We start from the raw sequence: 71,397 nt of genomic DNA, 5'->3' as shown, positions 1-71,397 counted from the left end.
ACATGAAGGCTCACAACCATCTTCAGCTACAGTGTACTTACATACATAAAATAAATAAATAAATCTTAAAAAAAAAAGGAAAGAAAAGTTTCTCTTGGTAGTTCCAAGTTGTTTGTGCAAAATGTGTTGCAGCACTGCTTGTGATAGTAAAAAATTGGCAATAACCAAAGTACTAATCAATAAAGAACCTGGTCACTACAGCTTACAGCTCAGCCGTGTTACGTAGGCAGCCTCTACAAAGAACAAAGTTGACCTGGATGTACTGATGTAGAAAACTACTGTAGAGACACATTGTTAAGGAAAACAGTTCTATCTCTCTCTCTCTCTCTCTCTCTCTCAAACACACTCACACATGATTGTTATCCAGTTGTTGATAGTGGCTTTTTCTCTAGGTCAGAACAGATTTTCAGGGATCTTTTCCATTATTAAACACTCATCTCTGGGTAATGCGAGTAATTGCAGGAGGAGGAGGAGGATGATGAGAAGGCGGAGGGAAAGGACGAGGAAGAATAAGCAACATGTCTTCTTTAGCGCTGTGGGGCACTTTTAGAGTCCCAGGTACCGAAAAGGCTGAGACAGGAGGGTCACAAGTTGGAGGCTAAGCTGAACAACGCTGAGATTCTGTCTCAAACAAACACCCCAAAAACATCAATAGAAGAAAGGTTTTCTAACCCTGGGATTACCTGAACCCCTTCTCCTACCCTAAGTCCCCTCCATGTTAATTTTGTGTCAGGTCTTCAATATCTCTTGAGCTAAGGACCTCTTTCTCTGGGTCTTTAAATAATGTTTATTTTATTGTTGTTATTTGCTGTCGTGTGCTGGGAAAAGAACCGAGGTCCTCTGAAAGAGTGCCAAGCACTCTTAACTACTGAGTCATCTTGGCAATACACACACACACACACACACACACACACACACACACACACAGTGTCAGAGGCATCAGACCCCCCTGGAGCTCAAGGCAGGCTGACGTGGGTACTGGGAACTGTAATTGGGCATCTGGAGACAGAAGTGCCTCACAGTGCCATCTCTGCTCCTAACCACAGTGCCATCTCTGCAGCCCAATCCACCCGGGCCCTTACAAGGTGGCCTGTACTTAATGACTTCTGAGTGTCTTTCTGATATGAATTCAGGAGAGTTGATAGTTCTGGTTTCTTCATTACCAAAGTCTGTGGTTAGCAGTGGGGAAGATTTGGTAATTTCATTCTCATCTCATGAAAGTGGTTGAGGAGAGCCAGTTTTTGTCTCTTGTGATATTTGCACTAGAAGGAAAGATAGCTTGCCAGTTTGGGCTTTAAACCAAGAAGGAATCCGACAGTCGTGCAGTTTTCATGTGTGTACACTTAGAACTGGGTAAGGGATACCTTGGGAGCAGAGGGAGGGATGAGCTGACAGTTTTATGGTTGCATCTTTAGAAATGCAACAAGAGTTAAGTAGGGTGGTTGCTGTGGCTCACCATGGGTGCTGGAGAGGAAACGTAGGCCCCGTGAGGGATGCAATCTACTCAGGTTCTCAGTCTGACCTTGATTGCCTTGCTTAACCCGGTGCTTTGAGGTCTCAGGGTGTAAGAACAAGAACATGATCCGGACGGGGAGCACATATTAAAGATTTACAGGAGCACTGATAATCTCCAAGCGCTCGGGAAGAGGTTGCTCTAGGGAAGCAAGTTTACTCGTTTAAAGCTGAGGTCCAGAGCAAAGATAGATTGCAACTTCACAGTGGCCGAGGTGTAGGGCTGTGGAAAAACACGCACGGACTGGGCTGACTTTTCTTGGAAAAATACTCCTATCTCTATCATGTATTAGTTGACTAAAAGGTAAGAACGGGGGTGTAGACCCCAAGACTGCTCAGTAGTAATGTCACTTAAGCCTGGTGACTTGAGTTTGATGGGGGTGGGGGTTCCCACATGTTGGAAGGAGCTGGTCATCCTCTGGTTTGCACCATGTATTCTGTGGCACTGAACCCATTTCTCCCAGCAAAATAAGCAAACGTTAACTTTTGAAAGGTGAGACTAAGACATAGCTCAGTGGTTAAGAGAACTTAGTGTTTTTCCAGAGGACCTGAGCTCAATTCTAAACATCCACAACCAAGAGGTTCACAACTGCCTGTAACTTCAACTCCAGGGGCTTTGTAGGGCCGCTGCACACTCAAAACACACACGCACACACACACACACAAATCTTTTTTTTTTTTTTTTTTGGTTTTTCGAGACAGGGTTTCTCTGTATAGCCCTGGCTCTCCTGGAACTCACTTTGTAGACTAGGCTGGCCTAACTCAGAAATCCGCCTGCCTCTGCCTCCTGAGTGCTGGGATTAAAGGCGTGCGCCACCACGCCCGGCCACACACACAAATAATGATGTGAAATGATGGTAATACTTCCCATCCTATGGGTAGTATTAAACTTAATATCTCTACAATGCCTGGAGTATTGGCGGCACATGCCATGAATTAATCCCTGAACTTGGGAGACAGAAGCAGGTGGTTCTTTGTGAATTATGGTCCAGTCAAGGCTACAGCATGGAAACTGTTTCAAACTAGCATGGAATCATGGTGCACACATTCAGTCCCAGCACTCAAGAGGCAGAGGCAGGCAGATCACTGAAGGTTTAAGTCCATTCTGGTCTACATAGCGAGTTTCAGGACAGCCAGAACTACATAGTGAAACTGTCTCAAACAACAACTACAACAACCAAACATCCCAAATTAATCCATATATAAAATGTTTAGAGTAACAGGACCTTGACATTCAGTAAGTTTTTAATAAGAGTTAGTTGCGAACTACTACTTCCGAGTCCTTTGTGGGTGTAGAGAGACTAGCTGATCCCAACAGTTCTAGCTTCAGTTATTAATAAATCTTTGACATTTTCCTGTTGCCAAATAGGGAAGCATCAGAGAATGCCATGAGTTGAATCCAAGAGGACAGATATCAGCGCGGGGTCTATTGCTGGTTCTCAGGACCTTCGTGGACAGATCAGCCTCAGTTGCCCTATCTTTAAGACAAAACGGAGTCTGAGCCTCATGTCTTAAGTTTTCCCCCTCTTCCCCAGTTCTTTTTTTTTTTTTTTTAGGTTTTTCGAGACAGGGTTTCTCTGTATAGCCCTGGCTGTCCTGGAACTCACTTTGTAGACCAGGCTGGCCTCGAACTCAGAAATCCGCCTGCCTCTGCCTCCCGAGCTCTTCCCCAGTTCTTAAAACCATTTTTCTTCTCTAGCGGAGATCCAGTTACACCTGGCCGCAGAAATGGGCACCTTGATTGCAGACTGCCCAGGGAACGGAGGACGCACGTGTACTGTCCGCCCCATCCGGTGCGATGCCGGTTCCAGCCGAAGATTTCCAGCTCCAACTGGCACCAGGACCACGAATTTTGTCGCCTAGAATCTACAGCTCCTCTCCCTCCCCGCCACGGGGTGTGCGTCTGACTCCCGGGCCCCAAGGCTTCCTGTACCCGCTGATCGGCAGGGCGGGGGTGGGGGAGAGCCGGTTCTGCAGAGGACTGAAACCAGCGCCCTGCCCCCTCTTCTTCACCCCAGTGAAAGAGGGCTGTAAAATTCCGGAAGAGAGATTAGAGGCAGGGGATGGGTGGGGCGGTGAATCAGTACATTCCTTCCAACCCCTGCCTCCTCCTCTTGGGTTATCACTCTTTGGAGGGTAGGGCCATTTTCTCATAGCTTTTTCTGTTAACTGCTTCACTGGCTGCATCCGGACATACTGAGCAAACCTACGCGGGAATTTCCCATGTTCGTCTGAACTTTGTGGAGCCTCCTTAGCTTAATTTGCAGCTCGTGACCTATTTAGTTTGGGGCCGAAGAGTTTCAGCTGTGGCTTCCAACTTGGCCCTTCCTGTAAGTCTGTGGGTGCATTTACAGTAGCAGCCCATAGCGCGATGTCAAATTGCTCTTGGGTTCCTATAAACACATATTTAGTGTTAGAGGCAGGGACATCTGGGCTCAGAGAGAATAGGTAACTTCCACCTGGTCGCACGGTGGATGACCTGGGATAACCTCGGCTTGGTTGGTTGCATGAATTTCCCACCACACCCTGTTACTTCCTTTACTTAAGGTCACTGAAAGACAAAGTGTGCTTGTAAAAGGGGTAGAGAAGTAACAAAAGACAGACCACTGCCGCAGAGCCAGATTCGCTAAATATGGTGTCTTTATTTCTAGCGTTTCCACAACTAGAGTGGAATAGATGTGACCACCGTGCTCTGTATAGACGAGAAGCTTTAGCAGTCGGGAATTTTACGATTCAAGGGCTAAAATCTTTCTATGTACAGTTACAGTATGACGTCTCTGTAGCTGGTCCTTTGCTACTTTGGGGGACGGGGTTCTTCCTTCCACCTTTCTCCACTCTTTTAACCCCCAACAGTAGATCAGAGAGAAAAAAAAAAGGATAGAGAGGAAAAGAAAGAGATCCCTGGATAAAATGAGGGGTCCGAAAAGGGGTGACATTATCGTTAGACTACTTCCTGCTGATTAGGGCCATTGTCTTGGGGGCAAATTTGATCATCACTGTCAGATATCTAATTTCTTCTTATTTCTTCTTTGCATGACCAACAGCAAACAACAACCCCACCAACTTCTTGGGGCCCTAGCATTTATATACCCTCTGAGAAGTACCCAAAATTCCAAACATCATGCAATCATAGAAATTTTCTACAGCTGGCAAAACTCCATGCCCCGCCAGAGCACGAGGCAGATCACAGTCAGCTGTTGTGGGCGATCTCCAAAATTCTCACCGTATGTCTGTCCTCTTTTTGAAACCATAGGAGTAAGACAAAATCTCACACTGTAGCCCAGGCTGTGCTAGAGCTCACTATGTAGCTTAGGCTGGCTTCAAACTTTGGCTATATATATATATATATATATATATATATATATATAGCCAAAGTTTATATATGTATATGTATACATATTTTTAATTTTTAACTTTTTTCCTATGTTGCTGGAAACTGAACCCAGGGACTTGTGCATGCTAGGCAAGTGCTTTAATGTTGAGCTGTATCCCCAACCCTGTTTAATTGGTTTAGTGATGGAGTGTCACTATGTTAACCAGGTTGAGTTGTATCCCCAACCCTGTTTAATTGGTTTAGTGATGGAGTGTCACTATGTTAACCAGGTTGGTCTGAAACTTCTGGTCTCAAGGATCTTCCAGAGTCAGCCACCCAAGCAGATGAAACTAGCAGTCCTTGAATTTTACGATTCAAGGACTAAAATCTTTTTATGTACAGTTACAAATATTTCTGCCCAATAGATCCTATTGGGTATCTTCCTTAGTTACCCTCCATCTTATTTTTTGAGAGAGGATCTCTCACCAATCTGGAGCCCACTGATTTGGCTAAACTAGCTGGCCAGAAAGTCCAAGCAGTTCTGTCTCTGCCCTTGAAGTGCTGGGGTTACTTACCTTGCTGCTGCATCCATGAGAGTGCTTCTGATTCTAACCCAGGTTCTTTTTTTTTTTTAAGATTTATTTATTTATTATATGTAAGTACAGTGTAGCTGTCCTCAGACACTCCAGAAGAGGGCGCCAGATCTCGTTACGGATGGTTGTGAGCCACCATGTGGTTGCTGGGATTTGAACTCTGGACCTTCGGAAGAGCAGTCGGGTGCTCTAACCCACTGAGCCATCTCACCAGCCCCTAACCCAGGTTCTTAATCTCGGTGGCAAGCACTTTACCAACTGAGTTGATGCTTCAGCCATGTTTGACACAGACTCTCCATAGCCCTGGATATGTGAAAGCAGATTGGTACCCCGCCCCCTCTCTGAGACAGGGTCTATTTGTGTAGCCTTGGCTGTAGACCAGGCTGGCCTTGAACTCAGAAATCTGCCTGCCTCTGACTTCCAAGTGCTAAGATTAAAGGTGTGCACTACCACTGCCCGGTATGAAAGCTTTTAATTTCTCAAATGTGATTTTGTCTCTGAGACTTAACTACTGAATAAGCTCACCATTTCTAGCTCTTTTGGAACTCTGGCTGGCTGATTCAACTCAGCCATTTAGGCTCAAACTCCTCTCCGTGATGACTGATTCAAACTGGATTCTCTTGACTTCTGACTGAATTGCCCTGCTTGTCCTCACACTAACTCTGGCAATCTGCTCTACTCTCCTGGCTCCTCATTCTCTGCTTCATTCTGTCTTCACCCATCTTTGTAAAACTGTCCAAGTAAAAAATAAAAAAAAAAAAACTGCCTTCTCTCTCTCTCTCTCTCTCTCTTGCTTTCCTGCTTTCTTCCTGTCTGTTCTATTCTCATGAGAATTGGGCATATCCTATTTCTGACTCAATATGTCAAATCTTTCTCTGATTTGTCACTTTGCCCCTCAATTAGACATCACTTTCCAACATGGCTGCTTCCTTCTACAAACTAACCTTACCTGCATTGTTTGGTATTACAGGTGCATGCTAAGGACATGTCTGTATTGCAGCCACACAATACCGTCACCCAGAGCATGAGCACTCATATCTTTGGCTGTGATCCTTTGCCAGAACAGCCATGTTGCCAGATTAATTTTTTTTCTACTGGGTGACCTGGAATTTGGTATATTGACCAGGCCAATCTCAAACTTGTAGCAATTCCTGTTGTAAATTTGGCACTCTGTTAGTCTGCCTTTCAGTGACTGCATGGCAGCAGTTTGTGTCATCACCCGATGATGTCAGGTGTGGTATATTTCCATTGTTAATTGAAGTTGTGTGTCAACACTCACCCCTTTAAAACACCCCAGATTGTTCTGTCTTGTTCATTCTGTTTCCTGGTCTGTCTTGTCTGTCTGTCTGATGTCCCCACTCCCAGATGGTCTTTCACTCCTCCCCTTCCCCCAATAAACCTATTGTGCTAGATCTGTTGTGTGGCATGATCTCTTTAGCAGTGCACCTTGCCCCAACCCCTGCCACTTTATCTTAACAACCCTCCCAAATGTTCTTAGTGTTGAGGTTGCAAGTGAATGAAAATAAGACATAAAAAAGGAAAGGACATGACTGCTTGTAGGTATGGTGGAGGAGAAGGTCTATTGTAGATATGTGGGAGAGTATAACCAGAGGCAGACACATTTGGGAGAGTCCAGAGTGAACACGACCGTGAGCCAGGCTATGTGAGGAAAAGTGGGAGGGAAAGGGAGGAAAGGACCAACTGACCAAAAATGGGTCGCCTGGGTCAAGAGACTGGCCAAGGGTAGAAAATCTTACCCACAAAAAGGGTAGACCAGACCAAAAAGTCAAAAGGGACCAGTATAGCAAAATGGCTGGATTATATGGGAAAGGGCAGCCTAGCCCTTGGGCTGGAAACGTTTAGGGTAGGGGATGAGGTATGCTGGCCTAGCGGGCCCTGTAACAATCCCTGTAGTAGGGACTGGGTTATGCTCGGAGAACCTAGTGGCAAGTGTCCACTCTGACACACTAGTAGACACTTCAGTTACACCCTAACAGGCAAATGTCACCATACCTAGCTTAAGAGCCTGTATTTATTTTTGTCTGTCTGTTTTTGAGACAGGGTTTCTCTGTGTAGCCCTGGCTGTCCTGGAGCTCACTCTGTAGACCAGGCTGACTTCATATTCCCAGAGATCTGCCTGTTTCTGCCCAGTGGGCTGGGATTAAAGATGTGTGCCACCACTACCAGGTCCTGAGAGCTTATAATTTTAAATTAAACTCTATAATGCCAGTAGTATCAAAGTTTATTCCGTGTTACTCTATAGTGCTAAGTACCATTCTAACAATTATATTAATTACCACTTATTAAACACTTACCAGGAGTCCAGTAGAGTGTTACATGAGATATATACAGTAATGTCTTCCATGCTCAAAAAAGCTTCTTTTTAAAGCATCATGGCCCCTTTCTAATTTTCACCTATTTTTCCCCCTCCTATGGGGGGGGGGATATAAACCAAGGATTTATGCATGCTAGGAAGAGCTTTACTATTGAGCTATAACCCCAATCCTATTTAATTATTAATAATGGCATGTCACTAAATGAAAAGTTATTTCCCTTTTTCCTTTTTTTTTTTTTTTTTTTTTTGGAGACAGGGTTTCTCTGTGTAGCCCTGGCTGTCCTGGAACTCACTCTATAGATCGGGCTGGCCTTGAATTCAGAGATCCCCCCTGCCTCTGCCTCCGGAGTGCTGGGATTAAAGGCGTGCGCCACCACACCCATCTGGAGAAAAGTTACCTTTTCCTTTTGTGTGTGTGCTAGTGAGCATAGAGACCAGAGGGCAACCTCGGATGTCCTTCTTAAGAGCCACCCACCGTGTCTTGGTGGTGTGTGTTGAAGACAGGGTTTCACTAGCTTTGCCTGGCCTGGAACTCACTCTGTAGACCAGGCTGGCCTCCAACTCACAGAGATCTGCCTGTCTCTACCTCCCAAGTGCTGGGATTTAAAGGTGTAGCCACCATACCTGGGTACCTTATCTTTTTTGAGTCAGGGTCTCTCACTGGCCTGGAGCTCTTAGTGGCTCCTCAGGGAGCCCCAGGGACACAGGTGTCTCCACTTCCCCAGTGCTCAGATTTCAGGTGCTCATCAGCACACCTGGTTTTTGTGTTTGTTTTTTGTTTTTCACATGAGTTTTGGGACTTGAACTCAGGCCCTCAACTTGAGGCAAGTGCTTTATACTTTACCGACTAGCTGCTTAGCACCACCCTTTCACTTGATAGAAGGGGTACCTGAGACTCTGAAACTTGAAATAAGGTTCTAAGGGGTCTTAGTTTGCCTGCTATTGTTGTGATAGATACTGTGTCCAAACGGAACCTCGCAAGGAAGAGGGTTCATTTTACCTTTCAATTTATAACCCATCTCAAAGGAAAGGCTGGGCAGGAATGCCAGGCAGGAACCTGGAGGCTGGAACTGAAGAGGAGGGTATAGAAGTTACTTACTGGCTTGCTTGAAGGGACTCTAGCCAGCCCAAGCATGGCAAACACCGCTCTGGCAGGCCTTGCCTTTCTTTCTCATTAAAAACCATTAGATTATATTCCTAAAGCTAGACACCAAGGTCTATTCTCTTATTTCTTATTTATCCACTTCTCCTTCCAAGGCTGACTGCATAGGTCCAGCCATCAAAGTATTGAAGTCCAGCAATCAAAAGCCCCTTTTGGCTCCTCTAACTAACATGTCAATTAAACACCTTATCCTATCCTGGAGTTTCCCCTGGACCTTTATGAACTGCAATTGGCCAATGGCTATGTCTGTTTCTTCTCTATTCAGAGGCAGTTCTTGGTCATGTTGTTTCATATCCCGTGTTCCCTGACACCACACACACACACACACACACACACACACACAAATACACGTTCATCCTCTATCTCCTGTCTTTGTCTCTATTCCCCGACCCTTGTTTCCCTGGGGCAAGTGAATCTTCTTGGTGCTGAGAACTTGGTCTTGAGGTGTCCTGAGCCCATATTGATCCCTTTTGTTGCTGCTCGTGGCTTGCTCAACATGTTATCTTACATATCTTAGGACCATCTGTCCAGGGGTTGGCGCCACTCATAGTGGTCCAGGCCCTCCCACATCAATCATTAATGAAGAAACTGCCCTACAGACTTGCTAATGGTAGCATCTTCTCAACTAAAGCTCTCTCTTCCCAAATGACTCTGGCCTGTTCCAAGTTGAAAAGGAAAAAAAAAAAAAAAAAAAAAAAAAAAAAAAAAAAAAAAAAAAACAACTCTAATTAGGACACAAGGTTACATAGCAACTTTATGGCCACACAATGAGGCCAAGTAAGAGAGCATAAACTCACAGAATGGGAACCAGGGACCTGGGCTGTGTCCCAACCCTAGCACCGCAGTTTCTTTGCCATACCCCCTCCCCCCATTTCTTCTTTAGTACTGCTGTGTATGGCAGGCCCACACAGCTTCTGCTTCCAAGGAGATCATGCACTGGAAAATGAGCCAGGAATACCGCCAGCTTAGCCTCACAGGGGGGCTGGGAGGATTAATAAGCTAATGGCACTTGGAGTGCTTCAGCAATGGCCCTGGATAAACTCAGGGTACTTATGTGTGAAGCTCACTGCCAAGGTGGTTTGCCTTTAATAAGGCACCCGCAGCCCGGTTCCCGATCTGTTTATGGTGGGAGGAAGTAAAACTGCCTTGTAACCCTCTTGGGAAAAACTAGGTCTGGGAGGCTTGTATGCCTCTTCACTGGCCTCCGGGTAAGGCACAGTGATGGTGACCCTGTGGTCTCCTATAGGTGGGCGCCCGAGGTCTCGGTAGGCTTTCCAGCGCACTCTGAGGGACACCAATTAGTGACGGAAGTCAGAGACTAACACGATTATCTGGGCCCCAGAGGCAGACAAACCCGGGCCAAGTTCTGCTTCTGACGTTTCATTTCTCTAAGCCTCCATTCTCTTTTAAAATGAGTTAATAATACCTTCTTCACAGGGTTATTTAGAAACATAAGTCTGGTAATTTATTTAAAAGCACCTTGCCCAGAGCTTGGAATAGAGTAGGTGCTTTTAAAAATGGCCATTAGTGTAGGTGTTGCTGTTAGCCTCATGTTATGTTATTTACTGATATTTTAGGGCCCGGCTGAGAGCCAGGCGGTGGGAAATTCATTCCTTCAGCTATCTACTCGTTTGCCCTAGTAGACCGGTCCAGCAGAGGAGAATCATGAAAACAGGCACTTATAGCATGTTGTACATACTATGGTAGGATGTGCATAATAAGGTGTTTTGAAGCCATACAGGAAGCATCCGTAACCAGGAAATGCAGCCAAAGTTCTGCCGGGTGGTTAGTTCTTCCTCTCCAGTCTGTCCTTGGAGAGACGCTGCCTGACTGGGAGAATAATGCAGGCAACCCTTGCGCGAGCGTTCACACCCTCTGCCAGGGGCCTTGATTCTAATCTGTAGACTCTCTTGCTCCTCAAGGCCTTTTAACTCCCACACAGCAAGGCCACACAGACTTGCCCTAAAATACCCGATCCTCCTGAGTTCTGCGCTGTGGCTGTGGGAGGCTGAGTCATTAGATCTTTCTTTTTAAAACTAAGTTCTAAAGGGCAGCTTCTGGTGAGGAGCGATGCTCCAGGACTGCCTTGTGGGAAAGGGCTAATGACCACTGACCACTGCATTTCCTCACAGCGCAAGGGCAGGATGAACGCACTGGGGAGCGATAGCTCCAGGAGCATTCTCATTTCCTTGTAAGTGTCGATCCTGGGTGGGAGAGAGTTCCATGCGGGATAGTGAGTATACACTTTTCTGCCCACTCCCATCTTGGGGAAATCTAACCCACTTCTCCGGCCAGCCTCCAGAGCCTTTTCCTGTTCCATTTGGCAACAGCCCAAACCAGCCTCCCAACTCACCGGGTAACCACATTTTCCAAACAAGAAATCAAGATGCGTGAACTGGCTTATAACTTCTGGCCAGGTTCCAAATGCAAAAGACAAACAAAATAAAACAACACAAAAACACACACACACACAAACCCCTCCTTCCATTAGAGAATCTCTAAGATAATCTTCAAAACTGTTAAAATGGGCACCGATCAGACAATCTTGTAATCCAACTCAAACTTTTTTTTTTTTGAGGCTCCAAGAATTGAATTTAGGGTCTCACATGCAAGGCAAGCTTTTCCCCAGAGTTATATTCCCAGTTCCAATTCTAGAGGTGCTTTCTTTCTGTAGACCAGGCTGGCCTTGAACTTCTAGGGCTGGGATTAAAGGCGTAGGCCACCACCAACAGACTTTAAAAAAATTTTTTTTAATCACGCCCATTCTTCATACCTTATATAGGTACTGAAGAGTATCTGTGCTGTGAAGACAGTATTCCGCTTAATAGTTGAGAATACCTAGGAAAAAACTTTTTCCTTAATTCTGCATTTCCGTATGTAAAGGGTCTGTGTGTTGCTAGCCCGGTAGAGGTCTGGGGAGCAGGGCAGAGAGACTCTTCGCAGAGATGTACACGCCGTTCGAGGCCTCCAGGAAGGCCAGCCAAGTATAAGGTACTCGGTTCCCCACTTCTGAGCTGGAAATCCCCGAGCTCAGGCCCCGGTGGCCGCCCCAGTCCCAGTCCCAGACCCAGCGGGATCTGGCTCAAGGCGCCTCCCGGGATCCGGAATCCGCCCGCGACCTTGCGGGTCACTGGGTGGCCAGAGGCGCTAACTTAGACCCAGGTGCGGATGGGCGAGTCGCGGCGTGGGCGGGCGCTTCCCTCAGCCACGTTCGTCACCCCGCTATCCCCACCCCGCGCCGGTCACATGTATACTCCTTCCGTCGCCCCCAGTGAGGAGCGCAGCGAGCCACGCGGAGGCGGAGCGCGGGAGGCGCCCAGGGCAGTGGGTCAAAGCTCTGTAGGCAGGGTGGGCGGGGCCAACCGCCGCGAGCCGCCGGTAGCCAATCATCGGTTCCGAGGGGCGTGGCCGCGCCGCGCGCGCCGCGCCCCGCAGCGCCCCCTGAGGGGCGGCGGCGGGAGCTGGTCGGGCTGCGCGCGCAGCGGTGGTGGCGGCGGCGCGATCGGCCGGGCTGTAACCGTCGTCCGTCCGGGAGCGGCTGGAGTGGCAGCAGCGGCCGGGCACGGCGTGAGGCGACGCCAGCGGGCAGCGGCGGTAGCGGGGGGCAGCGGCGGCAGCGGGGGGGGGAACACAGCGGCGGTCGCAGCAGCAACAGCAGCAGCAGCAAGACGGACTCGTGGACACGCGCCGCCGCCGCCGCCGCCGCCGGGCCGGGCCGGGTGTCGCGCGCCGAGGCTGGGGGGGAGTCGTCGCCGCCGCCGCCGCCGCTCCCGCCGCCGCCGCCGCCGCCGAGGTGACTGAGGAGAGAGGCGCCTCCTCGCTCCCGCCTCCGCCGGCCTTCAATGCCCAGTCCCCAGCTCGCCAGCGTGAGTGCGCCCCTCCCGGGCGGCCCCGCGCGGCGCCCGGGCCTCGGGCAGGGGAGGGCGGGAGGCGCCGCTGCCATTAGAGCAGGCCCGAGACACGTCCCCGGAAGGAGGGCCGGGCCGGGCTGGGCCAGGGGCGGGGAGCGCGGCTCGAGGTGGGGTGAGCGAGCGAGCGAGCGAGGGAGCGTAGAAGAATGCGGGAGAAGGTGCGTGTGCGGGCCGCATGTGTCCTTGTGGGGGCGAAGGTGTGGCGAGAGCGAGTGGGGACGAGGAGGAGCGTGGTGGACGAGGAGGTGTGCAGGGGTGCGCCTGCGTTTGTCCGGCGCGTGAGCACAGGCATCCTGGAGGCCCCTTGGTCTTTGTGTTGATAGGGAACCCTTCGCGTCCAGGGGCTTAACTCACTCAAGCGTGGGATCCCTGAGTTGCAGTCAAGTAAGAGAAAAGGGTCTGAGTCTCCCGTGACGCTGATCTCTGGCGTTCTTTCCCCTTTTCGTAAAAATGTATTGTAAATTTATGAATTTCCAGAGATGTCTTTGCCATCCTCCCCACCCCCATTTCCCAAGCTTGACTCTTATCCCCGAGCCTGAGTTTTTGCCGGTAAAGTATTCGGAAGCGTAAACTTTTTTTTTTTTTTTTGACCAATGCTCAGTGTTGAGGTCAAGGATATTTAATGAGGTAAGCCGCGGTATCTTTTATCTGTGACTCTCTCGAATCCTTCTGCAGAAAGGCGCCTAAGAAACGGTCATAAATATCGATAAAGTGCCATAGTTTAGTTTCTGTCCTTGGATTTGTCACGAAGTATAAAGTGACTAATCTAGCGTCATTGTAGGTATTCAGCAAATGTTTCAGTTTGGAGTCGCTATTGCTGGATTAGTATATGGTATTTACTTGCTTCCCTGCTCTGTGTTACTGAGCTGTTTCAGACAGGAAGTGAGAGAAGTTGAGCCTTGTTAGTGCGCAGGAGGAAACTAAGACTATAGAAGAACTCACATTATCAGAGCTTCGTTTTCTGATCCTGACACTCTTAGTTTTGGATCGGATGATCGGAAAGAATTGTTAATGGACTTTTTCTATGGGGGATGCAGAAGAAATTCTTTTGTTTCATTTGTTTTATTGGACTTTTAGACGTTCCAAATAGGTTCTTGATTTGGTATCGTCTCAAACTCTTCGTAACAGGTTGGCTTTGAACTCTGATCTTCCTGCCTCAAGTCTCTTCCAAGTGTTAAAGGAATAGGTATATAAGTAGGCTGAGTTGGGGATTTGAGATGAAGAACTGTTGATAAAGATTTTCTGTTTAATGATGTAATCATAGAAGGTAATTGGAAATAAGTGAGCAAAGCTGAGCCTGGTGGCAGAGGTCTGTGGTCTCAGCTCTCGGACGTCAGAGGCCAGAGGATGGAAGGTCTCAGGGGCAGTTTGTGAAACTTTGTGAGGCCTAAATCTCAAAATAGTTAAAAAAAAAAAAAAAAAGGGAGGGAGTGTTCAAAATAGTAAAAGGGGTCTGAGGATAGCTCAGAGTAGAGCACTGCCTCATACAAAGAAGAACTCAGTTTAATGCCTAGTGACACTACTACAAAAAATGTTGGGAATAAGGAAAGTTAAAAAAAAAAAAAGGTGGTCCTTTGTGATAGTGGGTATAGAATTACAACAAAATTCAATATGAAGTTATCTATCTTAGTTCTTTTGAGGCCAGGTCTCATCCTGTAGCCTGGCCTGAAACTTAACTGCTGGCCTGACATTTGTGGTATTCTTGCTGCAGCTTTCCAGCTGCTAGCATGGCAGGCATGACCCCACTAAGCTTGGGTAGAAATGAATGGTGTGTTCTTAGTGTGTCCTTCTCAGAAACTGGCATCCCCTGCTTGAGAGGCAGACCTGTCTTTTCCTGGGAGGTGGAGTGATTAGTAGTAAGTGCCGCTGTCAGCCACGAAGGGGAGGATATCCTTGTTGGCATTTGTTTGGCAGGCTTTTTGAAATGCTTCTGTTTGTTTGCTAGGCACTGGGGGGTTGGTGATGTGCCCCCTGGACTTCTTAGTGAGATAAGAGACTCATGGGCAGCAGGCACTTTGTTCACTAGCTTGTCCTAGGTCACACAGATGATAAGAATTGGATTAAAAATGTTTAAGGTCATTTTTCCAGAATACCAAACCATTCTCTCAGTAGCATATCTGATTGTGAAATTTCTCATCCTTAGAATGACCTAGCAGTTTGCACACAGGAGAGCTGGGGAAGCCAATGGAGAGGGCAAGTGCCTTTGAGGCAAGAGGATGATTGGAGGAGATGCTGACTTGAGGTGTTTGGGGTCCTAAGCTAGGCTTTTATGTGGGAGGAGGAGAGTCTGCCTTGAAACTGTCTTGGGGCCCCAGGGTGTGTGCTTTGAGACAGTTTTTATGAGGCACCTGGGATGTGCTGGGAGGAAAGTCTGATTAAAGAAATGTAGCAGACCTTTATGCTTGGGAATTTTGTTTGTTATTGGGGGGGAATTTATTGGAGCAGAGGAGTCAACTGAAGTTACCACTTTTTAAAAAGTTTTTCTCTTGGGATGTGCAGATAATTAAGTCAAGAGATTGCAAATCACATGTAAGAAAATTCACTTGAAAGTACTTCGTTAATTCTAAGTTGAACTTCAGAAGCAAAAGTATTACTAAGACAACATGTTACATTTCGTATCTAGATTAAGCTGTCATTTCAGAACACCTTTACCAGTGGAAAATAGTTCCGAACGGCTGAACTGGGTATTTTCTGACTCAGAACAGAAGTCAGACCACTCCCTCCATGAGTCAGTCAAGTAATATTTAATTTGAACCAAGTTTATAGCAGAAACCATTTACAACATCACTGAACTTTGGTGGCATAAAGGAAGGAAGAGTAAACGAATGCTTCTGCAAGTGTTGCTTAAAGTCAAAGGGCCACGTATAGTAGTTGGAAATTGTGAGCAGTTACGGTGTATTTCCCTCCCTCTTCTTTCTCTTCTCTTTCTTTACTTCTTTACCTTTCAGTTAGGTCCACCTCCCACTCTACCTCTTTTGAACCCAGGGCCGCCTCCTGTCACCCTCCTATAGAGCTGCACCCTAAGTCCTTTGAGGACAGTTTTGACAGTGTTGAAATTCAATAGGGTCTTACATTACAGTTCTACCTTTTATTGGAATCAGGGGTTGGAGTTCAGGAAAAGCTCTGGAGAAAGCATTCTCAAAGAAAACTTCAGGGAAATGACACACAACTTTTTCCAAGTTCAATCTGGAGACTGAAACTTCATTTATGCCTAAATAGAAGTTGGGGATTGTTAAGTAAGATTTTGAGTGAGTAGCAATCTGGACCGAGTTTAATGTGGTAGAGTAATAGAGCAAATTAGCACGAGGGTAATGGTAGAGTGGTTTTAGGTGCTTGTAAAAATACGTTAAAGTTTGGTGTTCTTGGTTACAGCACTAAAAATAGTGTTTCCTTTTTAGAGGACTGTATGTGTCTGATCACAAAGTATAACCTTTATATCCATCGAGGTGATGGTTCCACGGGGAAAGGTGCTTGTGTCATCCTTGGTTGGGGCTCTCATGGTAGGAGGAGGGAACCAACTGCAGGTTGTGCTATGACTTCCACACAAATGCACATATACAAACATGGGCAAAATAAATGCAAACAATAATTCATCATATTTATTAATCTTAATCTCATAGCGGTACTTTTTCATCTTTACAAGTAAGGAAATCGGATTATAGAATAAATGTTGAGTTCCGTGTATTGAGGTCTAAGCTGAGACGATAGTAAGTACACAGTGGTGAGTGGGAAATTGTTTTTCTTTTAGAATTATAAAGCACTTACATCCCTGCTGAAGCAGTGGATGTTACTAATCAGAATTGCGTTGGGAAATTGCGATTTGAGTTTAATCTATTGAATACATGGAAGAGTTGTCCCCCGTTTTCAATTTCAAAACTGTTATACATAGATGTCTGGTATCACCATGACCTACATGGTTGTCCATGAACTGTGTTTTCTAGTTAACTGGACTCACTGGACTGCCTCTTGGGCCTTCATGCCTTATAGGAAGGAGTGCCCACTATAGAGCTGAAGTGGGTGATGTACATAAATCTCCTGCCCTTTGGAATTGTAGAGGCCATTGTTACAAATTGCCATTTTCCCTGCACCTCCATGAAGAAAAGCTGCTTAGAAACTGTAGGCTCTGTTTTTTTTTTTTTTTTGGTTTTTCGAGACAGGGTTTCTCTGTGTAGCCCTGGCTGTCCTGGCACTCACTTTGTAGACCAGGCTGGCCTCGAACTCAGAAATCCGCCTGCCTCTGCCTCCCGAGTGCTGGGATTAAAGGCGTGCGCCACCACGCCCGGCGAAACTGTAGGCTCTGTTCACTTTCCACAAGTCCTCATGAAGTTCTCAGGGCTTGAGTGAGAAAATGACCTTTCTATACTGTGCTACACCTTTTAAAGGTATTTCCTTGCTCTGTGTATGTTCTCTCTCTCCCATCTCCTACCTCTCCCCATCTCTTTCCTTCCCACTTCCTTTCTGTCTGAGAAAGGGTGTCTCTAACTCTTATCTGGCTGTTCTAGAACTCATGTAGTCCAGGCTGGCCTAGAACTCTCAGTTCCTCCAGCCACTGCTTTCCAGTGTTGGAATTGAAGGCGTTCACTATGGTCACACCTGGCCTCCCTATGTTTTCCATCATTGTAGATTTATAAAAGATCAAAATCTTTCCAAGAAAGGTTATTTTGAAAAGTAGACTAGTTATACAAGTTTTTTTGTGACTTGATTACCTCTTTCTTGTTAGTAATTCTTTTTGACACACAGTTTAAGTCTAGAGGCTGAGGATATAAATTCAATGTCACCTTGAGCTTTGGGGTCACCCTGGGCTACAGTGAGGCTATGTCTCAAGCACTCCGCCCGGCAACTCTTAAGTTTATTAGAGAATTTAAAGATGAGGCTTTAGTGTGCCCCTTTGCTAGTTGAGCTTGGTCTGAAACAACACACTTAAACAGTCTCCTTTGGAGAAGTGGTGTTTAATTCCTTTCATAGTATTTTTGGGTTGAAATTTCATTCTCAGAGTTAATTCTTTTGGCATAAAATGCACCCTTGATACATTTGTTTTAGCAGTTCTGATAAATTATATTTTTATTTCGGCAGTGGTGAAAAATGTTGGCTCTAAGTCATGTATCATTTGATAGACTTCAGAATCAGATCTTCTTTCTTCTAGTTTGTCTTGAGATTTGGACATCCTTTTCCCCCTCGTTGTCTTACAGGAAGGCTGTTCTAGCTTGTGCCATCATTATATTTATATATGCAGTTTTTATGCATGCTTTATGTGTATTGTTTTTAGTAGTAGGATGCATATTCTATTTTGCATTATGGTGAAAAGCTTGTTGTGCAACATGGGTGCTTACAAACAAGCTTTTGTTTGGTGAGTAGTAAATATGAGAACCCTTCAAGTGTTGAGTCAGTATGCGCATGTGGTGTGTATTCTATAGTCCATAGGAAGCTAACCCAGAGCCTTGGTTATGTAAGGTGAGGTATATCCTCAGACCTGACTGTCTTTTGACAGGATGTTGCTTCATGACCGAGGACCCAAAACTGCCAGTGACCAGTTTGCTCTTGTGACAGTTTCTGAGACCTGGAATTTATGCTCCACAGTGCCTGTCGAACCTGGCTTGACTATATTCTGTTTTGCATTTCTGACGAGATGTGTTCTTTAAAGTCATTTCTGTTTCTGGGGGTAAACAGTGATTAAGTGGGATTAATGAGTATAGAGAAGATTTTTATTGTGGAGTTTGTCTGTGTTTTAGAGGAGGAGGAACCACAGTCTGAAGGTATTACAACATTCTTAAGACCACTACTCCATTTTGGAATTTCTGAGAATCTTTAGTGGGTTTGAACTGGCCTGAAATTATCCATATGGTCAACGCTGTCTTCAGTGTTAGTCTGGTTAATCAGGGCTAATCTTTCTCAAGTCTCGTTATCTTGTCCTTTATGATTTCTCCTGAGTTCTTCCAGTTCCCGTCCGTTTCATACTTTTCCTTAAGTTTTTATTTTTTTTACACGCTCACTTGTATGTGTCACTCAGCACAGTTTAGTAGGGGTTGCTTCTCAGTTGAGCTCTGGAGCCCATCTTTATGCTTGGCACCTTGACTTGCTGAGACATTTTGCTGGCTCTTTGAAGTCTTGATCCTCTTCCCTTCTTTTCACACTTTCTCTAACATATCTAGTGTTAACAGGAAAGCTTAATTCCTGTCAAGTATTTTCACCCGTATTGATTTTGTAGGAGCTTGATCCTTAGCAGGGTGTGTGTGAATGGTGTGCTGCATTTTAGTACCATTTAGAGGTGAATGGGGTATTACAAATGAAGGAAGCATTTGGAAGAAGAGGACAAGGGAAAATTTGATTTTATGTTTGTAAATCAGAGCGCATGTCACACAAGGTTAGTGGCAACAGAAGACTCTTGAAATGACGTTAGGGATCTCACCGGTTTATTTTACATTCACACATACACACCTTTCATTTTCATTGTGAGTCATATCTTTAAATTGGGAATATTTCTTTGTTTAGTGAAAAAAGCATCGTACCAGTATTGGACAATTGGTGATTAGATAATATGAGACCTACAGACACAGATGACTGAAACATGATTCATAAAAAACAAGCATAGAGGAAGTGAAGTCAGAACTAGTTTTCTTTGAAACGTAGACAAAAATGTTCTAACAGCAGAATGTTTTATGGGGACTTTTGCTGACAAGATGGGTTTTGGAATGTCTTATTTGTTATCCTAATCAAAGAGAAGAGACCCCCCCCCCCGGGTGGATATTGGACAAATTGTAGTTTTGTCAATGTACTTGACAAACTGAGAAAGGAAAGTGTTAAGTTGACCTATGCATAGCCTGGAAGTTTGAAAGCACTGTATTATCTAGATGCTAAAACGGGCCTTCGGGTGTTGCTTTGCATGCTGCTCCTGGGCTGTGGGTTATTTTGAAAGGTGATTCAAATAACCTTTTCCAATGTCTGTTTTGCAACCTCAGGGAACTTGCAGCTGCTACAGTCATTTCAGCTGTCCCGATGCAGGATAGGGAGCATTTCAGAATGGTGTTGACAGGCAGAAGCCAGGTGGCCTTTGGGGTTTTGCTTCTGAATTTGCTTTATTGAAACTATTAAAGTTGAAGTTTGGTGGATTGTTTGGTTTGGTTTAGATTTTTGGTTCTGGGGATTGAACCTAAGGCCTTGAGCACACTTTACTACAAACACTCTACCACAGAACAATAACCCCAAGTCCTCAAGTGTATCCCTTAATAAATAATCAATTCATTAAGCGGGTTTTGAATTAATGTGTGGTGAAGTTGAAAAGTGAATTAAAATGATTTAAGATTTAAATTGTTTTCCAGGAAAACTACTTAGTCTGGTGAGATTTAAAAAAAGAAAAATCAAGAAAAACATTTGACTTAATTTTTAGGCAAAGCACAAATTGGAGGTAGTTTTTACTGCATAAGAAGGTTCCCACAGTTTAGAAAAAGAACAAGCTTAACTTTATTTTTATTTTATTTATTTATTTTAGTTTTTCGAGACAGGGTCCCTCTGTAGACCAGGCTGGCCTTGAACTCAGAAATCCACCTGCCTCTGCCTCCCAAGTGCTGGGATTAAAGGTGTGCACCATCACCACCTGGCCTTAACTTTATTTTTTAAATTTTTTTTTCCCCAATGATTTATTCATTATTATACATAAGTACACTGTAGCTGTCGTCAGATGTGTCAAAAGAGGGCGTCAAATCTCATTATGAGTGGTTTGAGCCACCGTGTGGTTGCTGGGATTTGAACTCAGGACCTTTGGGAGAGCAGTCAGTGAGTGCTCTTACCCACTGAGCCATCTCGCCAGCCCCAGCTTTATTTTTTTATTTTTTATTTATTTTTTTAAAAATTTATTTATTGATTATATGTAAGTACACTGTAGCTATCTTCAGGCACACCAGAAAGAGGGGGTCAGATCTCGTTACGGATGGTTGTGAACCACCATGTGGTTGCTGGGATTTGAACTCCAGACCTTCGGAAGAGCAGTCGGGTGCTCTTACCCACTGAGCCATCTCACCAGCCCCTATTTTTTTTATTTTTTAAAAGATTTATTTATTTACTTTATGTGAGCACACTGTAGCTGTCTAAAGACAACACCAGAAGAGGGCATCCTATCCCATTACAGATGGTTGTGAGCTGCCATGTGGTTGCTGAGAATTGAACTCAGGACCTCTGGAAGAGCAGACAGTGCTCTTACTTGCTGAGCCATCTCTCCAGCCCCTAAGCTTAACTTTATAATAAAAGATGCTTGGGTATCTTCAAGTGCTATTAACTAGTCTCTAAATGTTAAAGTACAAATGAAATGACAGTATGGATGAGTAGAATCAATTTAACATGGTTTATTTTTTTGGTTGAGCCTGGTTTCTCTGTGTAGCTTTTGCATCTGGGAACTCACTTTATAGACCGGGCTGCCCTCAAATTCAGAGATCTGCCTGCCTCTGCTTCCCTGTGTGCCACTACTGCCCACCCCATCTGTTTTACTTTTTAAAGATTAAACAGTTAGATCAGCACCCAGTGTTAGGATTACAACAGGTCTTTTCATGTTATTAACCGGTATAATTAATATGTTTTCAAATATGAGTTGAAAATACTTCAGTACTTGTCTTAAAGCTATTTGTAGAGAGAGATTACTAAAAAGGCATTTGAAAACCATTCCCTTTGATTTGGGTGGAAACAGGGCCTACTGGACAGAGTTAGCAGCTGTGTCTCAGAAGCAGGTGTGCTTGTTGGCTAATTGCTTTCCTTTCCTTTTTGAGTGGCAGGCCATGTGTCTTTGCTGATTCTGAAATGTTAAGCCATTTCCTACCATCAAGGTCATCGCTTTTTATAGAAAGGATTATTGATTTCTGTACTGGAACTTCATTCTCAAGTTCCCTTCTTAAAGGAGGAAGTGCAGGAGTGAGAATAACCAAGGAGCAGCTCTGAAACTCGTGAGAGTTGTGTTCTCTAGCCAGTTAGAGAAGCTGTCCTGCTGCTGGTCATCTATTACAGATACTGTGGTTCCTAGTATAAAATACACGGGATACTTTATTTACTGTCTAGGATCAAAGTTGATGGAAGGAGGAAAATTAATATAACTTCTAAATTTCAACAAGTCAGTGCACCAGTTTTTGTTTGATAAATGTAGCATTAAAGGATAAAGCGAGGTAAATAACCAGGCTGGAGAGAGCAGTTGTCTCAGCAGTAGTCAGCAGAGTTAGGGTAAGTCAAGAAAGTGAACAATTTCAGTTTGAGACTAGTTAACTAAATGAGAAGTGTTTAGTTGGTAAATACAAGTTCTCTTCAGATTGCATGCCTTCAGAGCATTCTCAGAAGCTCAGACAGAGTGCAGTGCTTCAGGAGCTGTTGATGCTCAGAATGATTTTCCTCTATAGTCTGAGCAGGTGCCGATGAATGTCATGGTCACTTAGGGTCTTGGCTTTCACCTTCAATATCCAGTCTGTGGACACAGCCTTCTGGGTTCTACTTTAGAGTGTATCTGAAAACTGACTTTTTCTCATCCTCTGGATTGTTACTGTCTTGGTCTCAGTGGTGTTATCTCCTCGATTATAGCAACAGGCCCCTGCCCCATCTTTTTGCTTCCACCCATATCATTTTTTTCCAGTCTATCTTTATAAAGCAGCTGGAGTGATCTCTTTAAAACATAAATTGTTGCCAGGCAGTGGTGGTGCACACCTTTAATCCCAGCACTTGGGAGGCAGAGGCAGGCGGATTTCTGAGTTCAAGGCCAGCCTGGTCTACAGAGTGAGTTCCAGGACAGCCAGGGCTACACAGAGAAAAAACCCTGTCTTGAAAAACCACCCCCCCAAAAAAAAACCCCATAAATTGCCATTCACGAATAAAACCCTTAATTGGCTTCATTTGAGGGTCGTTGTTCTCTGAATGAAATCGAAAAACCTCATGGAGCCTAAAAAGTTCTCACTTCTGACTCTGAATGTCTTTGCCCTCTATTCCAGTAGCGTTGGCCCTCCTGTTTTTCCTGGAACGCCCAGAGTATGTCCTTACTTTATAATTGTAATCACAGCCTATCTATTTGTCTAAAATGTTCTCTGAATATCTATTTGGTTCACACCTTCTGGACATGGTTAAAATGTCACTTTTCTAGCAAGTTCTTGCTGATGGGCTTTTTAAAAAAAATTGGAATCCTGGCTTCTTCTGGAACTGCAGATTGTTTTACTTTGCATTTTTCTCAAAGGAGTGGCATTATATTTATCTCTGTTTTGCCCACTAAAATATAAAATTCATCCTAGTAATTTTTTCACCCCCTCCCCCAGTAGTAATTTTTAAAATTGCTTTGCCTTAAGAGGTATGTGACATATATCCAGTAGATATTTAAATTAATATGTTCTTAACAAGACATATACAAAGAAATTTTAGCACGTTTGGGTAAATTTCCAAATCAGTTGGATTTATTTCAATGGGAAATGCAGATGTTTTTGTTCCTGTAAAATGGATTTGTTTTGGGGGATATATTACAAGGTTTTGGCTGTGTATACTGTGCGTGTACATTTTGGCTTTATGTTGCTTGAGCATAGAGGCTAATCAGACTCACATGGCTTCCCATAGAATTTCTGATGAGTAAAATAACAGTAAATACACTTGTTTTAGGCTTTGCGGTTTAGGATCTATTTTCTTCTGTCTAGAATTCTTTTATTGTGCATTTGTATTCTAATGTGCTGCTTTAATTTGGTGAATACTGGTATAGGTCATCACATTAGGGCTTATATGACTTAATTTAGAGTTAAAAGGTGGAACGCTTGATGGGAATGGATTGATGTAAGTAAGATTGGATCAAATTAAATAGGACTGATCTCTCTTGCCGCTGAATAGCTGTATTCACATTTAAACGGGACTGTAGTTGCTGTGGCACGAAGTCCTGAAGTTTGCTGAGTATTTAACAAATATGAAAACTGTCTTCCTGGTACTGTATTAACTGGCTTGCTCAAGGCAGAGGGACTAGCCCTCTGGAGGCCATTACTAATAATATTGTTTGGAACCTAAATTTTAAGCCATTAGAGGTTCTTGATCATCTTAGAATTTTTTATGATACATGGAGTAGCTAAAACCACTTGAAAGGTGTGTGTTAAGAATAGCAAATTAGGGGGCTGGCGAGATGGCTCAGTGGGTAAGAACACCCGACTGCTCTTCCGAAGGCCCAGAGTTCAAATCCCAGCAACCACATGGTGGCTCACAACCATCTGTAACAAGATCTGGCGCCCTCTTCTGGAGTGTCTGAAGACATCTACAGTGTACTTACATATAATAAATAAATAAATCTTTTAAAAAAAAAAAGAATAGCAAATTAATGCTTCTGTCCTTCAGCCTCCCCTCCCCTCTTCTCTACTTCCGGGAAACCTTACCCTTATCTTTGTAACCTTTCAGATAGCCCTTGGGTTTGGAAGTACCCACAAATACATTTTTTAAATCACACCATTTATTCTGCCATCCATCTTTAAAGTTTGTTTGCTCAGTAGTGTCTTTCATCTATCTTTACCTGCTTATTATAGATCTATTTTTTTTTCTGTTTGTTTTTCGAGACAGGGTTTCTCTGTAGCCCTGGCTGTCCAGGAACTCACTCCGTAGACCAGGCTGGCCTCAGAAATCCGTCTGCCTCTGCCACGCCCGGCAGATCTATTTTTTTAAGCTTTGCCTAGTTCTCCATTTTAAGAATATACCCTGTATCCAGGAGGTGCACAAAATGTCTTTAATCCCAGTACTCAGGAGGCAGAGGCAAGAAAATCTCTTGCGTTTTTTGAGGCCAGCCTGGCCTACAGAGTGAGTTCAGGACAGTCAGGACAAAACAACAAAGAAGAATATACCCTGATTAAAGAAAGGATGGGTACTGGACCATATTATACATATTGGCTGTATATTCTCATTTAGGTAGATACAAATGGTAAAATACTGATACCAGGATTTCAGCTGTTCTAAACCCCCAGAGTGGTTTTTTGTTTTGTTGTTGTTTTTGTTTTGTTTTTAATAATTAACTTATTGGTGTTTTGTGGGTATGTGTGCTAGATTCCTTGGAACTGGAGTTATAGATAGTTGTGAACTGCTGTGTGGGTGTTGGGAATTGAGTATAGGTCTGGAAAAGCAATATGTCTCCCTTTATCCACCGTGCCATCTCTCCAGCCCCCTGCCCTCAGAGTTTTACATAGTTCGTATGCCATTGACTGGCAGTACACTGTCAGCTAGTTAGGACTCTGCTTGCTTGCCTAGTCTTCTAATCTCCTACATCTTTTCCCCCTGCACTCCATCCCTGCTATCTTAGATTGGAGGGCTTTCTGTCATGCTTTTCAATTCTTCTGTGAAAATACTTTTGCTGAAATTAAAATATTACAAAGAAACAGAAATGTATTTACCATACTTTTTTTAATGTATGGACTTGTCTGTGGAGGTGTATGTGAGTAAGGGTGGTGCTCTTGGTGTTCTGACCACCTGACGTGCTGGGAACTGAGTCCACGGAGCCATTTCTTTACACCCCTCCCCCCCCCCCCCCCAAAATGTAACCTTTGTAAAATTAGGCTCTATAAAAGGTAGGCTAGGCCGGGCGGTGGTGGCGCACGCCTTTAATCCCAGCACTTGGGAGGCAGAGACAGGCGGATTTCTGAGTTCGAGGCCAGCCTGGTCTACAAAGTGAGTTCCAGGACAGCCAGGGCTATACAGAGAAACCCTGTCTTGAAAAACCAAAAAAAAAAAAAAAAAAAAGGTAGGCTATTTTGTGCTTAATACTATGTTGTTATTTGTCAAGTATAATGTATCTTGTTGCTGGTAAGTTTTTTGACATAGGGTCTTGAACTCCCTCTCTAGGTGAGGATGCCTTGAGGTTTTGAGGCCTTATGCCTCCACCTCCCAAGCTGCCAAATAGGACTCCACTTTTAAAAATCAAGTGCGGGATTTTGGGTTTGCCAAGAACGTGTTCTCCCACTGAGCTACTTTCCCAGGTCAATAATGATTTTTCTTTTTTAAAGTAAGTGGAGTAGAATTGATGCTAGACAGTTTAGAAAAAAAATTTCCCCTGTATGGGACATAAGAGCAGTGTGTATGTAAATACAGGATTCTGCAACTTTTGAGCATTCTAGCTGTGGTAGGTTATGGTGGAGATTATGATTTGTTTTTAAAACAGGTTTCGCTGGACAGTGGTGGCGCACGCCTTTAATCCCAGCACTCGGGAGGCAGAGGCAGGCGGATCTCTGAGTTCGAGGCCAGCCTGGTCTACAAAGTGAGTTCCAGGGCAGCCAGGGCTACACAGAGAAACCCTGTCTCAAAAAACCAAAAAACAAACAAACAAACAAAAAAACAGGTTTCCTTTGCATTAAGTGTCAACTGTAGTTAACATTAGTTCAGCTGAAGTGACAGGTGCAAAACTTGTACTATCAATGTGTATGTAGCTGGACTCTTGGGAGAAGAGGTGGGACAAAAACTTGCTTTTATCATGTCTGTTAATTTTGATAGAGCATACTGTTTTGTTTTTTTTTAAGATGTATTTATTATATGTAAGTACACTGTAGCTGACTTCAGACACTCCAGAAAAGGGGGTCAGATCTTGGATGGTTGTGAGCCATCATATGGTTGCTGGGATTTGAACTCATGACCTTCGGAAGAGCAGTCAGTGCTCTTACCCGCTGAGCCATCTCACCAGCCCAAACATACTGTTTCTTTTGGCAGAAATTCTGTTGTTGGAACTCTTCAGTATTAAGAATTGAAAATCTAATAAAAAGTTATCATTATCCCTGGAAATGGTTCTTCCAGAGTGAACCGGGAGGAATAAGAAGGCATAAAGCATGTTTTGTTTGTTCCACAGACAAATACTGGCGAATAGGTAAAAAGTGTAACGCTAGGACTGAAAGCTTTTAAGTCTGGCTGCCACTACAATGCGATCCTTCTAGTGCCTCTACTCATCTGATACACAGTAGCTGTGATAAGCTTGAACCAGAAGATCCAAATGTGGGTTAGGGTTTCCTTGTGTTTTCCTGTGCTCTGCATGCAAGCCATTGTTCTGAGTAGCTTTTAAATGCTCCTTTCCTCAGAGAAGTCATCAGTTGCAGTTACTTGAAAAGTTAGACTTGCATGGAGAGAATGGAACTTGAAGAATATGTGGGTGCATCCAAAATCGCGGGGAAAAAGTAACCAAGGAGTCAGGAGATCTAGGCTCTTGTCAGTGATTTATTTAGTTAACAGTGTTGGCTTAAAAACAGTTTTATCTACTTGAACAAGATCTTTTAGTTTTTAAAGGTTAGGATAGAATAGTGTATCTTTGCATTTCTCTTAGCTCTAAAGCTCTTTGAATGTACCAGGACTGTTGTAAAATGTCATGTGTAACCCCAGGTACCTGTGTTTGAGGTTGCAGTTACAATTGAGAATTACAAGAGTAGTCATAATTTGGACAGGGCCTCTAGCCCTGTTTGTCCTGGAACTTGCTATATAGACCTGGCTGGACTTACAGAGATCTGTATGTAGCCTAGGGTGGTTTCAAGTTTCTATGTATCCAAGGATGACCATGAACTTGTGATTATACACCCCACCTTCACCCTCAGTTTCAATGTATAGCCCTGGCTGTTCCGGAACTCTCTCTGTAGACCAGGCTGCCCTCCAACTGAAGAGATCCACCTGCCTTTGCCTCCCAAGTGCTGGGGTTAAAGGTGTGCACCATTATTGATGCAGCCCCTCCCCACCCCTGACTGGCCAGGAATTTGCATGGTAGAGCAGGCTGGCCTTGAACTTTGAGATCTGGTTGCCTCTGCCTCCTATGTGCTGGTTCTGAAGGCACCTCCAGAGCTGGGCAATACTTTAGAAATGTTTTGGTTTTTGTGTTCATGGTTATATCGAGCACACCATTTATAAAATAAGAATATTTGTAAGGAATAAAAATTGAGACTAGAAGATGTTTGAAAGTTTGTAGGCCCAGGTTCTGTATTTCACTTTCTTCCCCAAATGACTTACACCAATATATATCTTTCATAATCTTTTCTATCTGCTTACATAGAGCCTTTATTTTTATTTTTCTTTCAGTACTGGGAACGGAACCTGAGGCCTGTGCCTGCTGGGCAAGCCCTCTATTACTGAAGTACATCCAGCACAAATGTTTTTATTGTTACAAATTTAATACGGTTTTTGAGACAAGGTCTAATAATGTAACCCTGGCTTGGCCTGGAACTTGGATTCTTCTGCTTTTGTTTCCCAAGAGCTGGGATTTATAGGTCTGTGCCAGTGTTCCAAACCTTTTAAATTATTATTTTAATTTTTACAGTGTTGGGGCATCAATCCCAGGGTTTTATGCATATTAGGCAAGCATGGACTATATTTTTAGTCTTGAAACTTCAAATAAGTGTTTAGTTATTGGTGACTTATAGAAGAGGCAAGAGACAAATTTTAGACCATTTTCCTGTTTCCGGAGGCACTTGGGTTATATAGACACCATCTGACTGAGCCAGTTTGTAATGAAACATTAAATTGTTTGAAAGCACCAGGCCTAAACTGATATCATAGAAGCTGCAACGTCTCTGACTAGTGTTGTTACAGTAATACTTGGAGAGAATGCTGTGGAATCACTGACCTTCGGATAGCTCCTACTTGTTTGCTTTTTTTCTCCCTGGTTGTCCTGTAACTCACTTTGTGGATCAGACTGGCCTCAAACTCAAGAGATTTGCCTGCCTCTCTGCTTTCTGAATGCAGGGATCAAAAGACTACACTGCTGCTGCCAGTGCCACCCAGCTTTTTTTGATGGGGTGTGCCCCACATGCATGCAGAAGAAGCCTGAGAGGTCAAGAAAAGGTCGTTGGATTGTTGGAACTGGAGCTACAGACAGACAGTTAACTGCAATGAGGATGCTGGGAACCAAACCCAGGCCTTTTTTGTTCTTGTTTGTTGTTGTTGATTCTAGGTTTTTTGAGACAGGGTTTCTCTGTATCGTCCTGGAACTCACTCTGTAGACCAGGCTGGCCTCAAACTCAGAAATCCACCTGCCTCTGCCTCCCAAGTGCTGGAACTAAAAGCATGCGCCGCCACTGCCCGGTGAAACCCAGGTCTTTTGCAAAAGCAACAAGTACTCTTAATACTGAGCCATTTCTGTAGCCTCCAGAATTGTTAATTAGTTCTGGAGAGATGTCTCAGTCAGTGCTGGTTAAGTGCACTCACTGCTCTTCCAGAGTGCCCAGATTCCATCCCCAGTACCCACAAAGTAACTCACCTATCACTTTAGGTACATGATGTAAAGACATAATTCAGGCAAAAATACCCACACATAGAACAATTAATATTCAAAGGAAAGAAACAATTATATTTTAAAAGGTTTATTTTATTACTACTTTTAACTCTGTGTACTTGTGTGCTGGCATCCTTGGAAGCCAGAAGTTTTGGATCTCTGGAACTGAAGGCGTAGGGAGTTGTGAGCTGCTCAGTGTGGGTGTTGTAAATTTAAAGTCTTTTGCAAGAGCTGATTACCTTCTCAACCACGAAGTCATCTTTCTAGTCCTAAAATTATGGATTATGTTTATTAGACAGGGGCTTACTTACTATGTAGCTCTGGCTGACCTAGAACTCCCTGTGTAGACTAAGGTGGCCTCAAACATACAGAACTCCATCTGCTTCTCAAGAGCTGAGACTAAAGGTGTATGCCATTGAGTCCAACTTTTTTTTTTTTTTTTTAAGATTTATTTATTGTATGTGAGTACACTGTAGCTGTCTTCAGACACTCCAGAAGAGGGCATTGGATCCCATTACAGATGGTTGTGAGCCACCATGTGGTTGCTGGGAATTGAACTCAGGACCTCTGGAAGAGCAGTCAGTGCTTTTAACCACTGAGCCATCTCTCCAGCCCAGTCCAAGTTTTTTTTTGGAGGAACAAAACTTAAATTATTTTTGATAGAGTTACCTATCTCACTATATAGCTGTGTAGACAAAGTTGGCCTAAGAATTGCCATTTCCCTGTCTCAGCATCATGGGTGCTGAGATCACAGCCATGCCTGGCTGATTTTGTACTCTTGAGGTAGTGATGTGAAAAGTTGCAAAAAGGAAACCTGGACCAGAAGTGAGAGCATGAGTGTATATGTGAGCTGAATCCACAGACAGTGGGGATACAGTAAAAACAACCACGTGGCCCAGTTAATTCACGTGTGACTTGAGGCAAATCCTTTTACTATACCAGCTCTTGTGTGTCTGTGTGTGCATGCTCCAGTGTGTGCTTGCATGTGTGTGCATGTAGACCAGGCTTGTTCTAAACTTAGCAAAGAATGACCTTGAATTCTGATCTTTCTGCTTCTACCATTCAGGTGCTAGGATTACTGGGTATGTGCCATGCACCCAATTTATGAGATGCTGCTGACCAAACTAGGCTTGTAATGTAGGCAAGCACTCTACCAACTGAACTGTATCTCTAGTCCTAAAATAAAAGATTTGACTGTGCTTAATAGATTAATATCATAATTGGGGAGGCAGTTCATAATATTTTTATAAAATCAAATTTTTGAAGTAAAAATTTGTTGATTATCCTTAGCTTATTTACAAATGGATACCCTATTTTAAACAGAATACATGTGAAAGAGCAAGTCACCAAAAGCAGAAAAATACAGTAGTTTTGTGAGCTGGAGAGTTAAAAAAGAGTCCATAGAAGGAAATTTTCTTCAAGTACCTTTAATGTATGATTTGAATGAATTTTTAAGCTCTCAAGACAATGAAGAATGAGTTAGAAGTGATCTAAGACTGGCTGGTGTTATAATAAGATCTTGTTGTGTACTCCATGCCCCTATCTGGATGCTTATTTGTTACATCTTAGCTGCTTTGGTCTCTTAGAGAATCTATTCTTTCTGAAGGCTTCATGTCTATTCCCTTCTGTTACTCACTTTATTTTACCTGTGTTTTTTCCCCAGGTTTTTCGTTGGAATATACGTTGCACATTTATGGCGATTCTGAGCGTGAGGGCAGACTTCTGCCAGGCTCAGCACAGCCTTTCCGCTGACAAGTGAGCTTGGGGTTATACGTGCCATAATTAACATTGCCTTGACGACTCTGGACACCGAGACTGGCCTCAGAAGTAGTAGGCTTTTTTTTTTTTTTTTTTTTTTAATTGCAAGTGTATTCTTTTAATGACTCCAGTAAATTAAGCATCAAGTAAACAAAAGTGGAGAAGAACCTACACTTTTAACTTGTCTCACTAGTGCCTAAATGTAGTGTAAAGGCTGCTTAAAGTTTGTGTGTAGTTGGATTTTTTTTGGAAGCTGAAGGTATCCATCTGCAGACATTGAGGCTCAAGTTGAATTTGGATTCAAGTGGATTCTTAATACTTCTGCCTGTGCTGAAGAGAGAAACTTCCTAAGGAACAAGCAAGTTGAATAGAGAAAATAGTGATCAATAATAGGCATTTTAGTGGTCTTTTTAATGTTTTCTGCTGCAAAACATTTCAAGATTTATTGATTTCCTCCTCCCCCCATTTTTTCCCACCACACTCACACACGCACGCTCACACTTTTTATTTGCCATAATGAACCGTCCAGCCCCTGTGGAGATCTCTTATGAGAACATGCGTTTTCTGATAACTCACAACCCCACCAATGCGACTCTCAACAAGTTCACAGAGGTAAGATTGTAGCCTAGTCTACTTTTGGGATTGATTTTTCTTAACTATGAATGTTTATCCTTACGTTGGGTTGAATTGTTAAAATAGAATTTTTGAAAGAATATGGAATTTGGGGATACTATATATAGATTTGTGTGTTCTTTCTGTGTTTATTACTAGTATTTTTTGTCATCTTCAGTAATAAACTCCACTCTTCTTGACCACAGTATGTACTCAGCCTTGCAGTAAGCACTGAATACTGTTCGTTTTAAGGTCGAGGTACAAATATAAGACCACAGGTCCTATGACTTCCTCCCTCCTAGAGGTCATACCACTCAGCTTCAAAGCTGAGTCATTTGCCCAAAGGCTCATTGTATTTGGTGGAACTAGCACCTTAAGTCTGTCATACACACTAGGACACATGTTAAGGCGTGGGCGAGACGGGTTAAGGAACTTGTCATGTGTGACAACTTGAGTTCTACCCTTGGGACTATGAGAACTGATTCCCTCACATTGTCCTCTGACCTCTGCAGACTGTCATAACATACAGTGTCCCATATGCACTAAATGAAAATGTAATAATTAAATAAACTCATACTTCAACTACAAACTACTTAGTAACAGTAGTTATCACAAATACAGGAATCGGAAGTGGGAAAGGAAGTGGTCAGGAGTAGTAAAACATGGAGCCTCATTTCCCTCCTTTAGGTAATGATGACAGTGTTTACTCTTTAGGGGATATTTAAATGTAAAGTTTTTCATCTTTTATAGGTTATACCATCACATGTGAATTTTGTTGCTGTGTTATGGAGTAGAGAGAGCAGTAGGGGGAATCAGTCATCAGTCATGCTTTATGGGTGGCAAAACTGAAGCCAGATAGTTTTACCATAAAAAATTGTAATGGTTTTCTGTCCTTCCCCCCCGCCCCCCGCCCCCCATTTTTGTGGTGCTGGTGACAGAACACTGTGCAGGCTTGCATGGACTTTACCACTGAGCTACCAACATCCTCAGCACATACACTTTGAAGTCTTTTCTCAACTTGAGTGGCGCTGGAAATGGATGCCAGGAAGCACAGTGCCATCAACTATGTCCCCAGACCTTCTGTGCTTGCTTTTTATTTTGAAGTACTCATTACATTTCTTAGCTTGGCCTTAATTTAATCCTGTAGCTCAGGTGGTCCTGTGGTCCTCTGTTTAGCCATCTAAGTAGGGGAGATGACAGGTCTGTGCCACTAAAAATATTCATTTTTAAAATTTGTAGCTGGGAGCTGGTGAGATGGATGGATCAGTGGGTAAAGGTCCTTACCACCAAACCTGATGACCTAAGCTCAGCCCCCAAACCCATATGGTGGAAGGAGAGAACTGAAACTTGACTATTGTTCACAAGCATAGGCATGAAAATGAACAAATGTAAATCATTGGTTTTAGACGGGATCTCACTATATGGCCCTGTCTGGCCTTAAACTCCAGAGATCTGCCTGCCTTTGTCACTGGAGAACCATTCCTGGCCTGTATTAACTGTTTAAAGGCATAACTAGCTACAATTGTGTACTAGCTCTTTTTTTTTTTTTTTTTTTTTTTAAAGATTTATTTATTTTCATTATATGTAAATACACTATAGCTGTCTTCAGACACTCCAGAAGAGGGCGTCAGATCTCATTACAGATGGTTGTGAGGCACCATGTGGTTGCTGGGATTTGAACTTTGGATCTTCCGAAGAGCAGTTGGGTGCTCTTACCCACTGAGCCATCGCACCAGCCCCCCCCCCCCCTTTTAAAAAAATATTATTTATTTAATATATACAAATACACTGTAGCTGTCTTCAGACATACCAGAAGAGGGCATTAGATCCCATTACAGGTGGTGAGCCACCATGTGGTTGCTGGGAATTGAACTCAGGACCTCTGGAAGAGCAGTCAGTGCTCTTAACTGCTGAGCCATCTCTCCAGCCTCGTGTACTAGCTCTTTTAAAATTAATTTTTTGCCTGGTGGTGGTGGCGCATGCCTTTAATCCCAGCACTTGGGAGGCAGAGGCAGGCGGATTTCTGAGTTCGAGGCCAGCCTGGTCTACAGAGTGAGTTCCAGGATGGGTAGGGATACACAGAGAAACCCTGTCTCAAAAACCAAAAAAAAAAAAAAAAAAAGCAATAGGTGATTATTGCCTAGTGGTGGTGTACACCTTTAATCCCAGCACTGGTGGGGCAGAGGCCCATCTCTGAATTTCGGGCCAGCCTGATCTACAGAGCTAGTTCCAGGGTAGCCAGAGCCACACAAAGAAATACTTTCTGGGGGATAGGGAGAGATACAGAAAGGCAAAAAAAGACCTAGGTGTTAGCCCGACAACTGGGAGTCAGACAGGCAGGTGGATCTCTAAGTTCAAGGAAGCCTGGTCTACAAATCAAATTCCAGGAGAGCCAGGGTGGTTAAACAGAGGCCCTATCTCGAAAATAGACAACAAAAGCAAAATAACAGAAATTAAAAACATTCAATTGTTGTTATATACCTTAGGCTTCTAGATTTTTTTTCCCCTCATGTGTATATTCAGAAATACACATGTGTAAGATCATAACACATATTTAATATGCTTCCCCCAGTCTCTTGTGTTATTTTTGTAGCCATCATAGGACTCACTGTGTGTGTGCCACACGCCTTTTGAGGACAGTAATAAACATTTCTACCTTTAACCATTCTGTTATGTCTATGGTGAAGATGCTGTGTAAGTTGTCCTGGCTTTAATACCTGTTATATGAAGCCCTAAGAATACAGTTTTTAGGTCATTGTGTATATGAACTGTTAAAAAGTGTTTGTGCTGTGCTACTGAATTGTCCTCTAGAAAGATGAGTGTTTCTACAAGGAGTCTGTGTCTGCTGTGTTCACGCAGTGAGGTCAGTTTTGAGCCTTGTCTAAGGACACTCCCTAGTTTCAGTTTCTCATAGCACATTTCTAAAACCCAGGTTTCAGATTCCAAAAGCAAGTTCCCTGATCACTGTTTTTCTTTAAAGGAACTTAAGAAGTACGGAGTGACAACTTTGGTTCGAGTTTGTGATGCTACATATGATAAAGCTCCAGTTGAAAAAGAAGGAATCCACGTTCTAGTGAGTGTCAAGTGTCTGTGTTTGCTTGTTTCTGTGAGATCACTGACATTCCAAACACTGGTGTTTGTGAAGCTCGGAACTCAAAGGCCGAGTTAGTAGGCAGTTTAATAGTAGTCTCCTAACGGTTCTGTGGATCAGTCATGAGCAGCGTTATCCATTGTGTCCTTCCAGTCTACACTTGCAGTGTAGTTTTCAACAAATGAAAGGCAAAGTTGAGTGCACACTTATTTCTAAACTGTGGAAATTGGGGCCTGGGGAGTGCTTGCTGTCAGCTTGAGCACCTGAGGTTGACACGCCGAACCAAGTGAAAAGACCTTGTCTCAAAAAAATCTTAGGGGGAAAGGGGGGTGGGTATGGCAGCACCTACCTTTAATTCCAGCCTTGAGGAGGCACTCTATGATTTCAAGGTCATCTTGGTCTACATAGTGAGTTCCAGACCAGCCAAGGCTGCAACAGTGAGGCCTGTCTCAAGACCCCCTCAGAGACGAAGTGGGCAATAGCTGGGTAGGAACAACATGTTGTTCTCAGACTCCAGCATGCCTAAACACAATGAAATTTTTGGAGATTCATGAAGTTCCACAGAGTTCCCTTCACAGGTACACAGTAATGAAAAGAAAATGTTATAGAAAAACTTAAAGCAATAGCTGCCTTAGTATTTAAGAGCACTTTACTGTGAGCCAGGCAGTCAGTGGTGGTACACACCTTTAATCCTGGCTCTCTGGGCACCTCACCCCCCATCCCAACCCCCCCCCCCCAAATTAATAGCCTGGAGACATAGTTTAGTTGGGAGAGAGCTTGCCTAGCATACAGGATGCCCTGGGTTCAATTCCTGGAAACTGCATAAACCAGACCAAACACACCTGAAACCCCAGCACTGGGAGGTAGAGGACAGAGAATCAATTCAGTCACCCCTCAGCTACAGAGTGAGTTTGAGGTCTGCCTAGAAACATGCGACTGCCTGCCTCAAACAGTCAAATCCCAGGGCTGCATTCGCCACGTCTTTTTTTTTTTTTTTTTTTTTTTGGTTTTTCGAGACAGGGTTTCTCTGTGTAGCCCTGGCTGTCCTGGAACTCACTCTGTAGACCAGGCTGGCCTCGAACTCAGAAATTCTCCTGCCTCCCAAGTGCTGGGATTAAAGGCATGAACCACCACCGCCATGTCTTCTTACAGGATCTCCAGCCCACAGACAGTCTTTTAGAACAGGTATGCAAACCCAATGTTACAATGCCAAGCAATAAAACATTTATTTATTTATTTATGTATGTGAGTACACTAACTGTCTTCAGACACACCAGAGGAAGTCATGGGATCCCGTTATAGGTTGGTTGTGAGCCACCATGAGGTTGCTGGGAATTGAACTCAGGACCTCTGGAAGAGCAGTCAGTGTTCTGAACCATTGAGCTATTTTTCCAGCCCTCAACTATGACAGCTCTTATAAAGGACAACATTTAATTGGGGGCCTGCTTCCAAGTTCAGAGGTTTAGTCTATTATTCACATTGCAGAAGCATGGCAATATGCAGGCAGGCATGGTGCTGGAGAAGGAGCTTAGAGTGCTACATCTTGATCTGCAGGCAGCAGGACTAGTCTGTATTGAGCTTCTAAGACCCCCAAAGCCTGCTTCCACAGTGACCTACTTCCTCCAGCAAGGCCACTCCCTATGGCCAAGAATTCAAACACATGAATCTGTGGGGCCATTCCTAGTCAAACACCACAGTCACCAAGAGGAGTAATCCGTCAGTGCACTAGTGAAGAAGAGACCAGTGAGACTCATTTGGCATACGGGACCGGGTGGGCTGAAAGCATAATAGCAATCCTCCTGCTCTCAGCTTTTAGAGTTATGTCTGGTTGCTACCCTGACCATATAATTATGATTTAGGGCTGGTTAAGGTAGGACTGGGGGGAGGGGCAGTGGTCAGTGGTGGAATACTTACCTAGTGTTATAGATCCCTAGACTCACTTTAAAATATTTGTGTATATGTATTTGTCTTTCTTTAGATGGGTGTGACATAAGATTTCATTTGAGAAGACTTACTTGACAGATTCAGATTTTGGTCTTGGATAGTTTTTCAGCAGTGATCAGGAATTTGTTGAGAATAGATGTACGTGGGCAGTGGTGGTGCACACCTATAATCCCAGCACTTGGGAGGCAGAGGCAGAGGCAGGTGGATTTCTGAGTTCAAGGCCAGCATGGTCTACAGAGTGAGTTCCAGAATGGGTAGGGATACACAGAAAAACCCTGTCTCAAACACACACACACATACACACACACACACACACACACACACACACACACACACACACACACACACACACGTTTAAGTAAGTACCTGGTTGGTGGTGGCCCATGCCTTTAATTCCATCACTTTGGAGACAGGTGGATGGATCTCCCTGATGCAGGGGCGGGGGTGGGGTGGGGGTGGGGGGATTAAAATGGAATAGGTTGTATTCAGCTAACTCTGTCTGCCCTGGCTATTTTCAGCTCATTTTTATTAGGAAGTTTGTAAGCAGTCATTTCTTTTCAGGATTGGCCGTTTGATGATGGAGCTCCACCCCCTAATCAGATAGTAGATGATTGGCTAAACCTGTTAAAAACCAAATTTCGTGAAGAGCCGGGCTGTTGTGTTGCAGTGCATTGTGTTGCAGGATTGGGAAGGTAATTCACTTTTTCTGAATTCACTGTGATATCTAAATAAGCCAACTCAAATTTTCACCTTGGGAGGATTTGCATTTAGTAATTAAATGATACTAAATCACCAGAAAGGAAATGAGGAAATGCCAGTGTAATAAGCTCTAATAAGAGCCCTTTGGGTTGTGTCTGGTTCTACTTCTAATGCCATACTGAATGTAATGAAGGTCAAGAAGAAGAGATTTAGGTCATTAAGCGGGCAACAAAATTAAAATTGTTTTAGAGATTAAATGATCTGTACATGTTTGGGTTTGGATTGAAATGAAACAAAATGAAGTTAGTTAATAGGTAGAAGATTACTTTAAACTCTTGAGCAGAAATGTGTACACAATGAAAATTGTCTGTGTAAAACTTTTCACTGAGCATTGCTTCTGATAGTTTTTTGCACTTTGATCAACAGCAGGCTAAATGCCAATTTATGGTGTGCACTGTGCACTCAGAACATAACTGTGAGATGCTGTTGCCTCAAGGTGGTGGTGACCTGTGTCATTAGTTCTGCTTAGCACTTTAGTATGGCAAGGTTTCTCCATAAAGTTGGATGTTTAAGTTCTCTTGAAGGCTGATGGTGGTGTGAGGCCTTCCTGGGTGGCTTTGTTTCTATTGCCTGTCTCAGTGTAGTTGGAGGCAGTGCTCTAACAATGTGCTTAAGACTAGAGAGTAGGACTTGGTGGGGTTGGCGCACTCCTTTTACCTCTCAGCACTTGGGAAGTAGAAGCAGGTGGGTCTCTGAGTTCAAGGCCAGCCTGGTCTACAAATCCGGGACGGCCAGGGCCGCAGAGAAACCCTGTCTCAGAAAAACAAGAATTGAGAAGCTGGGGGCTGGAGAGATGGCTCAGCGGTTAAGAGCATTTACTGCTCTTCCAAAGGTCCCAAGTTCAATTTCCAGCAACCACATGATCCGATGTCCTCTTCTGTTGTGTCTGAAGACAGCGACAGTATACCCACATACATGGAATAAATAAATAAATCTTTTAAAACAAACAAACACAAGAATTGAGGAGCTGAGTACAGTAGTACTGGGAGGCAGAGGCAAGGACTGTTGTGAGTGTCACACCAGCCTGGTCTACATGGTGAGACCTTGTTTTAGAAGAAAACATTAGGATACCGGGTTGGAGGAGGAAAAGTTTGTTCCTGTCTGTCCTCATGTGCTCTCCCTCCCCCTTTCCCTGTCCCTCTCCCCTTCTCCCCCCTCCCTCTCCCCCTCCTCCTCCCCCTCCCCCACTTCCAAGAGTGAGATATGTTCTCTCTATTGTTGTCCTGACCGATCTAGAACTCATTGTGTAGTCCAGGCTGGCCTTGAACTCAGAGATTTGCATGCCTATCTTCCAAATGCTGGGACTAAAGGCATATATGCACTACATCCAACACAAACTCAAGTTTGTAATGTGTAAGCTTTTGGTTAAAACCTAAAAGTCTCTGATTCTCAAGGCTGTGGGCACTTACAGATGACTTCTATCTGCAGGGCTCCTGTGCTAGTTGCGCTTGCATTGATTGAATGCGGAATGAAGTATGAAGATGCTGTTCAATTCATAAGACAGTGAGTATGAAGCTGTATGTTCAGAAACTTGAAGCGGGACTGTGCGTGCAGAAGGGGTTATGGGAGGAATCATTTGGAAGATGAAAGCTCTGGCTGCTTTGGGCTTAAGACACTGTTTGAAGATCAAAAAAAAAGGGTTAATGCAAGTGATCGGTGCTGCTTTCTTAATAGCACCAATGCATTTCCATGTGACCAGCAGGCAGTATGGAGAAACAGAGTCATCACTTGGTGTTCTCTCTCTCTCTCTCTTTAAAGATTTATTTATTTTATGTATGTGAGTACACTGTAGGTGTACAGATGGTTGTGAGCCTTCATGTGGTTGTTGGGAATTGAATTTTTAAGACCTCTGCTTGCTCTCTGGCCCCACTTGCTTCAGTCAACTCCACTCGCTCAGTCCCTGCTTGCTCCGGCTCAAAATTTACTATTATAGATAAGTACACTGTAGCTGACTTCAGATGCACCAGAAGAGGGCGTCAGATCTCATTAGGGGTGGTTGTGAGCCACCGTGTGGTTGCTGGGATTTGAACTCCGGACCTTTGGCAAGAACAGTCAGTGCTTTTACCCTCTGAGCCATCTCACCAAGCCCCACTTGGTACTCTTGAGTGGCCTGTTTTCATACATAGTTATACTGGTAGTATCTTGACAGTCTGTGCATTGGTCTGAAATAATAGGCCATACTGTTCCTTTCTTAAGTAAAAGTAAAGCATCCCTGTCTGTCCTGAACCTAAACCTGAGGCTTTGTCTTTGTATGTTCTAGTTTTCGTTTTGTTTTTTAAAGCATCGTAATACTTGTCATTCTCATCTGAAGAATCTGCTAATCTAAAAGGAGAGAGCGATCTGGTGTTCAAAACTCTGCTCATTTCTGTTCTACTGCAGCGACAGAGGAAGGAGCAGGGGGCAGAGGCAGGGGCAGGCAGGTTCTCAGTTTGAGCTGTTTACACCGAAAACTCCAGAACAACTATGGCTACACAGAGAAACACTATCTTGGAAAAACAAAAGGAAAAAAAAAGTTCATGTTTCAGCTTTCTAAAGTAATGTGGTATGGAAAATATGTAGGCTTTCAGCTAGGGAGAGCTAACTAGAAGGCATTATTCTAGAAATAGTACATTTCAGTAAGCTCTATAGCTCTTTGCTACATGATAGATAGTCCACTGTTCTTATATTTTCAGAAAAAGAAGAGGAGCATTCAATTCCAAACAGCTGCTTTACTTGGAGAAGTACCGACCTAAGATGCGATTACGCTTCAGAGATACCAATGGGCACTGCTGTGTTCAGTAGAAGTAGAGGAAGGCTGGCTGGATCGTGGCATTAGAGGGAACTCTTGGTACCTGGAAATGTGAATCTGGATTCTTACCTGTGTCATCAGAGTAGTGATGGACTCAGTACTCCTCAACTCCTCATGATTGAGAAGAAGGCAAGCGATAAAGAAATCCCTCTATCACACGAATAAAATGTTTAAGAAAAGAAAAAAAGAAAGGAAAGGGGATTAATTTAGTGAAAGATGATTTTGCTCCTAGTTTTGATTTCTGCCAGGATTGAATTATTTCAAAATCTCCTGTGTTTTTTAAGCTTTTTCAAAATAGATGTCTGAGGAAAACCAGCAGAATATTAACCAGTGTGGAGCCAGTTGTTGGGGAGCACACACTTCCATTATGCTTGGCACATAGGTCTCCTTGTGGTGGGTGGGATCTGGGGGAGGTAGATTTTCCTCATCTCTCTTCCTGCCTCCCTCCCTTCTCCTGATCCACGTAGATGGAATAGAAAGCAGCCTTTGTTGCTGTAGATGTGCGTGTGTCTGGCAGCCTTAAGCCCACCTGGGCACTTTTAGGAAAAACAAAAACAAAAACAAAAAACAAAAACAAAAAAATAAATAAATAAAAATAAAAGCAAAGGCAGTGGCGCATATATTCTGTGGTTCAGGCTGTTTCTAGTCTATTGATGATGGATGCTTATATTAGGTTTTTTTTCCCCCTTGTACCCCTGATCTACCATTAGGGTGTGGGAGGTAGCCAGGAACCTTTGGTTTTATAAATGGTGACGAAATGACATCCTAAACAGAGTCTTTCTCCTGTAATTTAGCTGAGAGAATCCTTTTTCCCAACAGTGAAACAAGTGGGCCTCCTAGAAACTTTATTGCAGAGATGACTGGAGGCCATTGGTGTTTCCAGGAGAGTTAGCATGTTTCTTCAAGTGTAGGACTGTGGATTGTGAATCTGCTATCTAACAATGTCATGGAAAAGTGGTATCTTAAAATTTCAGGACCGATTTCAGAAATAGTCAAACAGAACATTCATAGTATTTTGGTCTTGAGAAATGCCCATAGTTTTCCAAATTATTCTTGTACAGTTTTATTTGTACAGTTCAGTGTAACCACCTATCACCTTGTTAATACTAGATTCTTCTGAGATTCAAAAAGAAAAATCACTGTCAGAGCTAGCCTTGCCTAGTGAGTCTGCGTCCACACGCTGTAACAGGGCGGAAGAGCAACAGTAGGCAGCCCAGGGAGCAGCATACGCTCACGGCATCATGTGGCAGTGGTGTGGGTTCTCTGCTCAGTGTGTTGGTACAGAAAAGCTGTTTTTCCTTGTTTGCGGAAGGCAGTTGACCAGACAAAGCAAATGGAGGCGCACCTCTGTGTACCCTCTTCACCTAAGTGTTTATAACCAGCAGTACCCTGCTACAAGCCTTGAGTGCAGCCACCACTGGATTTTGATTGTCAGTCCAGTAGGATGGATGACATCTCATTGATAGTATCCAGATGGTGGTGGCTTTCTGAGTTGCCTGTTTACTGTTGATGCAATTGTTTTGATTTTTAACTAAATGCAAATACCTTCCTGCCTCATCCCAGAAGATGAAAAATAATGCTTTTGACACTGTTTCTAGAATTTTAAAGTTGAAAAATGATGATATAATCCAGAAATTCTTACTTCAGAGCATGACAATAGATTAACAAAGGCTCAAGATCAAATTTCTTACCTAAAAGTTTAGGTTAACTGTTGACTCCTCAAGGGTTTTGATCAATACCACCGAAACCTTTTCCACTTGACATGCTAGAATTTTGGTGTGTGTGTGTGTGTATTTGTTCACGAGCACAATAGCTCCCATGGGGGTCCGCACATTGCAGGTGTCCACCAGTATAGCCTGCCTGAGATAGTGTCATTCCTGGTTCGGGGGAGAAGGGTGTGTGAAGGAGAATAAAGCAGTTCTTTGTCTTAAAGAAGACTAATGTTAATTGTTCTCAGAACTGGACGTTTTTTCCCCCCTCAAAATTAAACTCTTTTTCTTTTGGATTTAATGAAGTATTGCTAACTGAAGCCAGTTTGACTTGTGAGAGAGGTTAGACTGACAGAAGGTGTGCAGCCTGATTTACAACCAAACCCTGAACCCTTTTGAAGAACAATAAAACATATTTTACATGCTTTTTGTGAGTTTCTTCCCCACTCTAAACAGTTCATGTTTGCTCTCCTTTCTCTGCTTGGCATTCTCAAGGTCTGATTTGTGTCGCAGTATTAATGGATACGTTAGAGCGGTGAAGTGAGAGGTATTTAGTAAGTATGTACTTGGCCAGTCTCATTCTAAGGAATTCATTTTTGTTATAGGTTTGCATAAGGCATTACAGCTTAGATTTAAATAAACCTTTTTGGGGAAGTGGGATGGGGTGGGGAGGGGGCTTTGCAAGACAGGGTTTCTCTGTATAGCCCTTTCTGTCCTGGAACTCACTTTGTAGACCAGGCTGGCCTCCAACTCAGAGATCCATCTCGATTAGCCTCCTGAGTGCTGGGATTAAAGACGTGTGCTAGCACTGCCCAGCTCTCTTTACACTTTTTTTTTCTTTTTTGGTTTATCAAGACAGGGTTTCTCTGTGTAGTCTTTAAAGTGGAGAATTAGCTGCTTTAATGTATCATAGAATTTCTCTTTAGTCACTGGTAAACTAGATAAATTTAAGCAGGACTTCAACCTAAAGAAAACAAAGTTTTAGTGGGTACAGTGAGAATTGTGGTTTCTTTAAGAACAAATGTGTCAGGAATGTTTTAATCCCCTATGTGGGATTTGGAGCTGCTTTAGGTTGTCTGCACAGCTGATGGTGATTTGCTTCATGCTCCAGCAGGGGAGCGATTACACCAGCTGCAGGTGGTTTCTGCATGTGTTTGACATTCGAAGTTCTAGGGACTCTTTGAAAGGATATTTATGGTAGATCCAATCAACCACTTTTGCTATTTGTCAAGTGGTTGTGGGTAAAGAAATGAAAAGAAATTGGATATCCTGACTGGAAGAAACTTGCCCCAAAGAACTTGGTGCCTCAATGCCCTCTTTTCCCTAGTGTTAGGGTCTTGGAAGGTAGAGTTGGGGGTGGAGGGAGAAGGGTGATAAAGAAAGGAACCCACCAGGCAGTGGTGGTGCACGCCTTTAATCCCAGCACTTGGGAGGCAGAGGCAGGTAGATTTCTGAGTTCGAGGCCAGCCAGGGCTACAAAGAGAAACCTGTCTCGAAAAACCAAAAAAAAAAAAAAAAAAAAAAAAAAGGAGCCCATAAAGTAGCCAAATGGCTACAGGTAGAGACTGGGTGTGATGCTAGCCTAAGTACTCTGGTCCTGTCTAGGTTAGACAGGACCAGGGAGTTCAAAGCTACCCTGGGCTTTATGGCAAGAGCCAGTCCATCTTGGTGAGCAGTTACAACAGACAGCTTTGTGCTGTGCTACTTAGGAGCCATGGGTCACATTGCTTGGTGTTAACCTTGTGCCTTGCATTAGCCCTCTTAACTTCTGTGGTTGGTTATGATAATTACTCTTGGCTCTACAGGAAAATGGCATGCTTTGTCTTTTCATTCTGGCTGAACTTGGTTTTGGTTCAGTTCCTCTGATATTGTGCATCTGACCATGCCGATGCATCTAAAGTTTCATGGCCTCGTGTCAACCCTAGTGTTCTTTCCAACTTGCCACATCTGTCTCATTTACTCTTTTTCTTTGGGGGTTCTTACATCTTTAATGCCTTTCCCATCCTTACTTTAGTTCTAATTGGCTTTTAAACCCAGAAACAAGGAACCTGGAAAACAGCTCAGCGGGTAAAAAGGCAAGAGTAATGCTGAGTTTATCCCTGGAGCCCGAGAGAGAGAGAGAGAGAGAGAGAGAGAGAGCTGGATGCTACGGATAGTTGTCATCCCCAGCACTCCTGAGGAGAGAGAGCAGAGCCACAACTGTCTGGAAGCTCCTTGCTTAGCCAGCTTGTGATAGTGCCGGACGGTCTCAACAATGACAGCTGAAAGCTGTCCTCTCACTGTCACAGTGTGCCCTGGCCGGTGTGTCCCAGCGCTCACACCAAAGATTTGAAAGAAGCTTGCCAGGTTACACCTTACCCAGCCATCTCTGGTGGGCATGCATGCCACTGTCTTAGTTACTACTACCAACATACCTAGTGTAAAGGGGCCTATTCTATAGTATTTCTAGGATTTAGAAAAGAAAAATTTGAGTGTGTGTGTGCCACATGTATGCAGGTATCCATGGAAACCAAGAGACAGAATTGGATCCCCTGCAACTACTGCTGAAGAAATGCGGGCCCTCTGCAGAACCTGCAAAAGCACGCACACCACCAACCAACTCTCCAGCCACCTCCCTCTTTTTTTTTTTTTTTTTTTTTTTTTAGTTTTAAGGCAAGCATTTTCATCTTAAATCTCATCCCTTATTTGATTAAAGGTTCAAATTTAAGTGTCTTTCTCTGATACCTTTTTCATTAACTTTTCTAGGTAATTCCCACCAACCTATAAACATTCTATTTCTTGCATGATAAGAGTCAGAACTGGGGCTGTTGAGATGGCTCAGTGGTTAAGAGCACTGACTGCTCTCCCAAAGGTCCCGAGTTCAAATCCCAGCAACCACATGGTGGCTCACAACCATCTCAAATGAAATCTGATGCCCTCTTCTGGAGTGTCTGAAGGCAGCTACAGTGTACTTAGATATAATAAATAAATCTTTAAAAAAAAAAAGTCAGAGCTGGAGTTGGTGGCATAAACCTTTAATCTTGGCATTATTTGGATAGCAGAGTTCGGAAGATCCAAATTTAAGACCACCCTGGTCTGTGAAGTGAGTTCCAGGGTAGCCATGGCTTTGTAGAGCGAGCCTGTCTTTTTTTGGCTTGAGGAGTTGGCAAGATGGCCACCATGCCTGAGTTTGATCCTTGGAACCTGTGCTGTAACACACAAGTGTGCACACATACAAAAGACAAATCTTTCTGATTTCACATTACCTTGTTCTGACACAGAAACACCCTGTACTGGGAATTGGATACTACAATTAAATTTCTCTTTAATTTACAGCAAAACTAAACTTATATTCTCCTTTGAGTCTGTTCCAGCACAGATTTGTTTTGTGGTTTGGGTTTTTTATTTTTGAAACAGGGTCTCTATAGCTGGTCTATAACTTCTTAGACCAGACTGGTCTTATTTGGGATTTTATCCTCCGCCCCCTTTTAAGTGCTGGGTTTCAGGCATGCACTGCCCTCTCACTCCCAGTGAGGATTTTTATTTCACTGGGATTGCTCCTATAAAGACCACCAGAAGTTCTGTTACACTTAGTTTAGTGGTGGGTTTTCCTAGTATTGGATATGTCTACCTGATGGGATCGATGGCACTTTGAAATCCTCATTGAGCTGGGCAGTTGTGGTGCATGCCTTTAATCCCAGCACCCAGAAGACAGAGGCAGGCAGCAGATCTCTGTAAACCAGAGAACAGCCTGGTTTACAGAGGGAGTTCCAGGACAGCTAGGGCCTCAACACAGAAACAAACAAGCATTGTGCCTTAATAATGGTTCCTCAGAGATGCGTGCATCTGAAGTTCCTGGGCCTGACATGATGAGTGGACTTCATGTGAGTAGTGGTGCTGAAATAAGGCATTTCCTAGGTGACCTGCCAGACTGATGGAAGTTCTTCAGAGAGCCTTTCCTGGGTGTGATGAACAGGATTTAATGTTGCTGGCTTTGCAGATGGATGAAGGGCCTCCAAGCTAGCATTGTAGGCAGTATGGGGGACCCACAGAAGGCAAGGAAGGATTGATTCCCCACAGCCAAGAAGGAACAGGTGCCGCAACAACTTATCTCCATGTGGATCTAAGGCACTATGGCCTGGGAACGCCTGACCTGGTGATAACACTGGGACTGCAGGTGTGTGCCACCACACTTTGTCCCCCCTCCCCTTCCTGGTATGTGGTCTCACTGTGTAGCTTGCTCTACTTTGTAGGCAAGGCTAGCCTTGAACTCACAGAGATCCACCTGTTTCTGCCTCCTGAATGCTAGGATTAATGGTGTGTGCCATCACATCTGGCTTTAAACCTTAATTTTTAAAATCACATTTAATATGTGTTTGTGTGTACCCTACAGCATTTGTGTGGAGGTTAGAGAACATCTTGCAGGAATTGTTTCCTCCATTTTTGAGTCCCAGGAAGTGAGGTTGGATTGTAGGCTGATGCCAAGCCACTCTACCTGCTGAACCATCTTGCCAGCTTTTTTTTTTATTATTATTATTATACATAAGTTACACTGTAGTTGACTTCAGACGCACCAGAAGATGCACCAGAAGATAGACCAGAAGAAGGCATCAGATCTCTCTATGGGTGGTTGCTAGGATTCGAACTCAGGACCTTCAGAAGAGGAGTAGTGTTCTTACCTGCTGAGTCATCTCACCCGACCATCTTGGCAGCTCCTAAGTTTTCCTTTTTTTTTTTTCCCCCTAGTTATGTAACCAAAAGAAAACAAAAACCTAGGTTGGCCTAGGACTCCCAGTGGTCCTGCCTCTCCACACCCAACTGTGGGGCTCATGGTGGCACACACTTGTAACTCTAGCATTTGGATGGCTGAAGCAGGAGAATCTTTGGCTTTGACAGCCTAGGCTACAAAGGGAGTCCATGTATCAAAACCCCAAGGGATTAAACGCAGCTTGTTGAGTGCTGTGACAACCTCCTGTGAGTCAGTGTGGTGTGCCTGCTACATGTTTACCCACTATCCTAGCCACTGAGGATACCAGGGGAGGGAGCATGACAAACTGGCAAAAAATTAAGGGATAGGAGAAGAACATTTCAGTTAAACATCAGCACAATAAGAGAACGTGAGGAAGAGCATAGAAATTAGTGATTAATGCAGTTAGACAGAATGGCCACAAGACCGAGGAAGATGAAGGAACCCACTATATGCTGGGATATATGAAGATGGTACCAGTATTTCCCAAGGAGTTGGTGTAAACTTGAAAAACTGCTTGGTTTGGGTTGGCACAGCAGTGCAGATCCTGAATACAGTAAGGAAAGCAAGCAAATTTAGTGAGGTTGGGAAGGTAGGTTGGTGATGTTAAGGCGGGGATCTCAGTAAATGGGCAGTGTACTCTCACAAGGGACAGCCTTAGCCATGCGGTTTGTTCAAGAGATCAATTTCTCAGCACCAGCAATATCTTGTTTTGTCTTTGAGACATCTAGCCCAGGCTGGCTTTGAACTGGCTAAGAATAGTTGAGGATGACCTTGAATCCCTGATCTTCCTCCCACCACCTCCTGAGTGCTGGGGGTGGGGGCGGGGGACACGTTTGTATCACTAGTTTTTGAGACAGGATTATGCCCACTTTGGCCTGGAATTCCCACCACCTGCCTCAGCCTCCAAAGTGCTGGGATCACAGCATCAGCAGAATGACACCCAGCCCACACAAGTCATCTGAGTCAGAACCTCTAACTGCAGATTGCTGCTTTCTGCAGAACAGAGGCACGGAAGGTCAGTGAGTGATCAGCCGTTGCAAGATCAGGTCTTTGTGCAAAAGGTTATGTAAGAATCCTCTTGGGTTAGAGGCTGTATGTTTAAAGTGTGACTGACTCGTACTGTGCATGTGGGATGTGTCATCCAAGTGGAGGAGAATGAACAAGAGAAGGTAGAAGCTGAGGAATCCTAATGGCTAGCGATGGGCTGCCGTGGCGCAGGACAGAAGTTTCAGGCCTTAAGGAAGGGAACGAGACAGACCTCCTTCTGCATCATCATGCAGATCAGTGTGAAAGGTCAGCAGTATTTTCTCAGTCAGCAGTTCCAGGAGATAGCTGGGATGTTTGGCCATGGACCGGGGGTGGGGTGGGGTGGAGTGGTGGTGAGCCCCTCCCACGCCCACCTATCTCTCATCCTCTCCACAGCTCACGCAGACTGAAAGCAATTAGAATACTTCAGGCAGCTTTGCCATCTGCCCTGCAGAAAGCCACTGGCAGGTGTAGCACACAGTAGCACTGGTTAAGTCACTTGTGTCTGCTTGGTTGTTTTGAAGGTAGGGATTCAGAAAGATGGAGTAGCAAGGGGCTAACAGAACCCATATCTGTCTAGTTCCCTTGTGCTCCGGGTTGTACATGCCTGATTAGTCTTCACCGGCCTCACCGCCAGTTCCATTTTTAAATGATAAACTACAGAGTAAACTGACTCTAAAATTGGCCCTTGACTGCCCAGCTTCCTAGGCTGGGAAGATGTTTGTTAATGATTTCTTAGGCATGGCATCACGCAAAGGGGTCCTTGTTAATTGAGCTGTGTCGTTACATTAAATGCAGGGGCAGGAGAAGGGTTAGCATGCAGGTGCATGTGCGTGTGTATAAGTGAGTCTGCCTTGTCAGTGACTTTAACTTGTGTAAACCGTGTGTAATGGGCCTTGCCAGTAACAAAGCAGGGTATCTGAGCCGAGTGGTTTATAGTTTATAATTGGCTTCTTATTACTGTTGGCTGCCTTTCCTACACATTGAGTATTACTCTAGGATTGGTATTTGATTTAAGAAATTTTCAAATTGATTTTATCTCAGTGCATTAATGCGTGGCCTCAATTCCTGCAGAGGCATCAGATAAAACCAGCCTGGATGTGTTTTAGGAATCATAACTGGATCTGAGCTGCCAGTGGCCCAGCTCTCAGTCAGCATAGATAAATCCCTTTGCTGAAAAAAAATTTTTTTTCTAAGTCCATCGGCTTCTTAGGGCATCTCAAATTGAGGCCCCATACAACTGGAAAAATTTCCCCAAATAATGCTAAAACACATAAATGAGAATTTGCTGACATGAATAGATCTAATCACTCTCTTCCTTCAGGGATCCAACACATAAATATTCAAGGAATACCATGGGAATCAGCCTAACTGTCAAGGGGGCCCAATTGTGATGCTTTTCAGAATCCAGAAATGGGAAATATGACCCTAGCAATAAAAATGCTATTACTGCGGATGAGTGCATGGGAAACTGGAGTGTGTTCCGTCAGTAATTTCATGAGGATTAGCATAGGTAAATGTTTGTAGGTTTTATTTTTTTTTCCCATCTCTAAAAGTGCAGAATAGATTGCAGCTGGGTGGAAATACCTATTAATCATTTTCTAATGCTTTTATGCAAATGCTTATATTTGACTTTAATTTAGAGTTGCTATTAACACCTGGAACTCTAAGATTGATAACAGGTAAAAATTTAATGAATGCATAAATTAAATATTTGAGTCATATTTAGGTTAATTTATAGCCTCTTTGTTCCTGGCTCCACAGCCCCCGGTAACTAAAACTCACAGGATTAGGCAGGAAGAGAGCCCTGAGTTTGTCTTATCCTTTTGTTGTTGTTAAGATTTATTTATTTTTATATGTATGCTTTGCTTTGCTGGGGTATGTCTGTGCACCGTGTGTGTTCCAACTGTCCAAGAAGCCAGGAGAGGGCATCGGGTCCACTAGAACAGGACTCACAGATGGCTGTGAGCCACCATGTGGGTGCTAGGAACCAAGCCCCAGTACTCGCAAGAGCAGGTGCTCTTGACCTCTGAGTAATCCTGTAGTCCTCCCAACCCTGACCCCATTGGAAGACAGGATTTCACTGTGTTGCCCTAACTGGGCTAGAACTTGATTTATAGATCACGCTGGCCTTGAACCTACTACAGAGTTCCACCTGCCTCTGCTTCCGTTCTTTGCAAATAAATTAGCTATGCTAGGTATATGAGTAGCAAGAATATTTTTGGTTGTTTTATGTCCTATGAATATAGATACTTTAGATATTTTTGGGGGGTAGGGTGGTGTTTGATACAGGGTTTCTCTGTGTAGCCCTGGCTGTCCTGGAACTCACTTTGTAGACCAGGCTGGCTTTGAACTCAGAAATCCGCCTGCCTCTGCCTCCTGAGTGCTGGGATTAAAGGCGTGCGCCACCACTGCCCGGCTTTAGATCGTTTTTATATTACTTGTTTTATTACATTATTAGTGTTGAGGTAGGTTTTTTCCTTTTTCTCCTCTTCCTCCTCTCCCTCCCCCCCCCCTTCTTTTTTGAGTCAGAGTCTTGCTTTGTAAGCCTGGCTTCCCTCTAACTCACTGTGTGGACCAGTCATTGTGGCCTTTAACCAGCTCTCTGTCTCTTAACCTTTAATCTGTCCTCCTGCCTCTGCCTCCCACGTGTCAAGATACAGGTATGTGCCATCACATATGGGTTTTTTAAATATAAAGTAAAAAATTATGTAGGCATGTGTTTCTGTGTTTCTGTGTAGTGCTCTAGGGGGCCAGAGGTGGGTGTTGGAGGCCCTAGAGCTAGAGTTCAAGCAGATGTGAGCCAATATCTGTGCTGGGAACTGAACCCAGGTCCTCTGTAAGAACAGCCGGTAATCTTCACAGCTGAGCCATCTCTCTAAACCATATCTGGCTTTTAAATGTTTTTTTCTCTTCCTGTAAAGCTAAAAGGTGGTGGTTGTTCTCCCTTTGTTTTGTTTTTCTTTCTCCTTATTTTCTAGCAAGGTATCAGAAGCCTGAAACTTTTTCTTCAGCCTGCCCAGACTGATCTTAAACACAGCGGTCCTTCTGCCTCAGCTTCCGAGATGCTGCAAATCTGAGCCACTACACTCAGCTCAGAAGTCTTTTTCAGAGTGAAAGTTAAAGTAGGTTTATTGTAGAAATTTTGAATTTTGGACTAAGAACTCTGTCCTAGCTTGGGTGTGGTGGCTCAAGCTTTTCATCCCAGCTCTTGGGAGGCAGAAGTAAATAGATCTCTGAGTTCAAGGGCCAGCCTGGTCTACATAGCAAGTTCTAAACTGGCCAGGACTGTACACTGAGACTCTGTCTCAAAAATAAACAAGCAAACAAAATCAACAACAAAAACCTGTCCTGCCACCCAGTGGCCACCATTACTAACATGAAGTTTCCTTCACCTGTTATGTATAATTGTAATTATAGAATTATGTATTCTGTTTTCCCCTTCGTCACAGTAATGCATAGGATGTCATCCTAGGTTAAGTCTAGTGTCTTCTGCGTGGAAGGGGATCATTTCTATTTTACACATTTGGACATGAAAGCTTGGGTTGAGGGTGTCTTGCCTGTCAAGCAGAGCCACCATTGCCACCTGTCTGACAAACACTGATCAAGTAGAGCATGGTGGTACAAGTCTGTAGTCCCAGCTTCAGGAAGCTGAGGCAGGAGGATCACTTGAGGCCAGTCTAGCCTCGACTACATAGTGAAACAGTGTGTCAGACAACCAAAAAGCCAGGCAGAAACATTGTCTGTGCCACCAGATGCAGCCACTTCCCTTGCATTCAATGAGTGGGGACTATGTTAGATTGAAAGCATATTATCCCTTCAACACATTTCTTTCTCTGTAACCTACAAAATGGAGGCTCCTCACTCTCCCGTGACCCCTATACCTACACTAAGGGTCTGTGGAAACTGAGGGGTCAGCACGCCATGGCCATGTTCAGACTTTTTCTATCTTGAATAAAGCTGGTTTGAGCCAGTGCTCTTTAAGCTGTTATTCCACCTCACTTTGTCTCTGGCTTCTGCTTCTCTCCCCATCATTCCATGCAGAGTCCCTGGATCTTTAAATGCCCACCTGAAGCCGTTGTTTCCTCCTGTGAATTGGGTGTCACTCTGTCACTCTTAGCCACTCAGCACGGAAAGCCTTACTCCATTCCGATGATGGGTCCCAAGGGTGAGACTGCGGTGCCTCTTAGAGGGTTAGTAGGCTTACCAGTGTCTAAACTGTTTCAATTTTCCCAGATATAAAGTGGGAATTACAGAATCTCCATTACAGGCACTCTCAAGGAATATTGAGTGGGTCAAAACACTGCAAACAGCCTGCTGAGGAGTGCGACCGACTCAAACACTCGCGGTTGGTGTTTGCTGCACTGATATTTCTGCATCATCTATAAGTGGCTGTGTATTGCTTTCCATGGGCTGCCACAGCTACAGATGAGGTGGTATCAGAGGGCAAACAGTTGTCTGCACATAACACACGTGACCACACATGTACACCTGTACTCACACACTAACTTGGAGTAAGTTTTACTGTTATCATGAGAACAGTGTTATAAAAATAGCATATACAGTATTCCAAATAAGCACTTAGCTCCACAGAATCCTCATGTCCTAGCCAGTATGTGGCTGTGACTGACAAAGCCAACACAAATGCTGATGGCACCAGAAGTAAAACAATATTAGACTGTCATTCATTGGGACTGGAGATATGGCTCAGTGGCTAAAGTGCTAGCTGATATTCCAGAGGTCCTGAGTTCAAATCCCAGAAGCAACATAGTAGCTCACAAACATCTATAATGGAATGTGATTTGCTCTCTGTCATATAAGGATATGTGCAAATAGAGCACTCGTATACATAAAGTTTTTTAAATCCTAAAAAAAAAAAAAAAGAAAAAGAAAGAAAGAAAGAAAGAAAGAAAGAAAGAAAGAAAGAAAGAGAAGAATGATATTCATCTGAGCTGTGTGAGACCTCCTGGGACTGGATGGCAATCTTTAAGTAACAGACACTTCAAGTCTGGGTGCATTATTTTGTGCCTTTCCAGCGTAATTGTTGAGGACACGATGCACTTCTAAATTTCATCTGCACCCGTAATGTTTCTATATTGCTTCACCGAGTCTAGGTAATCAGCAAGGTGAGCTCCCGTTTGTAACACTTGCCGACTTCTGCGGTATGAGTATGCCGTATGCCGTTGATGTCACTGGAGGTCGGCTTGGAGAGCGAGCACATTATTGTAGTGTCTCCATCATGCAAATGTACGCAGTGGAGTAAGTATGAGAACACAGGTGAGGGCTGCAGAGATGGCACAGCAAACAGAGGACCTTGCCACCGAGCCCGGCTACCAGAGTTCCTGATTTTGCTCTCTGGGGACTACATAGTCAAAGGAGAAAACTGAATCCCCAGGTTGTCCCCTGACTGTCATACATGTGTCATATATGGTATGCATACCACCCCCCAATAAATGAATACATGTTTGAAAAAATAGAACATAGAATAGCAAAATAATTAGAAACATGAATTTCAAAAACATTCAAATTTGTTTTTTATTTAGTTTGCATTCACAACTTATCTTTTTTAAAAGACAAGGTCTCACTGTGGAATCCTAGCTGGCCTGGAACTCAGAGATCTGCCTCCCTCTGTCTCCTGAGTGCTGAATTAAAGGTGTGCATCACCACACCTGACCATACAACTTAATTTTGAGCACTGGCTTTATCTAGCCAGCTTGAAACTTTTCTGAAAAGAATGAACAGTGGTGGGAGCCGGTTCCCTTGTCCCCTGCAGCTATGGCCACAGCCCACCCTTCTCCCCAGATTGTGTCCCTCTCAACTGTCGCTTACCCTTTGGACAGTTTCCCATTCACTTCTCTAGCCACCATTTTGTAGTTTCCATGGTAGAATGTGCTAGAAGGTAAAGGCCCCCTTTCCTCCACTTATTGCTGACGTCCAGAGTTCCCTGCGGCTCTTTTTTTTCTGTTTTCCTCTTCCTATGCACTCTGACGCTGCCGTGATTACATCCAAAGCCCTGGAGCTAGGTGTGTTGATGGCTCCCAACCCGGTAATTCTGACCCACACTCCTCTAATGTTCCAGACCCATCTTTTCTAGCAGTATGTTCAGCAACTCACTGTCTCATCTATTCGGACAGCGTCACAGGAGTGTATTCGTGGGGTCTCTTCTCACTGAGTCATCTGACCAGACACCTAATGGTTATTCTCACCTCCTCTCTGCTCTGTTGCCCTCACTTCCTACTCGAGCACCAAACCCAGACTGAAGACAGCCATCCGTGGATCCATTGAACTTCTCGGAGCATTTGTTAGAACCGTCATACAATGTGCAGGGTAGGGGCGGTAGAGCTCAGAGTCAAACCTGCACACATAAGTTTTGTCTCTCATTTAACCAGCTTTTGTAAGCTTGGGGAACTTGCTCAACAACTGTTTTCAGTTTTCCTAAATACAAAGTAGGAACTACAGAATCTCCATTACAGGCAATCTCAGGGAATATTGAGTGGGTCAAAACCGCTGCAAACAGCCTGCTGCCGAGTGCGACTCAAACATGCGCTCTTGGTGTCCGTGCCAATATTTCTGCATCATCTTTTTTTTTTTTTTTTTGGTTTTTCGAGACAGGGTTTCTCTGTATAGCTCTGGCTGTCCTGGAACTCACTTTGTAGACCAGGCTGGCCTCGAACTCAGAAATCCACCTGCCTCTGCCTCCCAAGTGCTGGGATTACAGGCGTGTGCCACCACCACCCGGCTCTCTGCATCATCTTTAAGTGTCAGTGTATTGCTTTCCTAAGGCTGCCCCACAGTGCCACCAATGAGGTGATATTAGAGGACAAATCTATCTCTTACTGTCCTGGAGGCCAGAAATCAAGCTGTCAGCAGGGCTGTGCCCCAACTACAACCTCCAGCAAGTCTCCTGACCTTTCCCTAGCTTCAGGTTATTTATTGAAACTCTTGGCTACTTAAGCATAATCCTGGTCTCAGTCTTTGAGATAGCAAGTGTTCTCCTGGTGTGCGTCAGTCTTCACACGCCTGTTGGAAAAATACAATAATGACTCTGGCTTAAGTTCTGCCCTCCCACAGTGCAACCCCTGGAATTACATCTGTAGCAACGCTGTTTCTACATAAGGTCATCTTTGGAGGCACTGAGGCTTGGGACTTCAATTTAGGAGTTTTGAGGGGTCACACCTACTGTAGTTGAAGTATTTATGCCCTTCCAGTGTACCTGTGTTAGTTCCCAGTGCCTCCCCTCCCCCAGGTACAGTAGCAGGTGGGGTGTTTGGAACTAGAACATTGTAATTAGTCTCCCGAATGAGGGAGCCCCCCAGACAGTGTGAGGACACAAGACAAAGACACTAGAAACAGGAAAAGGGCCAGATCTGGCACTGCACCTGCCTGCTCTGACACTGCACCTGCCTGCTCTGACACTGCACCTGCCTGCTCTGACACTGCACCTGCCTGCTCTGGCACTGCACCTGCCTGGTCTGACATTGCACCTGCCTGCTCTGACACTGCACCTGCCTGCTCTGGCACTGCACCTGCCTGGTCTGACATTGCACCTGCCTGCTCTGACACTGCACCTGCCTGGTCTGACATTGCACCTGCCTGGTCTGGCACTTCACCTGCCTGGTCTGGCACTGCACTTGCCTGGTCTGGCATTGCACCTGCCTGGTCTGACATTGCACCTGCCTGGTCTGGCACTGCACCTGCCTGGTCTGGCATTGCACCTGCCTGGTCTGACATTGCACCTGCCTGGTCTGGCACTGCACCTGCCTGGTCTGACATTGTACCTGCCTGCTCTGACATTGCACCTGCCTAGTCTGACATTGCACCTGCCTGCTCTGACACTGCACCTGCCTGGTCTGACACTGCACCTGCCTGGTCTGACATTGCACCTGCCTAGTCTGGCACTGCACCTGCCTGGTCTGACACTGCACCTGCCTGGTCTGATACTGCATCTACCAGTGCCTTGATCATGGATTTTACAGCCTCTAAAACAACGATGAACTTCTATGGTCTATAGGCAACCTAGTTAATGGTATTTTACTATAGTGGCTCAAATAACCTGAGATATGATCTAACCCAGCACAAACAGAAACTACATAATACAGGGATCATGCATGATTATTGACCAGATGCCAATGTTCCACGGTTGCAGATAATACTACAATGATTACCTTTCTGTTTAAAGTTTTTCACATTTAAGATTATTTAGTCACTCAGCTGGGCAGTGGTGGCGCACGCTTTTAATCCCAGCACTTGGGAGGCAGAGGCAGGCAGATTTCTGAGTTCAAGGCCAGCCTGGTCTACAGAGTGTGTTCCAGGACAGCCAGGACTACACAGAGAAACCCTGTCTGGAAAAACAAACAAACAAACAAACAAAAAACAGAAAAAAGATTATTTAGTTACTCAACAACAAAAGATAATGCAATCTGAAAATGGACAAGACAATTGTTTATTTATTTATTTATTTATTTAAAGATAGGGTATTTATTTTATGTAGCTCTGGCTGTCCTAGAACTTACTATGTATACCAGACTGGTCTCAAACTCACAGAGACCCACGTGCTTCTGCCTCCTGAGTTCTGGGATTAAAGGCATGTGCCACCATGCCCAGTGAGTATTTCTTAAATTATACATAGAATTTCCCTAGCAATTCTATTCCTACATATTTACCCAAAAGAATTGAAAACAAATGTTTCAACAAAAATGAGTACATAGATGCTGTAATAGCACTTTACACAGTCACTGCAAACCAGAAACAATCACCTCATGGGTGGACAATAAACAGTCTGGTATAGCCACACAATGAAATATTACTCAGCCATGAAAAAAAAGAAACAACCCACAATCTATTATCACACTACAGTATGGATGAACCTTGAAAACATTGAGTTAGTGAAAGAAATTAAACACAGAAGATCCCAGTGTATGCTTCCACTTTTATGAGATATTCAGAATAGCTAATACAGACAGAAAACAGACAGGGAGATTGCGGGAGATGGGAGGGGGGAACGAGAGGAAGGAGACATAGGTTTATTTTGTGGTTAAATGTTTGAAGGAGGTTGGTAGGTGTGCAACTTTGTGAGTGTGCTAAGGCTCCTGAAGGTAATGCATTTAAATGTTGGGTTTTATGTCATAGGGGATTCACCCCAGTCCAAAATTAAAGGCAATACAAGGGATGAACCAATAGATAGATGGTAGAATACAGATGAGGCTTGAAAACACACTGAGTTAAGAGAATCCAGTTTTGCCGGGTGGTGGTGGTGCTCATCTTTAGTTCCAGCACTTGGGAGGCAGAGGCAGGAGAATTTCTGAGTTGGAGGCCAGCCTGGTCTACAGAGTGAGTTCCAGGACAGCCAGGGCTACACAGAGAAACCCTGTCTCAGAAAAAGAGAGAGAGAGAGAGAGAGAGAGAGAGAGAGAGAGAGAGAGAGAGAGAGAGAGAGAGAGAGAGAGAATGAATGAATCCAGTTTCGGGCTGGAGAGATGGCTCAGTGGTTAAGAGCACTGACTGCTCTTCCAGAGGTCCTGAGTTCAAATCCCAGCAACCACATGGTGGCCCTCAACCATCTGTAATGGAATCTGATGACCTCCTCTGGTGTGCATGAAGACAGAGCACTCATATACATAAAATAAACAAATAATCTTTAAAAGGGAGTGAGGTAGAGGTGGCTGGAGGGATGGTTCAGTGGTCAAGAGCACTGGCTGCTCTTTCAGAGGTCCTCACACAGATACACATGCAGATAAAACACCAATGCACACAACAACCAATTAATCTTTTTTTCCCCCTTTTTTTAAAGAGAGAAGCCAGTCTCAGGTCAGGTGTGATCCCATTTATAGGAAATGTTCAGAAGAGAAATCGGAGATAGAATAGCTGTTTGCTCTGAGTGGTGGGATGTGGAGGGACTGTTTCAGGAACACAGGAGTTCCTTTTGGACTGGTGGAGTGTCCTGGAAGTGGATAGTGGCTATCCAACATGGCAGGTCCACTGAGCACTGCTGTACTGCACTCATCAAATGGCTAAAATGGTGCTTGACCCTGTACATTTTACCCCACAGGGGAGTATGGCCTCCAGAAACTACCTCTGAGACGGCCGGCGGCAGACATGTAGGCATGCTTTGGGATGCGTTGCTGACCTGTGCTGAGACCGGGTCTTTTCTCCCTTGACTCCCCACCCTGTGTCCTCATTAGACTCCTGCATTGTGGCTAAAGACTGAATAGTAATGTCACGGGATATCACTTAGTTCTCCTCAGGGGAGTCTGAGGGCTTCCCAGGTGATATGAATGCAAAAAGCAGAGAGACCCGGAGAACTTCTGACCACTGAATGGCACCTTCAGGATTCACGGATACCCAGCAACCATCTTGCATTCTACTGGGAGGCTCGCTGGTATGGTAGAACTTGGGAGCCTTCAGACAACATGGGTGCTGGCGAGAACTCTTGGGTTTGAGTTCCCTACCCTGCTGTTTGGGAGCCAGCTGGCTGATCCGGGGCACCGCTCAGTCCCTTTGCCTATGAAATGGGGTTAGTGACATTGTCTACCCAGGCCTGTTTTGGGGTTAGATGAGTGGATATGTCATAAATGTAGAATTACAAGCCTATAAATTTAAGAAAGAAACAAAAATAATAATAAAGTCTTTTGGGCTGGCGAGATGGCTCAGTGGTTAAGAGCGCCGACTGCTCTTCCAAAGGTCCCAAGTTCAAATCCCAGCAACCACATGGTGGTTCACAGCCATCCGTAACGAAATCTGATGCCCTCTTCTGGAGTGTCTGAGGACAGCTACAGTGTACTTACATATAATAAATAAATCTTAAAAAAAAAAAAGAATAAAGTCTTTTTTTTTTTTTGGTTTTTCGAGACAGGGTTTCTCTGTATAGCCCTGGCTGTCCTGGAACTCACTTTGTAGACCAGGCTGGCCTCGAACTCAGAAATCCACCTGCCTCTGCCTCCCGAGTGCTGGGATTAAAGGCGTATGCCACCACGCCCGGCTATCTTTTTTTTTTTTTAATTTTTAATATTTTTATTACATATTTTCCTCAGTTACATTTCCAATGCTATCCCAAAAGTCCCCCATAGCGCCCCCCACTTCCCTACCCACCCATTCCCATTCTTTTGGCCCTGGCATTCCCCTATATTGGGGCATATAAAGTTTGCAAGTCCAATGGGCCTCTCTTTCCAATGATGGCCGACTAGGCCATCTTTCGATACATATGCAGCTAGAGACAAGAGCTCCGGGGTTCTAGTTAGTACATCATGTTGTTCCGACAATAGGGTTGCAGATCCCTTTAGCTCCTTGGGTACTTTCTCTAGCTTCTCCATTGGGAGCCCTGTGATACATCCAATAGCTGACTGTGAACATCCACTCCTGTGTTTGCTAGGCCCCGGCATCGTCTCACAAGAGACAGCTATATTTGGGTCCTTTCAGCAAAATCTTGCTAGTGTATGCAATGTTTTTTTTTTTTAATCATTGTGTTCAGGTGCAAGTGTACACTGGAGGCCAGAGGTCAACCTTGGTCAATTATTCCTAGTGTGTCATCCATCTTTGGGTTTTTTTGTTTTTGTTTTGGTTTTGGTTTTTCAAGACAGGGTTTCTCTGTGTAGCCCTGGCTGTCCTGGAACTCACTCTGTAGACCAGGCTGGCCTCGAACTCAGAAATTCTCCTGCCTCTGCCTCCCAAGTGCTGGGATTATAGGCATGTGCCACCACGCCTGGCTCCCCTGCTGGTTTTGAGACTGGATCTTGCTATGTAGCCCAGGCTGGCCTTGAGTTTGAGATTGTGTCTCAGCCTCGGAAGTGCTGGGGTAACAAGGGTCCCCCACTAAGCTCAGCAGTAAAGCCAGTGCTCTTAGCTGCTGTGTTATCTCTCCTACCATGAAGGCTCATATGCATGTAAACATGTATAGGGTCCCCATTTTTTTCCTGGCTTTTATTTTTTCAGCTCTGTTTAATTTTTTAAATTACTGATGTGGAGCCGGTAAGATGGCTCAGTCGGTAAAAGTTCTCACCATGCAAGCATGAGAACCTGAATCTGATTCTTGGAACCCACAGGTCCACAGTGGCACATGTGCACCCAACCATACGGAGATAAAAAATAAAAATAAAAAAAATTTAAAAAAAGGAAAAATAGGGAAGAGATGGCTCAGTGATCAAGAACATTGGCCAGTAATCCAGAGGGTTCCCAACGCTCATGGTGGCTGAAAACTGTAGCTCTGTTCTAGAGGATCTTACACCCTCTTCTGGCCTCCAAGGGCACTGCAGGCATGTGCACAGACACACACACAGGCAGAACACTCATACAGGAGATGGACAGATGGCCGAATGCCAATTAAGAGTACTTGTTCTAGCTGGGCTTGGTGGCACACGCCTTTAATCCCAGCACTCGGGAGGCAGAGGCAGGCAGATTTCTGAGTTCAAGGCCAGCCTGGTCTACAAAGTGAGTTCCAGGACAGCCAGGGCTACACAGAGAAACCCTGTCTCCAAAAACCAACCAACCAACCAACCAACCAACCAATCAATCAATCAATAAAAGGTTACTTGTTCTGATTACGCATGCTCACCTGCAGATGCTGTCTGTGGAAGAGCTTGGGAAGACATGAGAAGGTGGGTTTGGGCCTGTGCTTGGTCCAACCTGAAGAGAGCAGCGTGGCAACACAAGGATGCTCTCTATAAGACACTGTGAGCCGACTCCGGTAGTGAAGCTCGCTGCTGCAGGTTGCAGACAGCTGCAGCCCCTTTGCTTCTTGGAGGTCTCAAGTACACAGAAAGTGGTCCTTTCAGAAGAGGCTGCTGGGTCTGTCTCCTGTAACCTTGGTTCAGTTTTCACAAGATCGTCTCCTCTATTAGACACTTTAAAGCTCAGCTCTTGCCTTGTAACTTGTTTCTGCTGTGTGCCTTTTCTTTTTTCAGTGTATAGAAAATTACTTTCCTATACATGTACAATCCCTAAGGTCTGGATCCTTCTATTGCCCTAGCTAGTGGGGACCAGCTAACGTATACTAGACGGTGTTCCATAAAACAGGTCAGTTTGCACGTCCAGTTCTGTATAAAGTCAAGTTTAAGTTTGTGTGTGTGAATGTGCACTGCCTCTGTTTTCTCCCTCTCCGACCCAGACCACAGAGCCACCATCTGCCCACCGTGTGCCTCTACTTCCTTGGACTTTTCTTCATCTCTGCCCCATGTGCCTTTCCTGTCACCTCTGAGATGTGCTCCTTAAGGCATACGGATGACTCCTGTCATGGGCACACCGTGTCAGAAACAGATGGGTGTGCCTCTGTGTTTTTCCAGTGTTAGAATTTATTGAATGACAATGAATTTCACAAAGTACAGTGTTTTCACGAAAAAAAAAAAAAAAAAAAAAAAAAAAGACATGTTCTTCCAGAAGTCCCAGGTTCGATTCCCAGCACCAGCATGGTGGCTCACTACCATCCATAACTCCGGTTCCAGAGGATCTGATGCCACCTTCTGGCATCTTTAGGCACCAGGCATACATGTGGTGCACATGCATACATGTAGGCCAACATTTAAACATACAATAATTTTAAAATTCATATACTTAAAATTAAAAGCATTTTTTTTTTTTTTTTTTTTTTTTTTTGGTTTTTCGAGACAGGGTTTCTCTGTGTAGCCCTGGCTGTCCTGGCACTCACTTTGTAGACCAGGCTGGCCTCGAACTCAGAAATCCGCCTGCCTCTGCCTCCCGAGTGCTGGGATTAAAGGCGTGCGCCACCACGCCCGGCTTAAAAGCATTTTTAAATTAAGAAAATAAAAGCAAACCTATCAATGTGGCTATCAATAGTTCCCCCTTTCCACCCCCAACCCCCACCCCCAGATTATTCCATTTGGTGAGCTTAGTTTGTCCACTTCTCTATTTACGCATGCTCGAGTTGCTTCTAGTTTGGGGTTATTCAAAACAACTGATACAAATCTTCATGCTCACATTCCCCCCTCCCTTCCCCCAACCCCCTAGACAAGGTCTCTCTGTGTGGCCCTCGCGTCCTGGAACTTACCCTATAGACCAGGCTGGCCTTGAACTCAGAGATCTGCCTGCCTCTGCCTCCCCAGTGTTGGGATTAAAGGCGTGCGCTGCCACTGCCACCCAGCCATGCTCACATCTTTAGACAGACAGACACAGATTCCCTTTTCTCTTGGCTAGGACCATGTGTTGTTCTTACATTATAATAAATGATAGGTATCTGCCATTTATTAAAACCAAAGTCCCCAGCTGGACTAAGTTCCCTCTGGTCCCCCCAAGCTGCTGGTCCCTTCTGCAGACAGAGCTGGTCCCTTATCTTCCTGCGCACGTTGCTTTGGAGAAGCAGTGTTGACCTCTCACTTTCCAAAGTGGAAAACCATGACATCTTTGCAAATGTCCTCCTGCTGCCTCTGGCCCTGCATGCTAATGTTAGAGCACTTGTCTGTCTGGCTTAGCAGTCTGATTAAAAACTGTTGTGGGTGGACAAGGTCAGGGGCTGATGTGTGGAAAGCTTTAGATCAGCCGTTCTCAACCCATGGGTCGCTCCCTCTCGGGGGTCATGTATCAGATATCCTGCATATCATATTTACATTACCATTCATAACAGTCTCAAAATTAGTTATGAGTAAGCTACAAAAATAACTATGGTTGGGGTCACCCGAGGAACTGTATCAAAGGGTCGCAGCATTAGCAAGGTTGAGAACTAGAACTATGCTGTAGGGACATTCTGTGAGGATTCGCAGAGACAGAGACCTGAGCAGTCAGAGCAGCTCCGGGCAGCACAAGGCATGCGCAGCGGATGGCTCAGAATTCAAAGGCTAGGTGTATAATACTGAGAGAAGAGTTGTCCTTAGTCATTTTCACAGTTACCTGATGTCCTCAGAGGTCACCACAGCTCCTCTCACAACGGTTTCTTGCATATTCTTTCTGAGGTTTGTATATGTAAATACAGAGGTGTATCTGAGGTGTGCTTTCTGCCTTCTTTTCTTTTTATTTTAATTAGGTATTTTCTTCATTTACATTTCTAGTGCTATCCCAAAAGTCCCCCATACCCTCCCCCCTCCACTCCCCTACCCACCCACTCCCACTTCTTGGCCCTGGCGTTCCCCTGTACTGAGGCATACAAAGTTTGCACGACCAATGGGCCTCTCTTTCCACTGATGGCCGACTAGGCCATCTTTCGATACATATGCAGCTAGAGTCAAGAGCTCCAGGGTACTGGTTAGTTCATATTGTTGTTCCACCTATAGGGTTGCAGATCCCATTAGCTCCTTGGGTACTTTCTCTAGCTCCTCCATTAGGGGCCCTGTGATCCATCCAATAGCTGACTGTGAGCATCCACTTCTGTGTTTGCTAGGCCCCGGCATACTCTCACCTGCCTTCTTTTCTTTTTTGTCTATGTAGTCCTGGCTGGCTGGGAGCTTGTTATATAGACCAGGCTGGCCTTGAACTCACAACATGGATTTTTCTTTTTCTTTCTTTCTTTCTTTCTTTCTTTCTTTCTTTCTTTCTTTCTTTCTTTCTTTCTTTTCTTTTCTTTTTTTTTTTAAAACAGAAGTATTAGCAGACTAAACACGCTGTTGAATACTTTTGTTTTTACTATATATCATTTATTTATATTGTTTATGCTTGTGTGTGTGTGTGCGCGTGCCCTGTGTGTGTGCCTCTGTGTGCATGTGGAGGTCAGCGAACAACTTGCAGGAATCTCTCTTCTCCTTCTACCTTGTGATTGTGGAGACGGAATTCTGATCCTGTGGTGTGGTGGCCACATCCGGCCTCTACGCCATATATATATATATATATATTTTTTTTTTTTTTTTTTTTTTTGGTTGTTCGAGACAGGGTTTCTCTTTATAGCTCTGGCTGTCCTGGAGCTCACTTTGTAGACCAGGCTGGCCTCGAACTCAGAAATCCGCCTGCCTCTGCCTCCCGAGTGCTGGGATTAAAGGCATATGCCACCACGCCCGGCTGGGAAGAAACTCTTTATTTGTGTTCTGTATTCCCATGCTGTTCTGCTATACTAACTCAGTAGAGGTGGGATTTGAACACTGGTGTTGGTAGGAGCGGGACCTCTAGGGATAAAGTTAGCTTACAGTAAATAATGGCCAGATGACAGGGGACACATGACAAGCTGAACAGTAATATAGTCTCAACAACAACAGATGAGATGACAGCTTCTATTTCCGGCGCCTGATGGACCTACGGTTCCCTCGGTGTGGTTCCTGGACTCTGGAGAGTGGAAGTGTGGAGTGTGACGTGAGCTGGCCCTCACCTCCCTGCCCAGAAGGCCTTGCTCACTGGAGCCTGAGGTGGTCAGAACTCACGCTTCTAAGACACATGATCCTTTGATTTTTTTTAAATTATTTATTAATTTATTATATGTAAGTAGCTGTTTTCAGACAGAGGGCATCAGATCTCATTATAGATGGTTGTAAGCCATCTCTCCAGCCCCCTTTGATGGTTTTAAAACACTTCTCTGCTGAAAAACAAAACAAAACAAACCCCTCACCTTCCTCTCAGGGAGTAGCCAAGGGGATCGTTAATTCAGATGGGGTAAATAATTTTATTCTTTTGTTTTTACATCTGGGGAGCTTTAACTTTTCTTTTTTTTTTTTTTTTTTTTTTTTTTTGGTTTTTCGAGACAGGGTTTCTCTGTGTAGCCTTGGCTGTCCTGGAACTCACTTTGTAGACCAGGCTGGCCTCGAACTCAGAAATCCGCCTGCCTCTGCCTCCCGAGTGCTGGGATTAAAGGCGTGCGCCACCACGCCCGGCTGAGCTTTAACTTTTCAAGAGCAACCGAGTGCCTGTTCAAGCTGCTGGGTGGGGCAGGCAGCCCCACCCCCACCAGCCAGGCCTTTTCCTTTCTGCCCTCTCTCATTGAGTGTCCTGCCAGTGGTCACCTTTGAGGAAACCAAATCCTTTGCCCCCACTGCAGGGAGAGCCAGCCTAATGGAAGAAGTGGACCTTGTCCCCTGGCAGAGGCAGTGTGGTGGGCTAGAGAAAGCATTCGGGAGTCAATGCCAGACTCCCTGTTCCCTGTGACGATAAACCCGCCTGCTTCCATCTTGGGCTTGAAAGTCATCTTACAGTAAAGACAATCTAGATTCATTCCCGTTTGTGATTAAATTGTGTTTCTCAAGGTCTGGGCTGTGCCCCACCTGTAACCTTAACAAGAAATGGTTCTGGACGGCCTGTTCCAGGAAATGGCAACCGTGCCTTTGTTTCAAAAGTTATTCAGGCCACCTATTCGTCTCACTACCTTGTTATGACCACTTGTTGGCGTGGACACCTTGTTATGACGCGTTACGAGCACTTTGCAGCCACGCCTTTGTTTTAAAGGAGGTTGTTATGTCCGTGTGAAGCTTATGGCCTGCTCCTGTAACTCCACCTATTTATAGCCTGCCCAATTTGAAAACCTCTCCTCCTGAGCTATAAAAATCCATATCTTACCCACATCCAGTGCTGATCTCTTGAACTCCACCGTTAGGGAGAGACAGCCCACATACACAGTTTTTGTTTTTTGTTTTTTTTTTTTTCTTCAAGTTTCTTAATTAATTGCGTTAATTAATTTGGCCATGATTTGAGTCAGTGATCTCTCTCCTCGTTTCTGTGGGATTAACAGTTAACTACTCCTGGCCATCTGTGGCAGGACCCCCCTAACCTCAGGATTTTTACATGTATTATCTCACTTAATCAGTAAGGACTCATTTTATAGAGAGGAAAACTGGGACTGACATGTTTGGTAGTTTGTCTGAGGTAGAGGATAGGTCACTCTGCTAGGAGATGGGACCAAATCTTTGAATGCACTCTTAAAACCATTACATTTTTTTTGTTGTTACTGTTGTTTTGAGACAGGGCTTCTCTGTGTAGTCCTGGCTGTCCTGGAGCTCACTTTGTAGACCAGGCTGGCCTCAAACTCACAGAGATCTGCCTTTCTCTGCCTCCTGAGTGCTGGGATCAAAGGCGTACATCAATCACTGCTGCCTGGCTAAAGCCACTGCTCTTAACATTTTATTTAAAGTGCAAAGCACTTTGTTCCTGAAAATTTGGTAAGGGGATCCCTCCACCACTCTCAGGGGCTGGGCTTCCCTAACATGGTAGAGCTCAGCCTGTGCCTTCCCTAGCCACCCTGTAAGTGCTTCAGGGACACATCTGGGGCCGGTTCTCTGACATCCACACATTCCTTGTCATCCCTGCACAGAGAAGAGCCTCTCTGGGACTGAGCGCCTGCAGTGGGTTTGGGGCAGAAGAACCAGGAAAGGTTAATTTTCCCAAGTGTCGTGATTCATCACTTGTATCTAGTAGGTTAATTTTAGTTTTAATATATGTATTTTCAAAGAAACTTTAGATCTCTTACATGTTCCACAACAATTAGAAAATCCTCCTTAATTTAAATTTTAATGTGTGTGTGTGTGTGTTTAAGTGTGTGAATATATGTATGTATCTGTCCATGTGTCTGGTGTATGTCTAGTGTCCTTGCGAGTATGTCCATGTATGTGACATATTTGTGGTGTGTGCCTGTGTGTCCATGTGTCTGGTGTATGTGGTGTGTGTGTGTGTGTGTGCATATGTGTGTAGTGTATGTATGGTGTGTATGTCCATGTGTGTAGTATATGTGGTGTGGTATGTGTGTGTATGTGTGTGTGGTGTAATAGGAGTCATTTGTTTTGAGCTTAGGGCATCAGATCTTCTTGGCAAGCACCTTGAGTTGCCAGCAGCCCCGACTCATACTTAGAGCTGAGTATCTGGGACTAGGAGTGTTGTTCTGGGAGTAGAGTGTGCTTAGCATTCAGGATCGGTACATCACTGTTCCACGTGTGCGGAGCATGAAGCCAGGAGGCCATCTTATTCTATTTTGAGCCCAGCCCTGTCCTGGACAGGCTCTTCTGCTAGGAGAGTGAGTGTGCGAGAATGCGTGTGCAGAGAATTTGGATTAGAGCCCACTAGCCTGGGCAGACTGCGATGGAAGCAACTAGGAGGTCCTGCGGCTCGAGGTGACTTGCTTCCATGTCTGTATGGCAGTCTCTCTTATCTACTTAATGCAGTGTCCTTGTACATGCAACGTGACTATTGGAGCCTAAGAGCCTCTACAGAATGGGGACTGGAGTGCTTACTCCCTCGGAGGGCTGTTTCTGCAAAGAATTCAAGGTTCTTGGCCTCCATCCTGGGGCTCAGCAGCTTCGGGTATTACTCACTTTTTTGCTTGCTGTGACCAAACACCTGACAAAAGTCGCTTGAGGTAAAGAAGTTTTATCCTGCCCCTTGCTTTGACAGGACACAAGGGATGTTTGTTTGTTCATTTGTTTGAGGCAGGGTTTCTCTTTGTAGTTATGGCTGTCCTCGAACTCACTCTGTAGACCAGGCAGGCCTTGACCTCAGAGATCCGCCTACTGGGAAGGCAGAGCAGTCAGAGCCATGACTGTGGGATCTTGAAACGCCTGGCTCACAGTTTAGCCCATTAGGAAGCAGAGAGCTTGGGCCGGAAGCAGTGCCAGGCTGCAGTGCCCGGAAGCTCTGTGACCCTAAGTTCAGCTAGGCCCTTGTAGCTAAAAGGTTCCACAACCTTCACAAACAGCGCCACCAGTTGGAGACCAAGTGTTCAAACACACAAGCCTGTGGAGGAGGGTCACATTCAAACCATCAGCCTAGCAAACGTTTGTGGGACCTCGGCCCATGGCAGTTACAGAGACTGCCCATGGGCTGCTCGATGACCGTTAGTTCCTGTTAAGCCACTTATATGAGTGGCTGGACTGACTTGGGTTCCCAGTTTCAGGGCTTTCTATCCATCAAGGTGAGAGACACAGCTGAGGAACACTGAACAATGAACATCAGGTCATTGGTCAGCGGGTCGGTAACAGAGGCTGTGCACACGGCTTGGCGACCAGAAAACAGAGTGAGGCCGAAACCAGGGACCAGATTCAACCTTTTACAATGGCTAGCTAGACTCCTCTTCCCAAAGGTTCTATATCCTCCCAAAATAGCTCCACCAGATGGAGGATAAGAGCGCAAGATGAGTCTGTGGGGGACATTTTAGATTCACACTATGACAGTGACCTTTAATTAAAGCTGGATAAAGCATCAGTGTTCATAGCAATGCTGTTCACAGGAGCCAAAGAGCTGGAAACAATCCCAGTGTTCATGAGGGGATGAGGATGCAAAATCAATCAGTCTCTCTCTCTCTCTCTCTCCTTTCTCCCTCTACTATAATGGAATATTAGTTTGCCTTTAAAAAGGAAGAAAAGGGCCAGGGAGATGACTCTGTAGATAAAGTATTTATTGTCAAGCCTGACTACCTGAACTCTGTCCTTGGAACCTACAGAGTGGAAGGAGAGAAGTGACTCCCACAGGTTCTCTGAATTCCATATGCACCTTCTGGTAGCCCAGCACCCCAAATACATAGATACACACACACAGACACACAGACACAGAGAGGGAGAGACACACACACACAGACACAGAGAGGGAGAGACACACACACACATACACACATACACATATACACACAGAGAGGAAGAGACACACACACATATACATAAACAGACACATACACATATAGAGAGACACACACATGCATACAGAGGGAGACACACACACACACATGAAAACATTATTTAAAAAAGAAGACAATTCTTTTTGTGGCTTGGATGACCCTTGAAAACATTAGATTCTCCTCAGGGAACCAAGCCAGGTGAAAAGGCCAGTGCCCAGGGCTGCAGAGATGGCTCAGTGGTTGACAGCACATGCTGCTTTTGCAAAGGACTCAGGTTCAATTTCCAGCACCCACACAGTGGCTCACAACTATCTGTCACCCCAGTTCCAGGGGATCCAACAGGCACGCATGGTGCACATACATGCAGGCAGGCAAAACACTCATACACAGAAAGTAAAAATAAGTCTTAAAACGTTGTGTTTGTTAAAGAAAAGGCAAGTGCCACTTAAACAAGGCACCCAGAGCATCTGGGTCTCCCAGAACATCAAAATGGCGATTGCCAGGAGCTGATGAGGAGGGAGGAGTGTGGGTGTGGGCGTGGGCATGGGTGTGGCATGGGCGTGGCGTGGGTGTGGGCGTGGCGTGGGCGGGCATGGGTGTGGGCGTGGGCACTTGCAGAATTGCAGCTTGAGAAAAGGAAAAGGTTTTAGAGCTGGAGGGTGGCGATGGTCCCATGACGACGTGAACAGACTCAACGTCACTGGACTACACACTCACCAATCATTAAAGCAGCACATTTATATACTCGGTATATCTCACCTCAATGACAAAAGCCAGATAAAACTTCATTTACACTGAAAAAGGAATCAACTCACTTTTTGCCCGCGTCGCCCAGGTCGCTAGCGGCGTCTGCAGCTCCTCCTCTCCCCAACCATGGATTTCATGCTTTTTTTTATTACTCCTTTTTATTTCACGGTCATTCTTTTAAAAAATTAAAATACAGTTAAGCATACGGTAAAGCCTAGGCACGCACTCGTCCTGTAGCAGTAAGTCCTGGTAATGTTCCACCCGTCTCATTCCAAACACTTTCCCAAACACTTTGCATATAATTACACTCGTCTGTGGGCATTTATACCATCTTGCATTCAGGCGGAAAATCAGGTCGTAGTATAAAATAGTGATATGTAACCTACTTTCCCTACAAAATAATAACTATGTGAGCAGCTCCTACATCAGGCGCAAGCATGCATCATCATTTTAACAGCTGCCCGACTTCCCGCTGAGCATGTGGGTGTAACATCCTTATTTAACCGCGTCTCCGTCTGTAGACTCCAAATAGTTCCAGGTTTTGTTGTTATAAACAAGCTATGGTGGACATAGTAATAATGGCCCTGTTTTGTTTTTTTTTGTTTTTTTGTTTTTTTTTTTTGTTTTTTTTTTTGCTATGGCTGGCCTCAAATTTAATAGGTAGTTCAGAGAGTCCTTGAACTCATGACAGTTCTCTTGCCTAGGCCCCCTTCATGCTGAGATTCAAGGCTTATACCATCATGCCCAACCCCCATCTAGTTCTTATGAAATCAAAGTGGACTAAAAACCTCCTAGGCCGCCTGCTCTCTAGTATAATTCCTGAGTCTCTTCAGAGAAGCTCTGCCTGATTTCCCCACCCCCACCCTGCACCAGTCGATGGAGATTAATAGAGATCAACAACCAGTCAAAATACAGAGACTGAGAAATTGTCGAGTGCTTGTCCCTAAGGTGCTCTCTGTGTCACATCCCCTTGCCCTGAGGCTCAGAGAACATCTCTGAAGATGGGGCAGAACAGCCAAAGGAGCAGGAAAAGTGCCCAAGTTATTGTCCCCTGGACTTGACAAGGACGCTGCTCGTGGATCCCAGCCAGCTGTGGTTGCCTGCATGTGACCAAACCAGACAAGATTCCAGCACAGATGGGGAATGGGTTCACCGGCCCCACTTCCAGCGGAGGAGTTAGCAACCTCCAAGGCTGCAAGAACAGGGAGAGTCAGGCTTTCTTCAGGGGGTGGCCCTGGTAGGTGACCCATACCCGAGTAATAGAGAGCCTTCCACATGTGGGCAGCACTCAGTGAACTATAAACTAAAGAAGGCTGGATGTTGTGGTGCACACCCATTCTTGTAACCCCAGCACTTGGGAGGCAGAGTCAGGAGTTGCGCTATGAGTTCAAGGCCAGCCTGGGCTACAGAGTGAGTTCCAGGACAGCCAGGGTTATACAGAGAAACTCTGTCCAAAGAAAAAGAAAGGAAGAGAGAGAGAAAGAAAGAAAGAAAGAAAGAAAGAAAGAAAGAAAGAAAGAAAGAAAGAAAGAAAGAAAAGAAGGAAGGAAGAGGAGGGGAAGGGGAGGGGAAGCAGGAGTTGGGGAGGAGGAGGTTGGAGATGGCTAAGTAGTTTGAGAGCTCTGGTTGGCTGGGTTCCATTCGCAGCACCTACATGGCAGGTCACAACCATCTTGTAATTCCTGTTCCAGGGGATTCTGTCCCCAGTTCTGGTCTCCTCAGGCACTGGGAATGCAGGCGGTGGACGTACATACCTGCAAGCAACTCATTCATCCGCATCAAAATAAATTGGTTTTTAAAAATAAAAAAAGAGAAGGAAGGTTTGAAGTTGTGAGGGGGATGGGAGGATGAGAGAAGCTGAAGAGGGCAGTGAAGGGCCTATATGGTCCCAATACACTGTATTCGCGTATGATATTCTCAATTAATCAAATAATTATGAAGAAGAGTCTTGGCCCATTTTCCTTTAAGAACATTCATGAACTTGCTGGGGGCGTTCCTCTCCTGATGGGTGCTTTCCTGGCCTGAATGAAGCCTAGGCCTCTCCCCAGCACTGTAGAAAACATGATGCTGTATGTGCACAGCCCAGCATTCAGGAGTTTAAAGGCCAGCCTGGACTACATCAACCTTGGGGACTGTAGAGAGGACTGGCTTGGCTCCCGGTGCATATGTCTGCTCACAATTGCCTGTAACTTCAATTCCAAAGAATACAACCACTTCTTCTGGCCTCCATGAGCATCGGGAATACACACGGAGCACATACATACACTCCGGCAAAACACACCGAAGGTAAAAATAAACAACTCTTTAAAAAGAAAAAAAAAAGCAAAATTTGCAGATTTTTTAAACAAAGATACAAGTTCTTCCCCTGGCCACTGTAGCCTTTGATGTGGGTGGTCGCTGCCAGGCAGCAGGCAGGGTCTCCAGGGTCTTCAAGATGCTTAGTCGCAGGCTGGTCTCCCAACCTCTTAGTCCCAAGACAAGCAAGCACACCTCGTGCTCCAGCTTGCATCCCTTAACAGAAGATTGATTGACCCAGGCGAGTGCCTCTGCGAGTGCATGCGCACTGGAGCAGAAGCGGCAAACACAGGCCCTGGAAACTGACAGAGGAGCCATGCGTCTGCTCCTGGAGACGCTGTCTAACATTAACATGCAGGTCTCAGCGGAGAGCAGGAAATGCCAGCGAGTGGGGGGATGGTACAGGGAAGGGTGTGCCCCAAGCTGAGATCCCTGGGACACCCGGGAATCGGTCATAGCC

General features: G+C 44.6%; 1 protein-coding gene across 3 annotated transcripts; it reads left to right on the top strand.

Moving 5' to 3' along the window:
• Positions 1-12,146: 12,146 nt before the first annotated feature.
• Ptp4a2 (protein tyrosine phosphatase 4A2) lies at positions 12,147-42,113 on the top strand. 3 transcript variants are annotated; one of them, XM_021160379.3, is made up of 6 exons: positions 12,358-12,781; positions 30,691-31,397; positions 34,378-34,470; positions 36,994-37,124; positions 38,620-38,694; positions 39,864-42,113. In XM_021160379.3, the coding sequence occupies exons 2-6, from the start codon at positions 31,302-31,304 to the stop codon at positions 39,970-39,972; spliced, it is 504 nt and encodes a 167-aa protein (XP_021016038.1). In that variant the 5' UTR covers positions 12,358-12,781; positions 30,691-31,301; the 3' UTR covers positions 39,973-42,113. The 3 variants fall into 3 exon arrangements, 2 of the variants coding, with proteins under 2 accessions (XP_021016038.1, XP_085695046.1); XM_085838920.1 differs by lacking the exon at positions 12,358-12,781 and adding an exon at positions 12,900-12,984; XR_015047305.1 differs by lacking the exons at positions 34,378-34,470; positions 36,994-37,124; positions 38,620-38,694; positions 39,864-42,113 and having other exon boundaries at positions 12,147-12,781; positions 30,691-31,306.
• The last annotated feature ends 29,284 nt before the right edge of the window (positions 42,114-71,397 follow it).

This window comes from Mus caroli, unplaced genomic scaffold (genome assembly GCF_978045245.1).
Source record: "Mus caroli unplaced genomic scaffold, Mus_caroli_1 scaffold_6, whole genome shotgun sequence".
NCBI lineage: Eukaryota > Metazoa > Chordata > Mammalia > Rodentia > Muridae > Mus > Mus caroli.
This window is presented reverse-complemented; position numbering and strand designations above follow the sequence as displayed.

Bases quoted from the DNA above. Each gene is read 5' to 3' on its own strand.
- Ptp4a2 (XM_021160379.3), top strand. From the start codon at position 31,302: ATGAACCGTCCAGCCCCTGTGGAGATCTCTTATGAGAACATGCGTTTT. The intron at 31,398-34,377 runs GTAAGATTGTAG...TTTTCTTTAAAG, and splicing joins CTCTCAACAAGTTCACAGAG to GAACTTAAGAAGTACGGAGT. The intron at 37,125-38,619 runs GTAATTCACTTT...TTCTATCTGCAG, and splicing joins TGTGTTGCAGGATTGGGAAG to GGCTCCTGTGCTAGTTGCGC.